This window comes from Tursiops truncatus, chromosome 8 (genome assembly GCF_011762595.2).
Source record: "Tursiops truncatus isolate mTurTru1 chromosome 8, mTurTru1.mat.Y, whole genome shotgun sequence".
Taxonomy (NCBI): Eukaryota; Metazoa; Chordata; class Mammalia; order Artiodactyla; family Delphinidae; genus Tursiops; species Tursiops truncatus.
Genome location: NC_047041.1, coordinates 18,630,487 through 18,702,575, shown reverse-complemented (window position 1 = coordinate 18,702,575; position 72,089 = coordinate 18,630,487). Strand labels below are relative to the sequence as shown.

The 72,089-nt window shown below is 41.8% G+C and overlaps 2 protein-coding genes and 1 pseudogene across 8 annotated transcripts in view; 1 reads left to right on the top strand and 2 right to left on the bottom strand.

Annotated features, from left to right (window-relative positions):
• TMPRSS5 (transmembrane serine protease 5) overlaps positions 1–15,933 on the bottom strand; it is a 23,221-nt gene extending 7,288 nt beyond the window's left edge. Inside the window, exons 1-11 of one of the 6 annotated variants that reach the window (XM_073808199.1) lie at positions 11,307–15,933; positions 8,896–9,019; positions 8,412–8,510; positions 7,799–7,921; positions 6,546–6,681; positions 6,094–6,207; positions 4,542–4,585; positions 3,697–3,859; positions 2,571–2,749; positions 856–954; positions 249–391 (exon numbers count right to left, since the gene is read on the bottom strand). In XM_073808199.1, coding sequence (XP_073664300.1) covers positions 249–391; positions 856–954; positions 2,571–2,749; positions 3,697–3,859; positions 4,542–4,585; positions 6,094–6,207; positions 6,546–6,681; positions 7,799–7,921; positions 8,412–8,510; positions 8,896–9,019; positions 11,307–11,309 — 1,227 coding nt within the window. In that variant the 5' untranslated portion in view covers positions 11,310–15,933. The other 5 variants (XM_073808198.1, XM_073808195.1, XM_073808194.1 and 2 more) reach the window with 5 other exon arrangements.
• Positions 15,934–38,112: 22,179 nt separating this feature from the next.
• On the bottom strand, positions 38,113–70,427 carry ZW10 (zw10 kinetochore protein). 2 transcript variants are annotated; one of them, XM_004319680.4, is made up of 16 exons: positions 70,257–70,426; positions 67,476–67,610; positions 62,759–62,860; positions 62,491–62,568; positions 61,860–62,019; positions 60,192–60,344; positions 59,584–59,775; positions 52,413–52,576; positions 51,322–51,504; positions 48,383–48,621; positions 46,278–46,349; positions 44,058–44,227; positions 43,090–43,220; positions 42,387–42,518; positions 41,410–41,612; positions 38,113–38,715 (listed from the first exon to the last, which is right to left on the bottom strand). In XM_004319680.4, the coding sequence occupies exons 1-16, from the start codon at positions 70,359–70,361 to the stop codon at positions 38,595–38,597; spliced, it is 2,340 nt and encodes a 779-aa protein (XP_004319728.1). In that variant the 5' UTR covers positions 70,362–70,426; the 3' UTR covers positions 38,113–38,594. The 2 variants fall into 2 exon arrangements, with proteins under 2 accessions (XP_004319728.1, XP_073664294.1); XM_073808193.1 differs by lacking the exon at positions 46,278–46,349 and having other exon boundaries at positions 70,257–70,427.
• On the top strand, positions 66,848–67,181 carry LOC117313271 (large ribosomal subunit protein eL42-like; annotated as a pseudogene).
• Positions 70,428–72,089: the final 1,662 nt, after the last annotated feature.

Genomic DNA, 72,089 nt, shown 5'->3' with positions numbered 1-72,089 from the left:
GGGACACAGAGTAACAGGCAGTTAGTCCTTCCTGGTGGAGTGGCGGCAGACCACTCCCCAACCGCCGACCCCGGGTCTGGGAACACAGGCGGTCCTGCTTCCAGGACGATCCCGTCTTGCCTTGCGCCCCCCTTCAACCCGCAGCGCGCTGCCCACTTGCCTGGGCGCCCCGCTCGCAGAGAGGGTGTCAGCTGGGCGCCCGGCCGCAGGCCCCGCCCACCCCACACCGGGCCCCCGCCCGCCCGCACCTGGCACGCGTCGGCCCTCTGGTCCAGGTAGCCGGCACACAGCATGCGGGGCGTGAGGGCCCCGCTGTACACGCAAGAGCTGTTGCAGAGCTGGGTGCTGAGCAGGGGCACCACTGTGTCCCGGAGCGTGTCCGACCTGTGGGCTGCGGGAGGCAGATGCGGAGATGGAGGGGCGCAGAGAAAGGCCCGGGAAAGCAGGGCAGCAAGAGGGCCTTAGAGGCCCCGGAGGTGCGGAGGCCCAAAGAGGGGAGCCCAGGATGGGAGCTGTGGACTCTGGGCGAGGAGGCAGGGGTCCGTCAGACTTGGGGGCTGGGAGCAAAGAGGAGTAGACCCCACACATACACCCTGATGCTGAGGCCATGGCCCTCCTGGGAGAAGGGGAGGGGGAGGAAGGGGCCTGGGTTTAGGGGAAAACACCAGGTTGTTCTCCCAGAAAGACCCAGGCAGGGGAGACTGGGGCCCCTGGGTCTGGCCAAGGGTGATGCCAGAGGAGAAGGGGGCTGCTGCTGCCCTGTGGCCAGGGAAGGAGGAGGTGCCTCACCTTGGGAAAGGATGCCTCCCCGACACCCACACCCCTGTGCACCCCGGGCCCTGGGAGCTGACTCACTGTGGCTGGGGTCAGTGTGGCCCCAGCCAGACACCCAGCACTGCGAGCCCCTTGGAAAATCCTGCTCTTCAGCCGGCAGGCACACGGCACCCACGGTGTCTGTGGAGAGGCAGGGGTCCTGGGTCCCACTCCGGCTCGGCCTCCCTGCCCGCGAGCCTGGGAAAAGGACCAGGGCGGGCGCGTCCTCCACACCCCCTTCTCAAACAGTCCTGGCTCCGGCCTCCCGTACAGCCGTGCGGGTCAGGTACTGCCCCCCCTGGGAGCCACCATTCACACAGAGGACAGTGTGGAAACTGCAGTGTGCCTGGTGCCCTAGGCCGGGCGGTATACACACGGTGCATCCCCACCTAGGGCTGAGGGGGGATGGAAACTCCTTCTGGGTGTTTGTACCTAATTTCTCCTAATGAGGACCCATTTTGGATTTTCCCCAGGGTGTGTGGACCCTCTTGGGACATGGTTTCCAAAAGTGTGCGACCTGTCCTGTGGGCAGAGCCTGAACCTGATTTTACGTAATGCATAGACCTGCCGTTAGATAAACGCCACTTCGCTGGGAGAAAGTATTTCCTCTTCGGTTCTCCTTCAGCCCCTCTTCTGCGCCAAGGAGAAAGCGTCTGTCTGGTGCTACTCTGTGCCTCTCTTCACGCCTGCCCACTCCTTCCAAGCACAGAGAGAGCGGCCTGACGCGGCAGTTCCGCAGAGCACAGCGCCTAGCTGGGACCTGAGCACTGTTTTGTTTTCACTCTGTGCATTTTTGTGGTTATTATCTATTTAATATAAGTCATATGGATTCTCCAATTAGGTAGTAACCTAACATTTCCCTTTAAATATATTCATGTCAATTTAGAAGCATTAACTGTTGAACAACGGTGCAGAGAGCACCCATATACGGTAGAATTTGTGAACGGCATAGAGCAACCACTGTTGCTGGGGAAACCCAAGGCTCCAGGTAGCAATGGGAGGGAGGAGTGCTGAGTGTGTGTGTGTGTGTGTGTGTGTGTGTGTGTGTGTGTGTGTGTGGTGTGAGAGTAGGTGTGCACAGGAGTAGGTGTGCATACTTATGTGAGCCTTGCATGAGTGTGTCAGCGTGTGAGGGCATGCACACGTGTGTGTGTGTATGTGCGAGCATGTGTGTCTGTAGGTGAGTGCACTTGGCACGTGCGTGTGGAAGAGCTGCCCTTCAAGCAGATGCTGTGGAGGAGACGCTCTGCCCCGGGAATTGTTTGCCTCGTGAACTTGAAGAGAGTCAATTCGCTCTCTAAAGGTCAACATCCTTATCTACATACACCAGCCTCAGCTCCCCGTCAGGTTTGTTCTGAGGATGGGGTGAAAGAATATTTGGTAAGGTAAATCTTATTAACCGTAACATGGTGCTAGTTATTAACTGTTATCCTATTAACTGTCAATACATAGTTAACTATTATTCACTATAGCCCAGCTGGGACCTGGCACCAGCAGCCTGTTGGGAGATGGAGCCACTGAGAAGCTCTTCTTGGGACCTCGAGGCAAATCCCGCCTGCAGCCCAGATGGGAAAAGGGCCAGAACCTTTGTCCCCAAAAGAGTGTGTAGAAGCGTTGGCACCACCCCAGGTCCACGTGATGCCAGAGTCCACGACGGTCACCAAATGAAGTGAACGTTGGGTTCACAGCACAAGGGGGTCTTAGGAACCCACGGGGCTCTCGCACTCCCTGTGCCACCCCTCTCACCACAGCCTCACCTGAGAAGTGGAGCGGGGTCCGGAGCTGCAGGAGGGCCACGTCGTAGTCGTGGCTCTGGGCACTGTACAGAGGGTGGGCGATGATCCGCTCCACCACAGCCCCCTGGTGTGGCCTGACCGTGCTGTGGCTGACCAGCCCCGCGTGGACCCGCCAGCTGGACCGGCGGGACAGCCTGAAACTGCACAAGGGAGCTGAGCTGAGCCTGGGGGAGGAAGGGGCCGGAGACGTTGACATAAATGAGTTGGTTGGGGGAGGAAGCCAACAAGCACGGCTGTTAGTGGGGGCCCCATCACCATGCTGCAAGCTCCCAGAACCCAGGCCTCTTAGAATCCCCCAGCAGCTGGCAAGGCACTGGGCATGCAGTAGGTGCTTAATAAATGCTCAGGCACTGATGGAGAGAGAAGTGAGACACTGTGATCATTGGCCACCACCCCTGCACTCTCCGGCATAACCCCCTTCAAGTTTTACAGCAAACATGGAAGGGCCTTGTGTGATTATCATAGCTCTAAGCGAGTCAGCAAAGCTTTCCTCAGTGCTGTCTCCCCACTTCCTAAGTGTGATGGCTGGGGAGGCACTTCGGCTCTCCCAGCCTCGGTTTCCTCACTATAAGATGAGGATTACATCACCTGCCTTGCCCGCCATCAAGAGAAGAGGGCCGAAGAGCTCATTCATTCCTTCCAACCAGCATTTATTAAGCACCTACTATATTCCAGGCCACGGGGACAAGGCAAGGGAAAAATCAACAAAGGGATTCAGTGGTAAACAAGACTCTTCCCTGCCCCCATGGAGCTTCCAGTGTAAAGGGGAAGAAAGACATTAAACAAATAATTACATGGAAATTGATTTAATTACAGTGGTGATAAACGTTAAGAAGCATGGAAGGCTGTGAGTGCGAAAGCATTTTAAAACGTGAAGACCAAACAAAACTAAAGAACCAATATTTGTATGACTGCTATTTAGGCAGGGCTGTTCTTGGCACTGAACAGGGAGAATTTCACAAACACCGCCCGGACCCACTCTCAGCAGACATGGGAGGCGGACAGTTGGACATTGTATACAGGACACACCAACGGCCAGAGAGAAAATGCTAGGGGGAACCCTCCCCCCGGCAGCCCCCAGCCTTGCCTGTGCACACAGTGCGCCGCGGTCACCACCCAGTGCGGGGCCAGCACGGAGCCCCCGCATGTGTGCCGGGCACCCAGGGCCACGCTGGCCTGCCAGGGCCAGCGCCCGGGAGCCACCGCCTGCCCGCCCACTATCTGGGAAGCCAGGGGCCTGGTCCCACACTCTGCAAACAGACAAGCACGGGTGAGATGGAAAGAACGCGGGGTGGGTGTCAGCACTGTGCTGACTGTCGAGGCCTGTGGTGCAGCGTGGACGGCTCCCATTTATCATTCCTGGCCCTAAGCATGGGGCGGGAAGCTGGAAGTGTTGCTTACACATCCACCTGCCCCATCAGATGGTGCGCTCGCTGAGAGCAGGGGTGCTGCCTGTACCATCTATGGAGCCCCAGGATCTAAGAAAACGCCTGTCCCACAGGAGGGGTCAAATGGTGGCATGTGGACAGACGCGTGGAAGGACAGATGAAGAGATGGCTAGACGACCGGGAAGGCGGGTGAAAGGCACTCTGCAAACTGTCTCTCACTTGGCCCCTCTTCCCCACCATCCTTAGTCTCCAGAAGCTGCTGTTTCCCCTTTCCCCAGGGGCCAGGGAACATCGGAGGCCAGGGCGGGGAGTGAGGCAAGGAGGTCATCCACCCAAACCAGTGGCTGGTGGTGAATGGGACAGAGGTGTAGACGGGGCTCTGTTTGGGCAGAACTCTGTCTGCAAGAAGGGGCCCTGCAGGCAGGTGAGCAAGGACTCCTACCCCAGACCCAGCTGAGCTTCCCAGTGGGGATGTCCCACCCTGAGGGCACGGGGGAGATGCCCTCCTCCCACCGCCTCCTTCCCGGACCAGGACAGGACTCACCAGAGCATCTGAGGGAAACAATTTGACCAGAAGTACAGCTGCCCCTGCAAAACAGAGGCAGTGCCAGCAGGAAGATGGGCGGGGCCCACCCCAGGCTGCACACCCACCCGAGGGCCTGGGGGAGGGGGTCGTTGTTGGGGGAAGCAGTGGGGGCCTCTCTGTAGCCACAGCCACCTGCTTCCTGACCCCACCCAAGCCCCCAGGCCCCTGCTTGTAGCAGGTCTCTGGGACAGCAGCTGTGCTCTGCCCAGTCGTCCCGGGCACACAGGACTTCGTGGTCCTCCAGTTGGATCTGGGCAGAACCCAAAGTTACAAATGGGGCGTTCGTGAATGTGAAAATCCGGCTCTTCCCACTAAGGCCCGTGAGTAATGTGTACTCAGCGGATGAGTGGGTAAGAGAGTGAGTGAATGGACTCAGTTCTTCGCCCCGTGCTGCGGCCTCAGATGACTCCACTCTCTCCCAAGCCCTTCGCCCGGCCCTGTGTACTCATATGCCTGCTCTCCTCTTTCCCCTCCTCTTACTTAGCTAAACCTCAACTCCTGGGAGTTCCCTGGCGGTCCAGGGGTTAGCACTAGACGCTTTCACTGCTGAGGGCCCAGGTTCGGCCCCTGGCTGGGGAGCTAAGATCCCACAAGCCACATAGTGCGGCCTAATATAAATAAATACAATTTTAAAACACACTGTTAAAAAGGAAAAAACATCAACTCCTTTTGGAGCAAAGCCCTCTTTCTTGACTTCTCTCTTGCCCCCAGCATCCTAATGCCTGGATTCTACTAGTTTCCCAAATCCATGGCCCCCCGGCTCTCCTGGCAGAGTCAGTCCCACTCCTACTTCCCTTTGCCCATCAAGGTATCTAAGACAGGGACCCCACGTTCCCCTGATCGGCCCACAGGGGACAGGAGCTGGACAGGAGGGTTCTGAGATTCAGGCGGGAACAGTGGTGAAGGGGTGAGAAGGCTTTAGAGCAGGGACAGGAGGAGGCTGCTGGAAAGCTGGAGGCCACCCAGGCAGGGTGAAAACCCGCTCAGCTTGCACCCACCCCCAGGATTTGGGGAAGGGGCCATCCCAGAGCCCTCTCTTCTCTGGAGGGTCTCCAGGGTCCAGACAGTTAACCATCTCTCTCCTGAGATAGCAGAATTATCCACATAAAGTGCGGCAGGGGGGAGAGGGACTAGTTTGGAGACAGGAACCTCGTTTCAAGACTTGCTTTGGCTGCTATCGGTTCTGTGACCTTGCACAAGGCCCTTTACTTCATTGAGTCTCAGTTTCCCCACCTGTAAAATGGGAATAGGAGTACCATTTCAAATCCTCCAACAATAACACCCAATCCTGCCGTTCTCGTGAGGGGCCAATAAGATGAAGTATGTGAAACTTTGGTGGGCGGGGCTCCTGTGAGCTGAGTCAGCAATTTCTAATTGGGAAATATTCCTCTTTGTTGTCCTGTCTTACACCTCCAGCGTCCTCGCCACCAGGCTCTCATGATAGGAATATTTTTGCTGCATTGTTCACCAGGAAGCGAGGGGCATCACTCAGCCCCCTGAGAAGCCCTACCTGGGCTGCCACACCTCCTCCGGGAGGCCTCCCAGTCTTGGAGAGAGCTGAGCAAACTGCCTGGAGCTGTTGAGCCTGATGTCAGACAGGTTCACTGCCTTGTGGTCTGTGAGTCTTGGCAGGAGAAGGGAATAAAACGGGAGGAAATCAGCTTTAAACTGACGATCAGCACGAGAGATGGGGGTTAAGTATAACCGGAATGTGATACTATACCAGTGTAGTGACTGAACAAGACTTTGACAATGACCTCTTCTGGGATTTATATTTGTTAAAAATCAAGGATGTTCAAAGGAGAGAAACAGACCGGGGCACCATCATGCCCAGAGGCCAGGAGATGACCAAAATGACCTCCTGAGTACTTTGATGGTGACAGACAGATAGAGGTCTTCAATGCTCCTCCCCCACCCACCAGCTCTCCACCCTCCCCAGGCCCCACTTCTGGCCCCAGCTACCTGAGATGCCCAAGGCTCCGGCAGATCCGTACCCCCAGGGCAGAGCTCCAGCCCTCATGGCAGACCAGGAGCCAGTCTGGCCAGGCCCTCACCTGCACTTCCAGCAAGAAGTCCTCGGTGTTTATTCTGAAAGACACTGAAACCACAGCATGAAAGCCACATCCCACCTTCTGCGAGAGGGAGGGGCGGCATGGGCAGGGCGAGCCAGACCTGGCCACCATGGGACCCAAAGAGGCCTTCACGATAGCATCTGGGTCACCCCATATCGAACTCCCTGTTCCCCAGGGAGCCAGCCGGTTCCGAGAGCAAAATAACCCCTCTTTGCGCAGCCTTTTAGGTTTGTGTTTTAACCAAGTGCTTGTAAACGTGCTCCATCACTAAGTGTCACAGCAACCCTGTGGGGTGAGAATTCCCATCCTCCACATTCTGCAGAGGGAAGTAAGGCACGGAGGTTAAGCGACCCATCCTAGGTCACAGGATCTGCAAGTGATGGATCCAGGTCTTCTGATTTCAAATCTCATGACAATACTAGCGATGGTTCCTGTTCGTTGAGCATCTGCTTTTTCCACGCTCTGTGCTAAGCCCTTTTATTTTATGCTCTTATTATGCTTCCAACTTCAGGCGGTAACTATTTTCATCTCCACTTCATGGAGAAGGAAACGGAAGCTCAAAGCAGTGATGGAACCAAAGGCGCACACAGCTAGCAAAAGCAGGCTCCAACCTGACCCTAACTAACCTCTGTAACTGATTCTACCCGCAGCCTTAGCAGCACCGTATCTGCTGACCCTCAACTCTTACCTGGAGGGGAGGGGACAAGTTTTGGGTGCGGGATGCGGAGACAACGTGGCGAGACGTTCCCAGCCCTCTGTGTGTTCTTTGCCCTGGACCCAGACCCTTGCCGGCCCCGCGCTGGCCCCCGCCCCCCCCCACATCTGGCTTCTCTTCCCCACACCGCAGCCTCACGCTGCCCAAAGGGCGAGTCGCCATCTCTCCTGGCAGCCTGGGCTCTTGGCCATGCCCCCGCTAGAGATCAAGACCGTCCCCCAGGAGTGCTGAAAGCCCTAAATCAGAGGTCAGCTCTACAAGGCTGGGCCGTGGCTCCACCCTCACAGTACGGGAAACACAGGTGGGTGGCAGCGAACTCGTGGCCCTTCAGTTTGGTCCTCTTGCCCCGAGCCAGAAGGGAGGATCCCACAGCTGTGCAGGGGCCCGGGGCCCAGGTGGGAGTCCTGCGACCTTGGGGCGCGGCCCACCTGCTCTGGGAAGCGAGGGGAGCAGGGCTTCCTCATCGCTGGCCTCCGAGCAGTTTAAGCTCATATCCTCATCCTGCAGGGTCCCGGGAACAGGCTGAGGGGCAGCCGGCCACAGATACAGCGCTTCAGAGGACAAAGACAAGGAGAGGCTGGGGGAAGGAAGGGACTCCCCTAGGAGGGGGCCAAGGAGCAGAGCAAGGGACCTGCAGCAGAGGGAGGCAAAGGCAGCCTCGGGGGGGCTCCTCACCGCCCTGCCCGAGGCAGGCCCCCCGCAACGTGCAGAAGAGAGCCATTGCGCTCTCAATGTCTCTGTCTCTGTCTCTGTCTCTCCCTCTGACTGGGAAAGATCTCTTGGAGAAGTTTGACAAGGGCCTCCCTGGATCATCCACTCGAGCACATTTCTCACTGTAGGACTGAAATGTTCTTTACGGAGAGCCCGAGTCCCTCCTGCTGGCCCTTCACCCCGTTTCTACGTGCTGTCTACTCAGACTAGATGGAAAAGACGCTCATCCCACCTGCCTTGAACACCTGCTCAGCATCTGCTCCACTCTTCCAGCATCCCCCAGATCCTGTTCGTTGCCCCTCCCCTGCCACTGAAGGTCCCAGCACTGACCTAGAAGCCAGGAGCCAATGCTTGCACCAGCCAGCAACGCCAGGGCTCCGAACGCCACCCAGCCGCGCCGCCCTGTGCACCAGCGCCCTGCCCAAGAGACTGTGGGGGAGGAGGGCAGAGGAGCATCTGGGGACCCTGCCTCCGCCTGCCAGCCGCTCTTCACCCCGAGGCACCACCCCGGGACCAGGCAGCCGCCGACTCGCAGCGGTAGTTTGCCCCACTGCACCTGCCCGCCTCCCCCGGCCCCATCATCCTGGGGTGGGTAGGGGGCAGAGGTCTGATCACTGGCGCCTCGGAGCCCACTCAAGCCCCCAGATGGGAAACAGCAAAAGCAGGTCTGGGATAAATAGTGAGACAGCCTCTCACCATCGGTCATTTAAGGCGGACCTGGGAAGATCTGGGGAAAAAGAATCTGGAGGATGTAGGAAGATTGTCCCTTCACTGCCCCCACCCCGTCATTCCCCGATGGCCCAATCTGGCCTACTGGGTTGCTGCTGGGCCTCGGGCCTCCGCAGTGGGTCTCCTGGCTCTGCTCTGAAGATCCAGGATCCTGGACTCTCCTCTGCATACTGAGCCTCCATGGGGGCTTGGCCATCCAGCATCAGGCTCTGGGGAAATAGCTGTCAGTCACTCACCAAGGAGAGAAATCACCACCGACCACAAGAAGTCCCCACTCTCTAACTCCAGCCGGGCCCTCGTTGCCACTTGTGAGCCTTTTTTCATCTTGGGGACTCCATGTGTGTTCCCATAGATGCCCCTAGGGCCTCCCTGCTCTCCTGGAGCCCCTAGCCCCGCTCACCTTTCTCTCACACAGCCAGTAAGTGTCAGAGCAGAGACCTGAGCCCAGATCAGGCCAACTCCAACGCCCGCACTCTTCACCACCCCCTTGGAAGTGGTGACATGGTGGCATGGAAGACATCCACTGAATCCCTGAACATCCCTCCTCAGATCCTAAGATCCCATCCTTCCTCATTCCCTCCTATTTTGGAGGAAAAACTGCCCCTCCCCTACGAACCATGCATTCATTCACCCAGTAAATAGTGTTAAGCCCAAGTGGACAGTCCACGGTGGGGATACTGTAAGTCCAAGGTAAATTAACATGGACCTCCACAACCACCGCCTCAAAGAACCTACCTGTGAGTCCTGAAGATAAGTCATGTAAACAAAGCAGCACAGGTTCAGTGACAGAAGAGGAGTTCAGTTTAACTAACATTGGAATTCCAAAGGAGAGCTTACTTCTTGTTGGGGAGATCAAGAAAGGCTTCCTGGAAGAGGCAGCCTCTGAGACAGGCCCTCATAGATGAATAGGGTTTGAACTGACATATATGGTCATTGGGTGTTCCAGGAAAAAGGTGTTGAGGAGGCAAAGGAATGGGAGTAAGAAAGCATAGAGTGGGGTAGGTCAGACATTTGCCTAAAATTCATGTGCCATGAAGAAGAGTAATGGAAAGTAAGATCTCGGCAAAAACACTGGACCAGCAGTTCAAAGCTAAGTCTACATACAGCCTACTATATGAACTTGGTAACTCATCAGCCCCCCAAATGTCAACTTTCTCCTTTATGAAATAAGACTGATAAGCCCTGCTGCCCATTGAGGAGTCTCCCCCACCTAGCTTTGTCTCCATTCCTTCTCCATGCCAGAGCAATCTTTCTAAAATGCAAACATTAGCAAGTTAACACCGTCTTTAGAGTATCTAATGATCTTTGTAGCCTTCAGGGTAAATCCAAATCTCCCTTGCATAGCTCACAGCATCCTCTGTGATCTCGCCCCTCCTCGCCTCTCCATCCTCACCTGGCAGCACTAACTCCTCCACGGCGTAACTCAGGGTGATACTAACACACATGCCTGTCCTCAGCATCCTCTCACTCTCACCACGGAGGCATGGCACCTGCTGTCCCCTTCCCTGCAGACTGTCTCCTATGACCTTGCAAGATTCAGCTTAAGTGTCATTTTTCCAGGAAGCTTTCTTCAACCCAGGTAGCACCTATTGTGACCCTCTATTATGCTCATTTACTTCTCTCTCTCTCTCCTTCCTCTCTGGTCTAGGCATCCCAGAGTCTAGCTCAAGGCCTAGAACAAAGTGGGAATTCAGTTAATGCACACTGAATAAAAGGAAGGAAGGAAGGAAGGAAGGAAGGAAGGAAGGAAGGAAGGAAGGAAGGAAGGAAGGAAAGAAGGAAGGAAGAAAGGAAGGAAAGAAGGAGGGGAGGGAGGGAGGGAGGGAGGAAGAGAACAGATTTTGTGGCTGCAAGGGTTTTATAAAGTACAACACAAATATTAAGTATAATAAATAATATATTAATAAGAAATACATATAAACTATGGGTCCTTTCTTTAATGAACTTATAATCCAGTAAAGTAGAAAGAGTCCCTTAAAGTTGAAGTAAGTCCCGTCTCCCCTGCAGACCACCTTCCCCTGTCAACACAGCCTGGTCTAGAGAGAATTCCAGAGCGTGCTCAGCCTTTCTTCCTGTCTCAGTATCAACGGAGCCTGGCTTGAAGTTCAGCCTCTGAACAAACTGGCCTCACCTTGGGAGCTGCCCCACTTCAACACTCACCTGTCCAAGGCCATGTGGTAGCCTGCAAAAATGGTATTTAATGGTACAGGACTTCTTCGTCCTTTTTGTGAGGAGGAGTTCATGTAATAATGATTCGCTAAGTGCTGCCTACAGGCAAAGTACCTGGCTAGGCATATGGGGGACAAGAGTGGGAAATAAAAGCCACACCTGGGGAAAATCAAACCAGGAGGTTGACCACATGGGTCCCCTCTAGAGCCCCCTCTCCTCTGCACCAGAGCTGCCAGAGGAGATTCCTTCCAAGAGCCTAGAATTCCAAGGGTGGGGTCAGGGGTGGGAGTAGAAAGAAAGAGAGGGCAGAGCAGGGTATGGCCTTACCATATGGGTCCGTGGCACCAATGCAAAACCTCAAGGTCTGCTAGGTAACGTTCTGCTCCTGTTCTTGGATCAGCATTGATTAAATAGCCCGGCCAGCTTGGTTAGAAGATGAGGGCTCCCTAGCTCACACATGGCTTCTCCCTTCACCGTCCTCCACACACACACACACACACCAGAGAGACAATGAACTCTGCTCAGAAACCATGAATAGATCCCTTGTCGCAGGAAAGGGAGTCAAGGGCTAGCCTGGGCTGGGCAGCCCCAGCCCCTCCCATCAGCTAACTGGAAGCTTAGAAGCCGAGAAAAAGGTTAGGAGGAGGAGGGGGAGCCAGCTACTGTTGCTTAGCAACAAGATCCCTTGTGCCAAAAAGTGTGCCCCATGCATGCTGGCACAATCCCCCCACTTCCTGCTGACAGGGCTGTATTCAAGAGACTGATATTAGCATTTGTTCAAATGTTTGAGTCCTCTGGACGATAACTCAGTTCTGTGTGGGTTGGCTTTTCCAGCAGTCTGGGGCTATCACCATGTTGAAATTGGGACGTTGATAAGGGATCTTTGTGACCTGTCTCCTCAGGGCTGCACCGCTCACTCCAATGCCAGGGAAATGGGGCCTCTCCACCCCACTGCCCTGGGGACCAGTTCCTATAGGAGACCTCAGTGCTATGTTGCTTCAAAGCACAAGGTGGCCCAGCTGAGCCCGGGATGGGCTGAACACACCTGGGAGCCATATCTCTTTAGTCAAGGAGGAAGAAGAGGTCCCAAGGAAGGGAAAGACTGGTGTGGCTCCCCTTCCTCCAAATGCCTCTCATAGATCCCTCAGATGAGACAGTTAAGAACAGGGGCTTTAGAGTCAGGCCTTCATCCAACCCCAGTTCTGCCACTTCCCTTACTCAGCCTTACCTGTAAAGTTATGAAAATATTACCTACCTCATAGGGTTTATGCTAGAATTAAATGAGCTATTGAATATAAAATTCTTAGCTTTATAGCTAGTATCTAGCACAGACTCTATTCAGTAAATATTAGCTGCTATTATTATTAATGATTACTGTTGAACCTCACTCACAATGAAGGGACAGAGGTCAGCTATGAGTCATAGAAGCAGGAGGAGAACATGGTGGCTGGAGCTGAGAAGCTCTTGGCTAAGTGCTGAGGTCTCCTAGGACAATACTCTTCAGCCTACAAATCTGTATACTTACAGTGTGTCATGAACTAGCCTGGGCATGGGGAATGAATAAGTCACAGGCTAGGAGCTTGCAGGCTGGGAGGAGAGACAGTAACAGATATAAAGAACTGTTGTTTTCTGGTTTTTGTTCTGTAAAAAGTGAAATAACAGAAGCTTGAACACAGAGGTATAGGAGAATAAAGGAATAGCTGACTCCTTTGCTCAGAGGACCCAGAGAAGCCTTCACAATGGAGGAGACATTTGAGCTCAGTTTTGAGAAATGAGAAGGCAATCACATAGAAGGGCATTTCAAATATAGTGCAGAGATGTCAGTGAAAATGGGCAAAGTCCCCCCCAAATTGTCTCCTCCATAGCAATGAGAAAACTGCAAAAAATTTGTCAGAATTAACTTTTTTAGAACTCTGGAAATTAACCAAAGGCTTATAACAATATGGGAAGAGTTTATTAGAGAAAAATGACAGACCACAGCTAACATCATACTCAATGGTGTAAAGCTATAAACTTTTCCTTGAAGATAAGGAACAAGGCAAGGATGCCCACTATTGCCACTTTTATTCAACATAATATTGGAAGTCAAGTCAAGTCAAACTGGGCAAGCAAAAAAAAAATTAAAGGCATCCAACTTGGAAAGGAAGAAGTAAAAACTGTCATTATTTGAAGATGACATGATATTATATCTAGAAAGCTCTAAAGATTCCATCAAAAAGCTGTTAAAATAAATGAATTCAGTAAAGTTTCAGGATACAAAATCAATAAACAAAAATCTGTTGTGTTTCCATAGACTAATAGCTATCAGAAAGAGAAATTAGGAAAATGATCCCATTTACAATTGCATCAAAAAGAATAAAATGCCTAGGAATAAATTTAACCAAGGAGGTGAAAGACCTGTACACTGAAAACCATAAGACATTGATACAAGAAATTGTAGAAGACACAAATAAATGGAAAGATATTTTGTGTTCATGGATAGGAAGAATTAACATTGTTAAAATGTCCATACTACCCAAAGCAATCTACAGAGTCAACACAATCCCTATCAAAATTCCAATGGTATTTTTCACAGAAATAGAGCAAACAATCCTAAAATTTGTACAGAACTACAAAAAACTCTCAAATAATCAAAGCAATCTTCAGAAAGAAGAACGAAACTGGATTTCAAACTATATTACAAAGCTATAGTAATCAAAACAGTATAGCACTGGCATAAAAACAGACACATTGATCAGTGGAACAGAATAGAGAGCCCAGCAATAAACCCATGGTTGATTCATTTGTGACAAAGGAGGCAAGAATATACAATGAGGAAGGGTAGTCTCTTCAATAAATAGTGTTGGGAAAACTGAACAGCTACATGTAAAAGAATGAAACCAGACCTTTATCTTACACCATACAGGAAAATCAACTCAAAATTTATTATAGACTTATATTTAAGACATGATACTGTAAAACTCCTAGAAGAAAACACAGGGAGTGAGCTCCTTGCCACTGGTCTTGGCAATGATTTTTTGGATTTGACACCAAAAGTAAAGGCAACAAAAGCAAAAATAAACAAGTGGGACTACAGAAAATTAAAAGGCTCTGCACAGCAAAAGAAACCATCAATAAAATGAAAAGGCAACATGTAGAATGGGAGAAAAATTTGAAAATCATATATTTAATAGGAGGTTAATATGCAAAATATACAAGAACTCATACAACTCAATGGCCAAGAAAAAAAATCCAATTTTAAAGTGGGAAGAGGATCTGAATAGGCATTTTTCCAAAGAAGACATATAGATGGCCAACAGGTACATGAAAATGTGTTCCACATCACTAATCATCAGGGAAATACAAATCAAAACCACACTAAGATATTACCTCACACCTGTTAGAATGGCAGGCATCAAAAAGACAAGAGATAACAAGTGTTGGCGAGGATGTGGAGAAAATGGAACACTTGTGCACTGTTGGCAGAAATGCAAATTGGTGCAGCCACTACGGAAAATGGTATGGAGGTTTCTCAAAAAATTGAAAAGAGAACTACCGTATGATCCAGCAGTCCTGCTTTTGGTTATATACCCAAAGGAAATGAAAACAGGATATGGAAGACATGTCTGCACTCCCATGTTCACTGCAGCATTAGTCACTGTAGCCAAGATGTGGAGAAACCTGTGTCCATCAATGGATGAATGGATACTGAAGATGTGGTCTATATATACAATGGAATATTACTCAGACATGAGAAAGAAGGAAATCCTGACATTTGCAACAACAGGAATGGACCTTGAGGGCATTACGCTAAGCGACATAAGCCAGACAGAGAAAGACAAACACTGCATGGTATCGCTTACATGTGGGATCTAAATAAAAAGTCAAACTCACAGAAACAGAGTAGAAAAGTGATTCCAGAGAAATAGGGAGAGTTTAGTAAAAGTGTACAAAATTTCTGTTATACGATGAATAAGGTCTGAGCATCTTATTCCTCTTATAATTAATGTAAGTTATAACATGGATGACTATAGCTTATAACGATGTAATATATAACTGAAATTGGCTGAGACAATAGAACTTAAATGTTCTCACCAAAAATGAAAAGGTAAATATATGAGGTGATAGATGTATTAATGAAGTAGATGGAAGATACAGATAGCAAATCATGAGGTACACTTTAAATATCTTACAATTTTATTGGACAATTGTACCTTAATAAGACATTTTTTAAAAGAGTGATTCTAGATTAAACTGAGGTTAGCCTCTTCCTTGCTGTTGTCTCTGCCTGGCTGTCCAAGAAGTCTCTTTTATTTATCTCTCTGATACTCCTTCCATCCAAGATGAGCCATTCTGGGTTGCCCTGGCCATTTCCCTGGTTTGGACAGAATATCCATCTCTAGAGTGAGGTAGCAGGAGCCTAGGGTTCGAAATTTAAGGAGGCACTCACTAGCAAATGGACTGTCAGCCCTTGATTACCTTAAGAGTGATGCCTTCTTAAATCATGTGCCCTAGTGTGCCTTATCGGAAACCAGCTGAAGCAGAACCCCTCTGTGTTCTTCCCCTGGTAATTCAGATTCAGTCTCACCTTAGTCCTGTCCCTGCTCCCTGGCCTCCTCCCCACTGATACTCCCTGACTCCCCAGTACTGCCTCTACGGATGAGCCTCGACTCCTGAGCCTTGAGACCCTTGCTTTCTCTCCTTCTTCAGCCACTACTCTCAAAAACAACAAGGGCCATTTGCAACTGCCCTTCAGCTGTGCTCTGACACCTCCAGACAGATAACACTGTGATCTTTCTCCTCCACCCAAATGGAAAGACCCACGTGCAAGTTATACAGAATTCTCAGACCTATAAAATTCTCTTTTTCTTTAACATCTTTAATGGAGTATAATTGCTTTACAATGGTGTGTTAGTTTCTGCTTTATAACAAAGTGAATCAGTTATACATATACATATGTTCCCATATCTCTTCCCTCTTGGGTCTCCCTCCCTCCCACCCTCCCTATCCCACCCCTCTAGGTGGTCACAAAGCACCGAGCTGATCTCCCTGTGCTATGCGGCTGCTTCCCACTAGCTATCTACCTTACGTTTGGTAGTGTATATATGTCCATGCCACTCTCTTACTTTGTCACAGCTTATCCTTTCCCCTCCCCATATCCTCAAGTCCCTTCTCTAGTAGTTCTGTGTCTTTATTCCCGTCTTACCCCTAGGTTCTTCATGACCTTTTTTTTTCTTAGATTCCATATATATGTGTTAGTATACGGTATTTGTTTTTCTCTTTCTGACTTACTTCACTCTGTATGACAGACTCTAGGTCCATCCACCTCACTACAAATATCTCAATTTCGTTTCTTTTTATGGCTGAGTAATATTCCATTGTATATATGTTCCACATCTTCTTTATCCATTCATCTGTCGATGGACACTTATGTTGCTTCCATGTCCTGGCTATTGTAAATAGAGCTGCAATGAACATTGTGGTACATGACTCTTTTTGAATTATGGTTTTCTCAGGGTATATGCCCAGTAGTGGGATTGCTGGGTCGTATGGTAGTTCTATTTTTAGGTTTTTAAGGAACCTCCATACTGTTCTCCATAGTGGCTGTATCAATTTACATTCCCACTAACAGTGCAACAGGATTCCCTTTTCTCCACACGCTCTACAGCATTTATTGTTTGTAGATTTTTTGATGATGGCCATTCTGACTGGTGTGAGGTGATACCTCATTGTAGTTTAGATCTGCATTTCTCTAATGATTAATGATGCTGAGCATTCTTTCATGTGTTTCTTGTCAATCTGTATATCTTCTTTGGAGAAATGTCTATTTAGGTCTTCTGCCCATTTTTGGATTGGGTTGTCTGTTTCTTTGTTATTGAGCTGCATGTGCTGCTTGTAAATCTTGGAGATTAATCCTTTGTCAGTTGCTTCATTTGAAAATATTTTCTCCCATTCTGAGGGTTGTCTTTTGGTCTTGTTTATGGTTTCCTTTGCTGTGCAAAAGCTTTTAAGTTTCATTATGTCCCATTTGTTTATTTTTGTTTTTATTTCCATTTCTCCAGGAGGTGGGTCAAAAAGGATCTTGCTGTGATTAATATCATAGAGTGTTCTGCCTATGTTTTCCTCTAAGAGTTTTATAGTGTCTGGCCTTAATTTAGGTCTTTAAGCCATTTTGAGTTTATTTTTGTGTATGGTGTTAGGGAGTGTTCTAATTTCACACTTTTACATGTAGTTGTCCAGTTTTCCCATTGAAGAGGCTGTCTTTTCTCCACTGTATATTCTTGCTTCCTTTATCAAAGATAAGGTGACCCTATGTGTATGGGTTTATCTCTGGGCTTTCTATCCTGTTCCATTGATCTATCTTTCTGTTTTTGTGCCAGTACCATACTGTCTTGATTACTGTAGCTTTGTAGTATACTCTGAAGTCAGGGAGCCTGATTCCTCCAGCTCCATTTTTTGTTCTCAAGATTGCTTTGGCTATTTGGGGTCTTTTGTGTTTCCATACAAATTGTGAAATTTTTTGTTCTAGTTCTGTGAAAAATGCCAGTGGTAGTTTGATAGGGGTTGCATTGCCCACTCTCACCACTATTATTCAACATAGTTTTGGAAGTTTTAGCCACAGCAATCAGAGAAGAAAAAGAAATAAAAGAATCCAAATCGGAAAAGAAGAAGTAAAGCTGTAACTGTTTGCAGATGACATGATACTCTACATAGAGAATCCTAAAGATGCTATCAGAAAACTACTAGAGCTAATCAATGAATCTGGTAAAGTAGCAGGATACAAAATTAATGCACAGAAATCTCTGGCATTCCTATGCACTAATGATGAAAAATCTGAAAGTGAAATTAAGAAAACACTCCCATTTACCATTGCAACAAAAAGAATAAAATATCTTGGAATAAACCTACCTAAGGAGACAAAAGACCTGTATGCAGAAAATTATGACACTGATGAAAGAAATTAAAGATGATACAAACAGATGGAGAGATATACCATGTTCTTGGATTGGAAGAATCAACATTGTGAAAATGACTCTATAAAGTTCTTTTAAAGAGACCACTGAATCTACCATCTCTCCTATCAGAGGAGAAAACTGATGCTCTGAAAGGTGAACAAGCCACAGCATATTGGAGGCCATCCAAGCCCAAGTCTCCTGACACCTGGTCCAGGGTCTTCCCCACTCCCATACATGCCCCACAAGCCACTTTTTCACTAAGCAGGCAGGCTTAGAGAGAAGAAATTCCGCCTGTGGACCACAGCTCCGGCCAGTGCCTATGGAGTTCTATCGTGATCATGATCTCCCCTTCGTGTCTGCCAGTGAATGACAGCTTCAATCCTTGTTTGTGGATTTAAGCCTGCCCGTGATCTTCTCTGACTGCCTCCCATGCGGTTTTCAGACTTGCTTAAACAGCCTCCATAATCACTCTCTCTTTATCCTCTGGAGAGGGAAATGTTAGTGCTCCAGGTGGAAAGCATGCATGATGTAAGATGCAGTCTAGAGATTCTGGAACACTCTGTACATCCCCCTCAGTGCCATCCTACTCCCTTCTTTGGCTTTGTCTACCAACAATACATCCCCCATCTTCATCCAGTCTATCTGTAGCATGTATGCACAGTACCCCTGGATCCCCTCAAACAGCCCCCACCTCCTTCAAGTTCAGTTTGGGTCATCCCACTGAGGTTAGTTCAAGCCACAGGCCCTCTAATGCCATCCCACAGCCTAATGAGGCCCAGGCACAGCACATACCCTTTCCATCCAGCCCTCTGGAGAGTGGTTTTCTCAATGAAGAAATGAATGACTCCTAAGTCTAATAAGAGGGAAGCTTTAATGAGTGCAAATTCGGAAAATGCTAGATCCAGTTACCTTATTCCAGACCATTACTGCATATCGATAAGCAGTGAAGAAACCCCAAGTGTCTGTTGCCATATTGCTTCCTTTGGATACAAAGAAATGGATGAAAGTGTATTTAGAAGGAAAAGAAATCTCTGTGGTCTCATATGGTAATCAGCTGCTTAGTCATTAGCATACTGTCTCTGAGCACTCTCTTCTGTCTTGTTATTCTGACTGAAGTCTAGAATGGGGATGCCCAAGGAAGTGTGGAGGGCAGCCCCTCAGAAGGGTCCTAAAGGGCTTGGAGGTGACACCTACTCAGTCTTCTCCCCTCACTGCCCCCTTCCCTCTCCAGCAAGACCCCACTGGCAAGAAGTTTGAATTTTTCTTGGCAAGTAGAAATCTGGAATATCTTGGGCTCATCTTTGCCTGCTCCCAACTCCTCACCTTCCATCAGTCATTCAAACTGGTCATCTCTCAAATCTACCCCTCTCCCAGACCCACAGCCCCCTGCATGACCAGCCACCAGGATCTTCCCCAGAATGACTGTAACAGCCACCCAGTTGATCTCCTGCCTCCAGTCTATTCCATTCTAATCAGTCTGTACCTTTACTTCTTTTCAGCCAATCCAGATGCTCAAGTATCAATATGGAAGGATAAACTAAATGAAAATGGACCCTTCTTTTTTCTACCGTGCTGCCAAAGTAACATTTCCTAGAGCAAGTCTAAATAGATGAAAAACCTTCCATGGCTCCCCAAGCTCCCATGATAAAAGCATTCATTCATTTACTCATTCATTAATTCAGCAAGTGTTTGTTGGTCCTACCAAGTGCCAGGCACTGTTCTAGATTCTGGAGTTACATTAATGAATGAGTCAGGCAGAGCCCCTGCCCTCAAGGAATTTATAGTCTAGCTCTGTCAAGCCAACAATTAGAGTGCAGTCTCTGATGGGGAAGAACAGGGTGTGGTGGGAGCACCTAACTTGCACCCAGGGTGTCCTTAGCATGGCACTGAGGGTTCTTTCCAAGTTTACCCAACATGCTTTTCTAGCCTCATCTTTTTCCTCCCCTTAAGCCAGTCACTAGTCCTTCTTAGACTAAACCACAGCACCTGTGTTCATGCGGTCCCCTATTCCTGAAATACCCTTCCCCCTTTTACTAATTAATTATTTTAGTCCATCAGTCAGCCAATGTATACTTATTGAAAATGTACTATGTGCCAGGCACTGTGCAAACACCAAAGATGCAATGCTGAGCAAAACCAGACACGATCCCTGCCTGGTTGGAGTTTGCCGGTTAGTGGGAGGAGACCCACATGAATCAAAGGACCACAGAAAGTGCACAGTTACAGCTCTGAAGAAGTGCTATGAGAGGTACAAGGTGCTAATGAGAGCATGTAACAGACGTATGACTGAGTCTGAAGACTCAGCAAAGACTTCTCCAAGGAAGGGGCGATTGGGCTGGGATCTGGGGGTGGCGAGAGGGCTCCAAGCAAAGGCAACAGGCAAATTCCCTGTGGCAGGAGAGAGTGAGGTGCCCTCAAGGGACTGAAAGAAGCCAGAGTGGGTGAGTGAAGAGAAGAGATGAGCAGAGGCTGGAGCGGTGGGTAGGCCAGATTAGGCAGAGCCTTTAGAGCCAAGGTAAAGATCGGTCCTTATCCCCAGAGCAATGGCAATCATTTTTAAAAAGCAGCCCAGGGACATGATCAGCTTGCCACCATCCTTTAAGACCCAAGTCAGATGTCCCTCTACCTTCCCAACACCCCAGACAGTCCCCACCCTGGATCGCCCCTCTAGCAGCCCATGCACCACGCGCACATGTGACATGTGAGGGTTGCTCAGTGGCAAGTCCTCAACATCAGGGACCCTGTCCTCCTCATCTTTGTCCTCACAGCTGCACACGTGTCTAGCACATGGTAAGTACTCAGTAAAGACTTGTTGCGGCAATCAACCAATCAACATGTGTAGTTGCCAATTTTCTTTCCTCCCCTCCACCGTCCTGCCCAGCCAGGAAGGTTCTACCCGACTGCCTTAGTTCAGACTCCTATGATCCCTCGCCTCCTAAGCAATCTCCCCGCCTCCCTTCTTTCCCCCTCACAATCCATCCTCCAAGTGGCTACCAGGTTTCCTTCCTAAACAAAGGTCAGACCAGCCCACTCTGCTCCTTGCATAAGCCTTCACTGATTCCCCATTGCCTGCAGGATCAAATTCAAATTCTTTAGGCTAACTATTCAATGCACTTCATGATCTAATCTCAAACTAATCTTTCGGGCCTCATGTTTCATTGCATCCTTCCTTCCCTGGACCCTATATTCCAACTACAATCAAAATCCTAGAATACTGCTTAAGCAGACCTCCACTCCCACCCCCATGTCTCTGCTTAGGCTGTGCTTCCCTCATGTTTTCATAATTGGAAAACTGCTGGTGCTTTAAGATATAGCTCAACTGCTAACCTATCACAAAGCTTCTCCTCTCATCCCCCAAATCTAAAATGAATGGCTTCTTTTTTTGTATAAATAGAGCTATTCCTAGCACCAGGCCCAGTAAACAACACATCACAGTCCCATTCTGTCCCTGCTCTGCACTCTCCCTCATCAGCCACTAAGGCAGCCCTGAAGAGTGGGAAGGACAGGAAAGCAGCTCTCTCTCCCCATGTGGGATCCTGCATTCCTAGGAGGAAACAGAAACAAAGCCACCCTTGTTCAAATCTTCAGACCAAAAAAAAATGACCCAACCCATATTCTAGGAAATGATTTCGAAGTCTACAAAGAACCATCCATTGTTTCTGAACGATTTCTCAAGCTCAGAAATAAAATACCAAGTTTGTAATTTACACACTATAAATAAAAGTGACACCCCCAAATTGCTCATTTTGTTTAGCAAAGACTTCTTTTTCACTTTGTTTAAAAGCCATTTACTTTGGGAGCTGTTCAAATTTATATCTGAAGACCGAAACTAAACCTAAATGCTCAGCTGAATATGGACTGTGAGGAGAATTCCCCACATGGTGAGTCAGTGCTGTCACTATTGGACACAAAGGGCATTTTTCATCTGCTTTAATTAAGACACAAAGGAGTAGCAAAAAATATCAATTATGTGGTTGATTAAAAGTACTTTCCTAAACATCTGCTCCAGGTCAGCAATAACTAACACTTTAAATCAATGTTTAATGACTGACATGACTGTAAAATCTCGTGCAGAGAAAATAAGTCACTCTCTCCATGTGCAACTTTCTTTGATACCCACTTTGGCACCCACTGGTCTTTTCTTCTCCAAGACTGGCTTTCATCAATTATCCAAAGCCCATCAATGGCTGACTGCATGCAATGGGGGTGGGGCGCTGAGCAAAGTTCTCTGCTCTCTTGGAATTCACAGTCCAACGCAGACACGCACATGCAGAACAGAGTCAACAAAATGGCCCCAGTAATATGTCATATTGTACATCTGCAAAATCAGATTTTTCTTTGTTTTTACATCATCGTGTGTGGAGACAGCTCCTTTGAAGTTTATTTTGTTTACATGACCACCCTGGGAGGTAAGTTAAGAAGGGACTTCTATCTCCATTTTTTTTGTTGTTATATTTTTAAGTAATTTTTATTGGAGTATAGTTGATTTACAACGTTGTGTTAGTTTCCACTATACAGCAAAGTGAATCAGCTATCTGTATACACATATCCCCCCCTTCTTTGGTTTTCCTTCCCGTTTAGGTCACCGCAGAGCATCGAGTAGAGTTCCCTGCACTATACAGTATGTTCTCATTAATTATCTATTTTATACATAGTGTCAATAATGTATATATGTCAATCCCAATCTCCCAATTCATCTCCCCCTACTTTCCCCCTTGGTATCCATATCTTTGTTCTCTATGTCTGTGTCTCTATTTCTGCTTTGCTAATAAGATCATCTATACCATTTTTATAGATTCCTCATATATGCGTTAATATACGATATTTGTTTTTCTTTTTCTGACTTACTTCACTCTGTATGACAGTCTCTAGGTTCATCCACGTCTCTACAAATGACCCAATTTCGTTCCTTTTTATGGCTGAGTAATATTCCATTGTATATATGTGACACATCTTCTTTAGACATTCATCTGTCGATGGACACTTAGGTTGCTTCCATGTCCTGGCTATTGTAAATAGTGCTGCAGTGAACATTGTGGTACATGACTCTTTTTGAATTATGATTTTCTCAGGGTATATGCCCAGTAGTGGGATTGCTGGGTCATAGGGTAATTCTATTTTTAGTTTTTTAAGGAACCTCCATACTGTTCTCCATAGTATCTGCATCAATTTACATTCCCACCAACAGTGCAAGAGGGTTCCCTTTTCTCCACACCCTCTCCAGCATTTATTGTTTGTAGATTTTTTTGATTATGGCCATTCTGACCATTTCAAGGTCACGCTGGTGGGCCAAGTGACGGGGGCAACAGGTAAGCCAGAATCTTATGACTTTAGATCCAGAGCTCTCTCCCCCATCTCCAGGGCTGCCTCCCACAGACCTGGAAAGACCACAGAGAGACTGACAACATCAGTGCCCTTGGAGTAAGAGGCAGGTCTAGGGCTGGTGTTTAGGTGGGGGAGACAGGAAGAGGCTTGAAGAACTTGGCCAGCTTGGACAGGCAGGGTGGAAGCAGCTGACAAATCCAGTTGAAGGGGATTTTCAGAAACTTTTTAAATTATGGAAGAGAACGGACTTGCTTTGTGGCAAGATGAGGAAAGAGGCAGATGAAAATGCAGGGCCTTGACTTTGACTGTGGTTCCCGCATACTTTTAAAAGATACATCCAGGGTAGGAAATTCTAAACGCCAGTTCATCTTCCCTCTCTTTTCCTGCGAAGCTCTTAGGGCTTAGGAGCGAAGTTCTTAGGGCTTGGAGCTGCATCAGGGATGCCTGGGATCAACAACGAGCTCTGCCAGTCTCATCTCTGATCTCTGCCAGTTCATGAGCCAGAGTTATGAAGCAGCTGTCCCACTAACTTGGCTAATTAAATTAGAGCCCACTGAATGCTTTATTGACCTCAAGCTCACTCCAGTGAGCAGGCCCACTTGGAAGGTGACGATGTTTATGGCTGTTGGTTAACAGATTAAATAGAATGCTCACAGACAATAAAGAGTGATGGGAAAAGTCACCTCACTGTAAACAAAGCACCTAAAATGCAGCAGCTATAGTGTGACCTGTAGGTGATTTACCTGATGTTATGGGTTGAATTGTACAACCCCCCCCCCCCCGCCGCAAATAAAAATACTTCAAATGTTGAAATCCTAACCCCAGTGCCTCAGACCATGACCTTATTTGGAGACAGTGTCTTTATACAGGTAACCAAGTTAAAATAAGGTCATTAGGATGGGCCCTGATCCAATATGACTGGTGTCTGTAAAAGTGGGGGAATCTTGGACAGAGGGAAGACCATATGAGAGACATGGAGAGAAGATAGCCAAGGAGAGAGACCTGGAACAGATCTTTCTCTCAAAGCCCTCAGAAGGCAGCAATGCTGCCAACACCTTGATTTTAGATTTCTTGCCTCCAGAACTATGAGATGATACATTTCTGTTATTTAAGCCACCAAATTTCTGGTGCTTTGTTATAGCAGCCCTCACCAACTAATATATCTGGGGACATATGAGAGGCAGAAAGACCTCTGGGTGAGAAGGAAGTTGCATGAGAACAATGAAAAGAGCATCAGCTCTGGAATCAAACAAACTCGTGTTGGAACCCTGACTTTGTATTACCCACTGTGTGTCCTTGGGCATGACACTTAACCTCTCTGTGCCTTGATTCCTCATCTGTAAAATCAGGACAGTAGTATCTTTCTCAAAGGAGTGTTCTTAAGATTAAATGTGAAAACGTAGTCTTTGGCCTCTACAGATCTAGGTCGCACATGGCCCCTCAGCAACTAGGTGCAGCCACCAGCATAAATTCTGACCAGCTAACAACAAAGATGATAATGGACGTGAGTCACTTGTATAAAATAACTACAAAGTGGACAAGAGCCTGATATCACCACACCCTCTATGGGATTCTGTGAACATTATGATGAATGCTTCCCTTCTCTGTTTTTTCTGCCCCACTATATTTATCACACACTTGCTCTTTCTCCCTCTCTCTCTGACTGGAGACTTCAGATTTATGCTCAGAAGTCCCTCTCCTTCTCTTCTCCTGCCAGACTTGGGCCAGAGGAGAGAGTTCATTCAGCAGCCCCCAGGGCCTGCCTCTCACCACTTCACTCTTGAGCTCACTCCTGCAGACAGCCAATAGATTTTGAGAAGAAGAATGCATTTTGATTTGCCTTTTCGGTTGCCTGGTTTTAGAAAAAATAAAAAGCTTTTACTTAAACCCTTCCACCTCCACCCCAAAATAATAATCATCATAACAAAATCAAATGGAAAACAACTTCCAGTAACAATAAGGTCATATATTAGTAAAGCCCTATTTGTCCAGATTTCTTGGGAGATTGGCTGTTTTGGTTAACCACCCATTCTATTTAAAAGTTATCCTGGAGAGGGCAGACAGCAGAAACAAGAAGAACTACAATCCTGCAGCCTGTGGAATAAAAACCACATTCACAGAAAGATAGACAAGATGAAAAGGCAGAGGGCTATGTACCAGATGAAGGGACAAGATAAACCCTCAAAAAACAACTAAATGAAGTGGAGATAGGCAACCTTCCAGAAAAAGAATTCAGAATAATGATAGTGAAGATGATCCAGGACCTCGGAAAAAGAATGGAGGCAAAGATCGAGAAGATGCAAGAAATGTTTAACAAAGACCTAGAAGAATTAAAGAACAAACAAACAGAGATAAACAATACAATAACTGAAATGAAAATTACACTAGAAGGAATCAATAGCAGAATAACTGAGGCAAAAGAACGGATAAGTGACCTGGAAGACAGAATGGTGGAATTCACTGCTGCTGAACAGAATAAAGAAAAAAGAATGAAAAGAAATGTAGACAGCCTAAGAGACCTCTGGGACAACATTAAACACAACAACATTCGCATTATAGGGGTCCCAGAAGGAGAAGAGAGAGAGAAAGGACCAGAGAAAATATTTGAAGAGATTATAGTCAAAAACTTCCCTAACATGGGAAAGGAAATAGCCACCCAAGTACAGGAAGCACAGAGAGTCCCATACAGGATAAACCCAAGGAGAAACATGCCAAGACGCATAGTAATCAAATTGGCAAAAATTAAAGACAAAGAAAAATTATTAAAAGCAACAAGGGAAAAACGGCAAATAACATACAAGGGAACTCCCATAAGGTTAACAGCTGATTGCTCAGCAGAAACTCTACAAGCCAGAAGGAGTGGCATGATATACTTAAAGTGATGAAAGGGAAGAACCTACAACCAAGATTACTCTACCCGCCAAGGATCTCATTCAGATTTGATGGAGAAATCAAAAGCTTTACAGACAAGCAAAAGCTAAGAGAATTCAGCACCACCAAACCAGCTCTACAACAAATGCTAAAGAAACTTCTCTAAGTGGGAAACACAAGAGAAGAAAAGGACCAACAAAAACAAACCCAAAACAATTAAGAAAATAGTCATAGGAACATACATATTGATAATTACCTTAAATGTAAATGGATTAAATGCTCCACCCAAAAGACACAGGCTTGCTGAATGTATACAAAAACAAGACCCATATATATGCTGTCTACAAGAGACCCACTTCAGACCTAGGGACACATTCAGACTGAAAGTGAGGGGATGGAAAGATATTCCATGCAAAGGGAAATCAAAAGAAAGCTGGAGTAGCAATACTCATATCAGATAAAATAGACTTTAAAATAAAGAATGTTACAGGAGACAAGGAAGGACAGTACATAATGATCAGGGGATCAATCCAAGAAGAAAATATAACAATTATAAATATATATGCACTCAACATAGGAGCACCTCAATACATAAGGCAACTGCTAACAGCTATAAAAGAGGAAATTGACAGTAACACAATAATAGTGGGGAATTTAACACCTCACTTACACCAATGAACAGATCATCCAAAATGAAAATAAATAAGGAAACAGAAGCTTTAAGTGACACAATAGACCAGATAGATTTAATTGATATTTATAGGACATTCCATGCAAAAATAGCAGATTACACTTTCTTCTCAAGTGCGCATGGAACATTCTCCAGGATAGATCACATCTTGGGTCACAAATCAAGCCTCAGTAAAGTCAAGAAAATTGAAATCATATCAAGCATCTTTTCTGACCACAATGCTATGAAATTAGAAATCAATTGCAGGGAAAAAAACGTAAAAACACAAACACATCGAGGCTAAACAATACGTTACTAAATAACCAAGAGATCACTGAAGAAATCAAAGAGGAAATCAAAAAATACCTAGAGAAAAATGACAATGAAAACATGATGATCCAAAACCTATGGGATGCAGCAAAAGCAGTTCTAAGAGGGACGTTTATAGCTATACAAGCCTACCTCAAGAAACAAGAAAAATCTCAAATAACCAATCCAACCTTACACCTGAAGGAACTAGAGAAAGAAAAACAAACAAAACCCAAAGTTAGCAGAAGAAAAGAAATCATAAAGATCAGAGCAGAAATAAATGAAAGAGAAACAAAGAAAACAATAGCAAAGATTAATAAAACTAAAAGCTGGTTCTTTGAGAAAATAAACAAAATTGACAAACCATTAGCCAGACTCATCAAGAAAAAGAGGGAGAGGACACAAATCAATAAAATTAGAAGTGAAAAAGGAGAAGTTACAACAGACACCGCAGAAATACAAAGCATCCTAAGAGACTACTACAAAAAACTCTATGCCAATAAAATGGACAAGCTGGAAGAAATGGACAAATTCTTAGAAAGGTATAACCTTCCAATACTGAACCAGGAAGAAATAGAAAATATGAACAGACCAATCACAAGGAATGAAATTGAAACTGTGATTAAAAATCTTCCAACAAACAAAAGTCCAGGACCAGATGGCTTCACAGGTGAATTCTATCAAACATTTAGAGAAGAGCTAACACCCATCCTTCTCAAACTCTTCCAAAAAATTGTGGAGGAAGGAACACTCCCAAACTTATTTATGAGGCCACCATCACCCTGATACCAAAATAAGACAAAGATACTACAAAAAAAGAAAATTACAGACCAGTATCACTGATGAATATAAATGCAAAAATCCTCAACAAAATACTAGCAAACAGAATCCAACAACACATTAAAAGGATCATACACCATGATCAAGTGGGATTTATCCCAGGGATGCAAGGATTCTTCAATATACACAAATCAATCAATGTGATACACCATATTAACAAATTGAAGAATAAAAACCATATGATCATCTCAATAGATACAGAGAAAGCTTTTGACAAAATTCAACACCCATTTATGAAAAAACTCTCCAGAAAGTGGGCATAGAGGGAACCTACCTCAAAATAATAAAGGCCATATACAACAAACCCACAGAAAACATCATTCTCAATGGTGAAAAAGGTGAAAGCATTTCCTCTAAGATCAGGAAGAAGACAGGATGTCCACTCTCACCACTATTATTCAACATAGTTCTGGAAGTTTTAGCCACAGCAATCAGAGAAGAAAAAGAAATACAAGGAATACAAATTGGAAAAGAAAAAGTAAAACTGTCACTGTTTGCAGATGACATGATACTCTACATAGAGAATCCTAAAGATGCTACCAGAAAACTACTAGAGCTAATCAATGAATTCGGTAAAGTTGCAGGATACAAAATTAATGCACAGAAATCTCTTGCATTCCTATACACTAATGATGAAAAATCTGAAAGATAAATTACGGAAACACTCCCATTTACCATTGCAACAAAATGAATAAAATACCTAGGAATAAACCTACCTAGGGAGACAAAAGACCTGTATGCAGAAAACTATGACACTGATGAAAGAAATTAAAGATGATACCAACAGATGGAGAGATATACCATGTACTTGGATTGGAAGAATCAATATTGTGAAAATGACTATACTACCCAAAGCAATCTACAGATTCAATGCAATCCCTATCAAATTACCAATGGCATTTTTTGTGGAGCTAGAACAAAAAATCTTAAAATTTGTATGGAGACCCAAAAGACCCCGAATAGCCAAAGCAGTCTTGAGGAAAGAAAACGGAGCTGGAGGAATCAGACTCCCTGACTTCAGACTATACTACAAAGCTACAGTAGTCAAGACAATATGGTACTGGCACAAAAACAGAAACATAGATCAATGGAACAAGATAGAAAGCCCAGAGATAAACCCACGCACCTATGGTCAACTAATCAATGACAAAGGAGGCAAGCATATACAATGGAGAAAAGACAGTCTCTTCAATAAGTGGTGCTGGGAAAACTGGACAGCTACATGTAAAAGAATGAAATTAGAACACTCCCTAACACAATACACAAAAATAAACTCAAAATGGATTCGAGACCTAAATGTAAGACCAGACACTAAAAAACCGTTAGAGGAAAACATAGGAAGATCACTCTTTGACATAAATCACAGAAAGATCTTTTTTGATCCACCTCCGAGAGTAATGAAAATAAAAACAAAAATAAACAAATGGGACTTAATGAAACTTCAAAGCTTTTGCACAGCAAAGGAAACCATAAACAAGACAAAAAGACAGCCCTCAGAATGGGAGAAAATATTTGCAAACGAATTAACAGACAAAGGATTAATATCCAAAATATATAAGCAACTCATGCAGCTCAATATTAAAAAACAAACAACCTAATCAAAACATGGGCAGAACACCTCAATAGATGTTTCTCCAAAGAAGACATACAGATGACCAAGAAGCACATGAAAAGCTTCTCAACATCACTAATTATTAGAGAAATGCAAATCAAAACTACAATGAGGTATCACCTCACACCAGTTAGAATGGGCATCATCAGAAAATCTACAAACAACAAATGCTGGAGAGGGTGTGGAGAAAAGGGAACCCTCTTGCACTGTTGGTGGGAATGTAAATTGATACAGCCACTATGGAGAACAGTATGGAGGTTCCTTAAAAAACTAAAAATAGAACTACCATACGACCCAGCAATTCCACTACTGGGCATATACCCAGAGAAAATCATAATTCAAAAAGACACATGCACCCCAATGTTCATTGCAGCACTATTTGCAATAGTCAGGTCATGGAAGCAACCTAAATGCCCGTCGAGAGACAAATGGATAAAGGAGATGTGGTACACATATACAGTGGAATATTACCCAGCCATAAAAAGGAAAGAAAATGGGTCATTTGTTGAGACGTGGTTGGATCTAGAGTCTGTCATACAGAGTGAAGTAAGTCAGAAAGAGAAAAACAAATATCGTATATTAATGCATACATGTGGAACGTAGAAAAGTGGTACACATTAACCAGTTTGCAGGAGAGAAATAGAGACACAGATGTAGAGAACAAACGTGTGGACACCAAGCGGGGAAAGCGGCGGGGGGTGGGTGTGTGTGTGATGAATTGGGTGATTGGGATTGACATGTATACACTGATGTGTATAAAACTGATGACTAATAAGAACCTGCTGTATAAAAAAATAAATAAAATTAAATTTAAAAAATAATAAAAAAATAAAAGTTATCCTGTCACAGCTGAAGACCAACTTCCAGAGAATTAGAATGTAAATCAAATATGCTAAATTCCAAGTGCACTGGGATGGTTGGCTCTTTCCTGTTTCAGAAGCCTTGCAGAATTTGGCAGTGTTTTAGGGACACTCTCAGGCCTTCGGTTAGTGCTGAAGAGTCCTGATAACAAGAACTGTATCTCCAGGTGGTATAAATTCTAAGCAAACAGGCTTTTATACATGTACAAAAATACAAATATCCACGCACAGCCAAGGGAAGAAGCTCTCCTTGGGACCAAAATCAAACATTTCCAATGTTAGAGATCTCATGGGCTCCTTACAAGGACACTCCAGCTCACGCCACAAAGATGCCCCACTTCTCTCTTCATTTGGGCTACATTGTCACACATTGTGTGGGGCTGAATTCAAACCAATCCATAATTATTGATTAAGTTTACTCTGTCCAAGAAAAGCATTCGACACCATTCCTACCCTCAAAAAGCTGCAATTTAGTTAGAGAACCACGTACATAATTAAACTCTAAATTGAGTGCACTGAGCTTGAAGCGCTAGACACTAGAGTTAACATGTTAACACAGATCATTCCTCTGTGCCAGGCCCTATGCTATGTGTTTTACATAAATTATGTCACAGAACTAAGTAAATGTGGACTTGGATATGAATCCCAGGTCTGTGTGACTCCACAGCCCACGCTGGCTCTTCACCCCCCAACCCTGCCTCCTCTGCCCTTCCTCTTATCCAAGTCTCGGTCGACCAGCTGGCTGCCACAAAGATCCTCCAAACAATCAGAGCTCTTCCTTCCCTTCCCTTTTCATCCCCACATACTCACCCATAGCTCCTACTACTCTTTTCCCAGAAAAGCAAAACAAAAAAGCAGAGAACCAAGATTAGGGGCTTCTCAGGAGCCCCTTTCTTATACTCTGAAGCAAACTCCAAGGGGAAATACACTTCAGTGCAAATCAAAAAAGGTTTTTACTGTTTTTGCTTCATGGAAGAATAACATTACTTTCTTAATGAGACCGTGACTTTATAAAAAATTAGTTGTCATATAGGTCTGCTTCTCCTCTAAATGAGCTACCCTTTGCTTCTTACTGATTTGCGGGCAGAAATTAACAAAAAACAAAACCAGAACGATTTCATTGAGTTCTCAGGGAATCCCAAGTTCAATTCTCATAGGTTAATAAAGTGAATGCTAAACAACCAGGCACTTGGAGTAAAGAGAAACAGAAAATTAGAAATAATACTCCACGTGCATGCACCATGGCACCACCCAGCCAGATGGAAGAGGTGGCTGATATTTTTTTTTAATAAATAAGGGGTTGACACAGGGATATAGGGGATTTCAGCTTTCCATAAGTCTGTTAGAGGTCCCACTCTGCTAAAAACCAGAATGTCCCATGAGTTTTTTAATTGCCTTGCTAATAATCGCTTTTCAGAAAGCCAAAGAAGCAAAGAGGGGAACTTTTTATCCAAAACATCAGTTAGAGAATGACTGCAAATTTCACAACAGGCGAGGAAGAAATGATTTGGCCTAGGCACAGGCCCTGGCTTTAGGAAAGCATATTTCAAAGAGCACCAAAAAATGCCAGAAATAATCTCACGGCCACAGACTCTAAAAGAAAGACATCATCTAGCACTTATATGTGGAATCTAAAAATATAATAAAATCAACTTATTTACAAAACAGAAACAAACTCACAGACATAGAAAACAAACATACGGTTACCAAAGAGGAAAAGGGAAGGGGAGGGATTAAATTAGGAGTATGGGATTAACAGATACACACCACTATATGTAAAACAGATAAACAACAGGGATTTACTGTATAGCACAGGGAACTAAATTAAATATCTTATAATAACCCATAATGGAAAAGAATCTGAAGCTGTACACCTGAAACAAACACAATATTGTATATCAACTAGAGCTTAATAAATAAAATAAAAATAAAAAGACATCATACTATACGGGCTTCCCTGGTGGCGTAGTGGTTGACAGTCCGCCTGCTGATGCAGGGGACACGGGTTTGTGCCCCGGTCCGGGAAGATCCCACATGCCGCAGAGCGGCTGGACCCGTGAGCCATGGCTGCTGAGCCTGCGCGTCCGGAGCCTGTGCTCCGCAACGGGAGAGGCCACAACAGTGAGAGGCCCGCGTACCGCAAAAAAAAAAAAGACATCATACTATAAATGAAAGAGGAGGGGTGTATTTAAAAACTGAAAATCTGACTATATAATAAATATGACAACACAATTAAAAAAACAGGAGTGTGGCTGCAAATGAAAACAAGTGATGGGTTCAACAAAAACAGGCCCTTCATAAGCAAAAATATAAGAATGGCCTGGACATGAAAAAATAGTGTCAGAAAGATCAAAGCCCAGAATATGATGAAGTTTATGAAAAACATGATCTCAAGGAATTTAGGGGCACAGGGAAAGAGGATGGTCAGTGAAAGAAAAGGAACAAAAAGGATTTGGCTATACTCGAAGTTGACAATGTGATGTTAAAAAAAATGACACAAAGAGAACTGAACAACTCAAACACTATTTTGCTTCCCTGTTCCTATCAAGGAGAATTATCTTCCACCCGGAAAGGCTGGAACAAACATTTGAGAGGAAAATGAAAGCTAAGATAGGTGAAAAGATAGAAAAAGAAAACCTGGATTTTAAATGAGTTCACAGTTCTACACTCAGGGGAATTATATCTCATGGGACTTAGAAACTTCAGATGTAATCACAAATCCAAGTTACATAGTCCTTGAGATGAGCAAGTGTCCCAGTTTTCAAAAAGGGGGCAAAAGACCTACTGCTACTTCAGACCAATGCGATTAAAGTTAATATTACAAAAGAAAAGATTACTAAATTGATAGAGGGTGAACAAGAAGTCCTAATTTTTTAGTTTTGAATAATAATAATGTAGATATGGATATGGCAAACAAACTAGAGTATGCATTTAGGAACAGAACTTAGTACGGAAAGTAAGTGAAATTTATAACAAAGTTAACCTGACATACTTAATGCTATGCATAATTTTTATCATGCTGCATGGTAATCAAGCATAAATGGAGCCCTTCATGCACATGAAAATAATTAATATTCTTTTGAGGCAGCATTTCTAAAGTCAGAGAGTGGGGTTGGGAAACAGAAGCCAGCCAGCAGCTGCTCCACTCCCGACACCACTCCACCCAGACACCCCTTAGGGAAGGCGGTTGCTCTGCCTTAAACCAAGGCAGTCCCGGACTCCAGCCAACATCCAATAGCTGGCGCTGGGTCGCCATGTCTACTGGGATTCTCTGTGAGAGGAACCCAGGAGAATCTGATTCTAAGGGGGCAGGAGATATCCTTTCTGATGAAACAATCAGTAAGAGGAATCCTTTCCTGGGCAACTTTTTTTTTTTTAAAGAAGATGTTGGGGGTAGTAGTTTAGTAATTTATTTATTTTTGCTGTGTTGGGTCTTCGTTTCTGTGTGAGGGCTTTCTCTAGTTGCAGCGAGCGGGGGCCACTCTTCATCGCGGTGCGCGGGCCTCTGACTATCGCAGCCTCTCTTGTTGCGGAGCACAGGCTCCAGACGCACAGGCTCAGTAGTTGTGGCTCACGGACCTAGTTGCTCTGCGGCATGTGGGATCCCCCCAGACCAGGGCTCGAACCCGTGTCCCCTGCATTGGCAGGCAGATTCTCAACCACTGCGCCACCAGGGAAGCCCCCTGGGCAACTGATGAACACCCAGAAACCATGGGATTGGGTTAGCTGGAGCAAGTGGCTGAGCAGAGGGAAGGAGGATGCAAAGGGGAAGTGGTAGTGAGTCAGCTGTCAACTGCATTTAAGATGTTTGTTATTTGATACCCAGTGTTCAGGGGATGGGAGTGGAGTGGATACAGGCTGAGCCTGAGTGGGGAACTGAGGTTGGGGAAAAAGGGAGGGAGGCGGGCAGCTAGAGGACAACTCCTGCCGGCAGAGGAGAGGGGGGATGACAGGAGCTGAAAGAGAGATGGAAAAAGAGAAAGCTTCGCAAGAAACAACATTCACACTTTTCACAGGAATGAGCCCTGGGTTTAAAATGATATGCTGTCTGGCATTTGCTTCAACAATTCAGTGTGTGTTTGCAGGAGCAATGGGGTGGGGGTGACCAGGGGGCACAGATGAAACAAGATTGGCTGTATGACCACAATTGCTGAAGATGGGTGGTGGGTACCTAGGGGTTCACCACGCTATTTTCTCTTCTTTTATACATTTCCTTTTTTTTTTTTTCTAAGCTACTAGTTTCCCATCTGACTCAGAGTAAAAAAAAACCAAAATCCTTCTAATGGCCTACACAATCTTGCCCCCTCCTCTCCTGTTATATCTCTCACCACCTTTCCTCCTCCTCTCTCCCTCATTCTCTGCTATTCCTTCACCAGACACACTCCTCCCACCTTAGCGCTTTGCAAGGGCTGGTCTCTCTGCTCAGAGTTGTCTGCACCCAGACATCCACATGGCTTACCCACTGTCTCGAGGAGGTGTCCTCTGACCATCCCATTCAGAATGTCAGCTCACTCCCCTTTCCTCCAGCCCTGGAATTCCAGAGGAGTTCAGATTTATCACCCTATGTTTATTTTTTCCATACACTTAAAATCTTCAGACATACTATCTAATTTACTTACTTCATGTTTATTATCTGTCTTTAGCACCAGAATTTAAATCACCAGAGAAAAATAATTTTTGTGGGGTTTTTTTTTGGGGGGGGGTTGTTGAGTGACTGGAACCATGCCTGGCACCCAGTAAATGTAAGTAGAATAAACGTAGGAAGTTTTAGAACCACTTACAAAGCTGAGACAAGGGAGGGAGAAGGTGTCTTCGGCCCTGGTACTAGTGCCTACTTCAACAGCAGGAGTAGCTAAGACCCATCCACTCCCGCCTCGCTCTCTCGCACTACGCAAGAAATCTGGGGCACCCGATTGCTGAGGAGTGCAGAACTTATACATAGCTCCTCAGAATCATTGCCCTCCTCCCCAGACTTGAGGCAGAGATTTCATAACATGGTTTTGAGACATCTAAGCCTAGCTCCAGTTATGTCACGTGACATCACAAACTTCTCAACCAAACTCCTCATGACAAGGAGAGGAATTTCTGTCTAAACCGTATAATTGAAAAACTTCTCAAAATTGGGGCTTTGTAACTTTCAGGAAACTTTAGGCTTTAGCTAAATGCCTATTTTTAGGAGGAAGTTATCACAAAACCAATGTTCAAAATCAGTTCCATGATTAGGAAGAACGTGGGCATCAAAACCCAATTTAAAAAGGCTACTTTGTGCCAAGACTTTTTATATGGGAGGCAATTTCCAAAAGCCTTATTCCTTCCTGAATTTACAGCTACCTCCTTCACTAAGAAGTCACTCCTATACATGCCTTCATTTCTCCGTGGCACAAACTAGCTGTGGAGCTTGGGCAAACTACTCCTTTGGGCCAGTTTTCTGATAACAAAAACACCCCCAGAGGATGTGTGTGTACCTCTCAGAACTTTCAGAAGATAGACATAATCTTCGGAAATCAAATAAACAACAGAATGAAACCCCACAAAAGGCTGGGAGTCGTTGCCTTAAGTGATAGCATGAGTATTTGCAGGCATGGGAAGAGGATTATCCGTATCCTTTTTCACAATGTTATTAATCAAAGAAAATACTGTTTGATCTATTCACAAGTGATTGTTCAGTGATATGTCACCGTTTATAATATAGATGCATGCAGAGCCTGGATGACCCTCCTGGGCTGATCAAGGCCAGAATGTAAGCCCAGGGTAAAATGGACAGGCTCCCTGCTTCCATTTCCACAGACTAGGCCTAGATGCCTTGTGCTGCTCCCAGGCCTGAGGAAAGATGCCCTCTGGAGGATCCCCATTTCAGAGAGAAATCCAGTGCAAAACTGACCATGAATGGGTCTCCAACAATTCAGGATCCACAATGTAACAGCAGCCACTATCAAGTCACCTAAGGGATTTAGGTTCTTTTTAACAAAAACTTTCCTTTTTACTAATATCTTGGGGACCCTTTCTGGAATTTCATTTCCCAGTCATCTGTATAGTTCTGGGTGTAATTTGGGAAGAGGTTTCTTTCCGTTGGCCTACAGATCCACTGAATGAGTCAAGCCTCGTAAGTTTCCCTTACTCACATAATCCGCACGCTCTTTCTAGAGGAAGCAGGCTCCCCTCCCGGTCCATCTCAGGTTCCCTATCTGAATAGGTACCTTCAAGGTCCCTGTAAGAGCTGCCAGACCCAACTCCCATGTTGCTAAGCCAGATGGCTCGTCCCTAACCAGAACGAATATCCACTTAACCACCAGCTGTCAATTGCCTTGGCCAGGGAAGAGGATGGAGTCTGTCCACTCTGTGTGCCATGACATACAAACTATTCATCAGAGGAAGGAGTCCCGAGGGATGGAGTCTACAGGGCCTCAGAAGAACTATGATGCAGTTTTCTGTGCTAATGGGGGAAGGAAGGGAAGGAGAGAGGAGTGTGCTTTCCAGTTACAAGAGATCCCACCCCCCAATTGCTCTACCTGTCAAGCAACAGGAATAGCTTCTATGAACAAAAGAAATACGCTATGTGTGCAACAGTCCTGCAAGGCATTTAGTTCAGTTCTGTTCTTAGTTCCCCATCCCCTCAATTGCTGAAAAAAGAATGCTAGCTGAAATGGTGTGGATTTTCCAAAACAGGTATTTTCTTCACCTGTGCAAATAGTCCCTTCCCCCTCTCAAGAAAGACAACTACTTTGTTCTCAAAAAACTAAAGTTGGTTCAGGCAAGTCTTTTTTCTGTGCGTTCTCATAGTAGGATATGCTGAGTATAGACAGATAGGTTGTCACTAACCACAGCTGAGTTCTCTTATAAAAAGAAACCAATCTTCTTTCTAATTCTTTCTTCTATGACCCCTAAATTGGTAAAAGAAAAACTAAGCAACCAGAATGTAGGGGCTGAGCTCAAACTAAGAACAAGAAGGTGAAGGCAGAATGTGTGCCAGGGATCAGGGGTTGACGCCTAAGGAAGCAGGCCCACTGTACTGAAAACATCCTCCAGACAGCATCTCCTCCAAGGCACACAAAGATCGATCGCACTCTTTACCTCTTTTCACAAGCGGAATTCCACATTTCAGGGTGAAGAGAGACAATCCAGAGTCCTACTGAGAATAATTTTAATAGAATATAAACCTCCAATGGCTGCAAAGAGTTAAAAACACAGAAAGTTGAGCTGAAGGATTACCCACATCCACCAAATAAAAGATTAGGCTACCAAACCCACAGTTAGCATCTCATGGCACATACATACCAAAGGAACACTGAAATTTTAAAGCTTTGCCATTTGATAAGGTACAGAAACAGTGGAATTTGAGAAGACAAAAAAAAAAAATCCAACCAATAAAATAGAATTTAGTCCGGGAATTCCCTGGCAGTCCAGTGGTTAGGACTCCTTGCTTTCACTGCTGAGGGCCCGGGTTCAATCCCTGGTAGGAGAACTAAGATCCTGCAAGCCACGTGGCTCAGCCAGAAAAAATATATAATTTAGTAGAAATAGCAAAAAGTGCCAAAACTTTATACTGAAAGAAATGTTAAATTATCAGATAGTGTCATGAAGAAAGACGGTAAGTCATTGAGTCCTCTGTGAGGATCATAAATGTTGATAAAAAGAATGGCATGAAAGATAGGAAAACTTGATGGTCTCTTTTGTCGAAGTTCCCATGTTATTAAAGACACTCACCCTTAACTCTGAAAAGCATTATTTATTGGAAAGAAATATTGAAGGAAGTCTTCTTAATTCCTGCAAGACCAATTTATGGTTCCCTTGCCCTCCAAAATATATCTCCCATCTCTCACAAATTCTTTATCCTGACTCTTGGAATGACCTGGATTCCTTGATCCAAGGCCAGGGCTTATATTTTCAATGGACACAGTTCCCAGAGGGCCCTGGAAGCAACATGAAACAATGTCACCCTACAGTTTCTTATTAAGGGAGGGTGGCTAAAAAGTCAACAAATTGAGGTGCTTCATTTGACATCTGATCCTAACAACCAGTTCTTCAACAAAGCCTCATACAGGCCAGGAGGTAAGGCGTTCTTAGGTGAAATCAAACTTCCATGATATATCAGTTCACCAAAACCAACGGGTGATTCCAAGAAGTCTTTAAAGACTAATTACGCCAAGAAAGGAATCCACCTGCTCAAGAAATGGCTTTCTCAGGAAGATGGAGCTATTTAATCTTGGCAAGGGCAGCTGCTCTTCTTTCTGTGTTCTGGAACAAGGCACGAATTAAAGCTTTTACTTCACTGGAAGAGAACGCAGCTGCCAAGGGCCCTTTTCCATCTGCCCACCTGCAAAATGAAAAACACAATTTCTATTTCCTATTAAGTATAAGCCAGATTTTTAAATTGCGTATTTGATCCCAAGAGTGTATTTGTTTAAAATGGAAATAAAACAAATTCTGGCATTCTTCCCCTTCTTTACGAATCTACCAGTCAGTATCTTTGACATCTTCTACTTCTTGGCTGCATTTTGGTAACAGCATAGACAGACAAAGAGACCAAGTTAGGAAGATAAAACTGTTCTCCCTCATTCTATACTCACTAAGCCCGTTTGAACTTGACAATTATGACCACATCCTCACATGGTTATACAGAGTAATGGGATCTGTAACTACTTTAAAAAGTGAACCACAGGCAACCCATTTTAACTGACAAAGGATAAGTACAAAAAATACATATGAAATCACAAACAACCCCGTAGAATAAAGGGTAAAAAATATGAATAGCTCAGAGCTACAGAGAACAAACCAGTGGTTACCAGTGGGGAGACGGAAGCGGGGAGGGGGAATTTAGAGGTAGGGGACTAAGAGGTACAAACTATTATGTATAAAATAAGCCTCAAGGCTATATTGTACAACAGGAAATATAGCCAATAACAACTATAAAGAGAGTATAACCTTGAAAAATTGTGAATCACTATATTGTATACCTGTAACTTAATAATATTGTGCATCAACTATACTTCAAAAAGAAAAACACACAGAGTCCCAATATAAAAAAAATGTAAACAGGCATTTTACAATAGAAGAAAAATGATCACTAAAAAGATGCTCAATGTCATTAGAATTTAGGGAAATACAAATTAAAATGACAACGAGCTACCATTTCATAGCAACTAGACTAGCAAAAATTTTAAAGTCTGATAATACCAAATACTGGTGAAAATGTGAAGCAACAGGATAAACCATGAAATGTGCATCTATAAAATAAATAAGTCACAGGCAGGGATGTAACATACACATGAGGAATATAGTCAATAATATTGTAACAAGTTTGGTGATGGATGGTAACTGATCTTACTGCTGTGATCTTTTCATAATGTATAAAAATATCAAATCACTATGTTGTACACCTGAAACTAATATAATATTGTATGTTAATTATAACTCAGTTTTTTAAAAAACTATGAAATATTTATATAATGGAATATGATACAGCAGTGAAAATGAACTGCAGCTACAGATACCTTCACGAAAGAATTTTCTGAACAAAAGAAGCAAGTTATAGAAGACTCCATTTAGGGATATGTGCAAATGTGGTAAAACTATAAAGAAAAGCAAGGAGATAAATAACACAAAATTCAAGATAGTGGTTACCCCTCTGGCAAGGACGATTTGGAAAAGGGTACATAAGGGTCTTCAAAGGTAGTGGTAATATTTTTAAGCTGAGCAATAGGTACATGAACATTTATTTCACTCTTTCTTTAAACTGTGAATATATGTTATATATACTGTGCTCTTTCACATGTATATTTTATAATTTTTAAATGTTTAAACTACACAACTGGAGATAGTTTCCTTGGTAAAAAAATTTTCTCAATTAGTTATTATCCTTATATTTACTGAAATCTCTAGGACGAAAAAAAATCTTCCTAGGCAGAAGAAAAGAAGCTGAGACATATCAGTATTGTAATTTTTCTCATAACGAAGAATTAACGATCATTCTTGGGTTGCAAGAAGGCCCTTTAACAGCCGAAAGAAAAATTCTTATCTGCTGCCCTCTGGAGTCTTACCTGAAGACATAACTCACTAAGGACTTGTAAATAACAAATGAATAAATCAAATTTTATACTAAATGTAGTTAGAGGTATTTTGATGTGATTTTTTTTTTCAAGCAAAAAAATCTCATTTACCTTGTTTTAGAATGGATAGTATTTGCTGGGAACAACTCAGACACATCTAGGACAACTAGTCTAATGTAATTGGGCATCTATAATAAACCAAGCCAAAGTAGATAGACAAGTAGCTATAAGAATGGATATGGACCTTAATGCCTACTCAGTGAGTTCCCTATACAAGGTATGCATGCTTGTTAAAAATATACCAAGACAATAATAAAAGCGTCCAAGGATGTATAACTAGCCCACATCTATCCAGTTTTTGCATAGTATTAATGACCTTCACACACTCAGTATGATACGACATAGCATACAATTACAGAGCACAGCAACATTAACTGATGGTATTGAGAGAAAACATCATCTACTATATTTAAGAAAATATGAATCCTTTCTACGTGTGTGGTGCTGAATCTCTAAAACTACTTTACTCCCTGTAGAAAAACTGCTGGTCAATCAAACAATGGTTTGATGCTGAATATTCTTACAGATAAAAGTCACTTCTCTGTTAACATATCAAAGCCAATCTTAAAATGCATCCACTGTTGATTAAAATGGGCAAGAATTTCCATCCAGGTGTCAGATGGTTGTACTCCTTGTAAGTGCAAGAAGTACAAGATCACACGTACAGCATGACAAAACAACATGCTCAAGACCAAAATAATAGAAACAAGAAGTCTTTACGCTATCAAATATGAGAAAATGGTCATGAGATCCACACTATGATAGACCATGCAAAGGCCCCACCTACTGCTACTCAATATGAAACTTTCCTGAGTAATATTAAGAAACAGAGAGAAGCACTGCTCTCAATGGCACTAATACTCTTTTATAGCTGTGAAGAGATATATAAATCCTATACCCACCGATCCCCAATTTCTTGCAGGCTGGCTTGTAACATTATCATCAATTCTTTGAATGGCATCCATTTTGGCACGTAGACCGGAACCTCTTCTTGATACTTCTTGTTCTTGTTTTCTTCAGACAGAGGTGCAAATACTTGAGGTCCTTCATCCATCACTGTTTTGCATAAGGAATACAATCTATCACCATCTTCAGTAGAGATGTCCTGATTTTGCACAAAGGGAACACAACAGAACAGAATTGGGCCAGCTTAGCAGTAAGTAAAAAGCAGACCTTTGGTGTATACTATTCAGGGGGTCAGCCACAGCAAGATGTTTTCCAACCAATTTAGCACACCTTACTAGACACTAGATTTCATCAGTTCTGACAATACTCCTAAAGCTAGAATGACACAAAATATGTTTCAACAGATTGTCGGTAATTTAGTTTGCCTGCATGAAAAAATCCATTTCTCCAATAGAATGTGGTGCAGTTTGCTGCAAAGCAGGGAGTGTTATCACAAGGGTTTAGCCTATCTATACTTTAGAGGTATCAGCTGGCAGAGTCCAGGCAACTTTCCTGTAGGATCACACATGTGTGTTGGTAAAGTGGTACCTGCACAAGGCTGCATTTCACTTTACTAAATTATTTAGTTCACGTACATGTTAAGTATATATGACTTCACACTTTACATTTTGGGAGCACTGCCCCATTTCCAACTTCCTCATTCATAATTTACACAGATGCTAGATGGAGAAGCAGCATAACCCTGCTTTCTTATACAGGTATGAAAGATAGAGATTAGCAAGTCTCCAGCAAAACAGAATTAAGACAAAAGTGAAAAAAATAACAGTATAATGAGTTAGACATGACACATGAACAATTTCTTCTACCATCTGTGTTGACTAAAGATGAGACTTCAACATCACTTCCTTAGGAAAGTGACAATCTGGAACAAGAACTGCATCTCAAGTCTGGTGAGGCATCTAATGGCCCTTACCTCTAGGGCAGTGATTCTGCCAATGATCTCAGAAATTGTTGTACTGAGTAAAGTCCCCATAGCCTTGCAATATATGTTCACTGGCAGGACATCCTGCCACACAATTCCAAGTCTCTTTAGTTGGTGCAGTACCTGTCAGAAGAATACAGATATTTACATGGAAGAGAGATTGTTACAACTCACATTTTTCTAGATTTACATTTATTGTGTGTGTGTGTGTGTGTGTGTGTGTGTGTGTGTGTGTGAGAAGAAGTGTTATATGACGGTGAGGTAAAGTAATCAAGAACATGTGCTTCTTGAATATTTCACCCCAGTGATATCTCTGCTAGATGAAAAACTGACTTATTCTGAGGATGGGAAAACTAGTAAAAAGATAAGTCACTTAGGAGAGAGAGGCATTTTTCTGAGATGAAAGCTAGTATTTCAAATTTCCCAAACCTAAGTTCATGGGTTAAATACTTGCTATGACAGACTTATTATTCCCATCACTAGTGGCTTGATGGGAAGATAGCTTCCTGTTGACTTGGTGGGGTAGGGGAAGGGAAAGATCGTATACAAGACTGTAAAAGGTAGCCACATTTTCCAATGGGAGTTCTGGGGAATGAACTGAGCTACCTGTTACATATTCTTTGCTCCTTAAAAAACAAGGTGGGGGAGCATCTAAAGGAAGAGTACAAATTCCAGAGGGAACAACAGCCCCCACCTGTCGGACTGCTTTACTTGCTGCAGAGTAATTGTCCTCATCGTCCATGTTTGAAAAGTTTCTAGCACTTGATAATCTTTCCAGAAGTTCTCCTTTCTGTGCCCGCATTTGGGCCAAAAAACACTCTGTCCCTATAATAAGAAAAGAGAATAAAGAATTCTAAAAGTTGTTCAATTACACAATGCAAAACCAGGGTGGAAGAGGAGAGACAAGCATGAACTGAATATCTGATTCTGCCTATTTGAAAACAACTGCTTGTTAGATAACATCATAAGGTTGCCCTAAGGTTACTAGAAACATCACTGCTAATACATTAGCCGGTCCCTCCAAGCCCACCCTCAGGATAGTAAGTCTTTTCCAACAGTTTGTCCAGAGTCAGATAAGAAAAACTGCTTGTACAGTAGAAGTAACTGCTTATTTTTCTGATATATCTACACCACCTAAGGGAAAAGTCAGGAATTGAAAAGCTAAGCAAATCATATAGATTCTCTGCTTTTCTTAGGCTATCATTATTGACTTACCCCACATTTCTTTTGATTTTTAATAATCAGAAGTAAAGCTAAAGGAGGTAGAAGAGAAGGGAGCTAGTTTGAGGTTTTGCAAAAGAATAAGCACTGTCATTAGTGAGCTCTTACCAACAATGTTAACAGAATTGTCACACTACATCTTAGTATGTGTCACTCTACTGACATAACTCTGATTTGGTGAATTCACTGCACACCAGAAATGCAGTCTGGAACACTAATGTACCATGAAATCACGTCATGAAAAAGTAATGCTTTCAAAAGACTGCATTCACTTTTTAAAACTAAGTAACTGGGAACACCTGCAAATTAAATGCCCTCCCACTTTCCAATACAGCTCAGGACCACCACCTAATTTCTAACTGCTGCATTCGTAAATTACAAAGATACTAGTCTGATAAGCTGCATTATCAATATGCTTCCTAAATTTAAAGCATCAGTTACCAAGTCTCCTGAAGCCAGGTACAAGATCCACAAAAGTAGTAGTGCCATCACACAGAATGGGGGCAAGACGCAATCTGAACTGATGCCCGAGGGTCAGCAAGTGGTGAGCGATATACATACAGTTGTTGAGGTGAATGGCAGCCAACTGGGGCAGTTTTTGAAGGTTCTCCCTAGGTCAGGAGGAAGCGTAGGAAAAGAAAGAAATCTCCTGTTATTGAAGTTGGGGTTGATGAAGTTACTCTTTTAATGTATTTCTAGGTGTTAATCATTGTCTACTGTATAAATGCTGTACCTAACAAGGCATAACCTCAGCACGCCCACTCAGTCACTGAGGTTGTTCTGCCTGCATGGGACCTTATCCTTTAAAACTATCCTAGTGATTAACAAAAAACAACAAGGGAATCAAGATGTTACCTGTGTCAACTCTTTATACTAGAAACCTGGCATAGCTGTACGTAATAATTCCCTTGAAATCTAACACTGATAAGTCTGTGGAAATGTTTGCTTCCCCTTTCTCCAAATCCCCATTTCATTTGTACAATGAAGCACTCAACTATTTTCTAATTCACTAGTTTTCAAAGCTGGCTACAGATTAGGGTCACCTGAGAAATTTTAATATAGAGACGCTTAGACTTCACCCCAAACAAATTAAATCACAACCTCTGAGTGAAGCCAGGGCATTTATATGTTTTAAAATCTTCCCATGTGATTTTAAATTTTCATAAAAGATTGAAAATCACTGCTCTAATTCTTCTGCACATATTGGTCTACCTACCCAGCTTGGGAAGAGATCTTATCTTATACCTCTGCTACATATCCACTAGCAGCCATTCAAGTAATACTTCCTAGTTTGCTGATTCAATGTCAGGCTAGAATATATAAAATTGGAAACTAACAATCTTCAGACAGTTGTCCTCACTTTGGGCTACACATCAGAATCATTGTAGGGCTTTAAAAAACAGAGATATGTTTAATCTTAAACCATACCTATAAATCAAAAATCTCTAGGGGTAGGGCCTAAGCATATATATTCTTCAAGGTCCATAAAAGAGTCTAAACTACTGCCAAAGCTGTGAACGCTAATCTAGAACGGTGGTTCTCAAAGTGTGGTCCCCTGACAAGCAACATCAGCATCACCTGGAAATCTGTTAAAAATTCTAGGCTTTACCCCAGCCCTACTGATCAGACACCTCAGGCATGGGACCCAGCATCTGTAGTTTAACAAGGTTTCCTGGTGATTCTGATACATACTGAAGTTTATAAACCACTGGTCTAGCATAAAGTTCCCAGATCATACAATGCGGAAAAAGAGGCAAATCTAACTCCACACCAGTGTGAAAATTCTAAGCAGGAAAACCCCTAAGCCAACTGTCTCTGAATCCCCAAGGACGTGGCTATTAACTGACCCGAAGATGTTTTTTTCCTTTACCTAAGTAGAAAGTGAAATAAAAGTTTTAAGCCACAGCAAAGAGAATACAAATAAAAATAATGTTTACAATAAATAAGCTGTCTTTTAGAATAAAAACAATAACTGGCCCTACTTAAAAACATCTCAATCTGAACTAAAAAGTACTACAAACAATAAACTGATTTTTTTCTTTGAAACCAGAGTCCTTGACTAAGGAATAGCTTTGTTGACATATTTATTTAAAACACTTGTAAAAGGTATCCAAAACACTTAATTTGGATAACAGAGAGAACTCCTGGAGACTTAAAGTTATGAGTAACTTCTGAGATTAATATTAAGAGAAACCTTAAAAAACCAAGACATTAGGTAAATACAGCTTAAGATTGCTAAGAGCGGCTGATCGACAGTTAAATAGCAATCTCTTGTGGTATTCAGTCTGCAAAGCTATGAATGCCAAGGGAAAATGTGGGATGTTTACTGGATAGCAATATGGAGTCATGGATGACCTTTTGTTTTGTAACCAAATAAAGTGAGGCAGTTCTGCAAGCATCTACCATCAGTAACAGGGTAAAGTCCTTTTGAGTCTTTAAATCTGTGTCACCTACTATACTGCAAGATTATAGTACCCTTATTAATTTATTAATAAATGACCCATGTCCTTTAAACATGTAATGTAAATGTTTACTGCATTTCATTGTGAATTTTAGTAACCAATTATCTTTGGTGGGAATATAAAATTACTGGTTTTAACCTGACTCACAAACATTTTAGACCTACAATATTACACAGAAGTCAGACACAGTGGCACATACTTGTGATATGTTGGTACAACATCATGGAACAAATGGAAGATATTCCTCACTGAGTAGAAAAGTTGAACAGCACTAAAAGGAAAACACAGTTTCAACAGAAATGCAGAAGGATATATTGGCAATGAGAAAAAAAATTCAAACTCAGTGCACCTGAAGGGAGAGTCAGCAGCAAAAACTACAGCTGGAGAGAACAGATGCCTTGGTCACTGCTGAGAACACCATTCCTCTAGATGGCATAGATTCTCAGCGGTTATTCACTAGACTACAGGTCTAAAAACCTGGACCCATTAATAATATTAAGAATAGCAGCATTCAACCCAAAGCCTCTTTTCCATTTGTCAGTTTGTGTTCTGCCAGTACCGAGAGTACCCCTTCAGTGACAAATGGAGCTAAGCCTCGAGCAAATGTCACCTCCTCACTGACACACTGTGCAAAGGGCAAGGTATCAATAAAGGCACTCACTGGTGCTGTCGGAACCAGCCTGCCTTTCAGCCTCCACCTTCCCTCCTTCTCACCCCAATGCAAGGAGATGAATCAACATTTCTAGGACAGAATCCAACCTCAAGTTTTCTTGCCCTTTAAATCTGGTCTTAGAACACCAAAGATCATTATTAAAAAGCACTTAGGAAGAGCAAATATAAGGTTTGTGTAGCTTACTTCTACATAAGAATATTTTAAATTATGTACCTTGAATACATCACAGGAATTCCACAAATAACTTTTAAAAATTAGTCATGATCACTATACCCCGAAACACTGTTACAACTTGATTACTATGATACCGGACTAGATTATTTCATGTGTTGCTGTTTGAAGTTTGATAATAGGAAAAGTGAGTTGTTGTAATGTAGTTGTGTTTTTGTTTATCCTGTTGAAACTATTTTTTTGGTGGGAAGAATGTCCATAGACATTCAGTATACAAAAATATTGTTTGGTATTCTCTTAGGAAAAATTGCCTTGCATCCCTAACTTCTGGTCTGGTACGTTTCAGGTGAATGCCATGTAATGAAACAGTCACTCCTATATTATTCTGCCAAAGGAGTGCATAATTCCTTTTACATGTATTTTTCTTCCTACTTAGATTTAAAACTGGATGGACTTGTGAATATAATGACTCATTCAAGTCAAGGAAGTATCTTAGTGAACATGTTCTTTCTAGAGCAGAATGAAATAAAGGGGTTAGTTTGTACATGGAGATAAAAACTGAAACTCCAAAAGCCCATCGGAAGACACAATTTAAGTCAAGCCCTAACTGAAACTGTTTTCTATATGAGGATGAAAAGTAAAAATACTACTACACACAGATTCAAATTAAAGAGGCTTTTTAAAATCTGCTCTATAATCAATTTGAGCTACTGGCTACCATTTTCTCCTCAATTTATAAAGTTTAGGAGTATGGGAAGAGCCTACTAAACAAAAAGAGATTCAGTACAAATGTGCAAGTATATGGATTGAGTTTGGGTACCTTGAATACAATATTGATTAGGAGAAAGCTTCTTGAAAGGGAGAAATCAGAACTTTGGTGCATTCCATTCTTTTCCTTCTACCTTTGGCTACCCAATAAACTATTATTGCTATAAAATTAACATTTAAAATGTAAATTAATTAGGGCCTAGATTTCAAAAGGTAAAATGGACGTTAGGCTAAAGGGCCAGAGCATGCTGAAACAGATGGTACAACTATCACTAAGACCACCACCACCAATACTGATAAACATCTGAGTATTGATTATTTCCCAGGTAGCATTCTAAGTTCTTCACAAGCACTTTCCCATGTAATATCACTGAAGTCAAATAAAGTTAAAAGTAAACAAAAATTAAAGGGCTTTTTGTTAAAAAGTGATTAACAATTTTTAATGTCAAACCCATTTGGCCATCCATACAATGCTTTTATTGCTCATACCTTGTTGTAAGATTGTATGTTATTGAAAATAAAAGTTAATTGTCAATACATACGTGTGTACTATACTTTTCTCTAGGGAAAAAAATATTAACTAATAAGATAAGAAAACCCAAAGAATTCCAGTTAATTTTCTTAATAAATGTCTAGTTTAGATATACATTTAACCAAGTCATTGCCATTTCCAGAGGACTCAGAACTCGTACCATTGATCACTGCTAGTTGTTGCCTCCAGTAAAGTCTGATAGGCGAGTTCCATTAATTTCTTCACAGATTCACTGATGCGGCATGTGGGCAAAGAAAAGGAATGTTGGTCCAACGTATTTTCAGGCTCTAAATTCATCGCTTCGTTGTACTGAGTTGTGGACACTTTCTGTACTTGTAGTTTGTCACCCTCAGCAGGACTAGGTAAATCTGGCACACTTATCTTAGAAGCAGGAGTAATCTAAGGGTCAAATACAGAAACAAAGAAAATGCACTGTCCTCAGAATAATCCAAATGCAAGCATACAGTGAGGAATAAGATACCAGTTGCTTCCATGATGATTAAGCTGTGGATCTACAGAATAATTAAAAGATTTGAGTAAACATGACAGTACTTGAATGACTACTCAATCTTGGGTGAAAGCACGTCATAAGAAATAAGCAATCCCTTTACTGTGCCATTCTTCTAGTTCTTCTGTGCACTCTCACTCTTGGTGGAAACAGCAAAGCTGTGAAACTGGCCTAAGATTTTAGGTAAATGAAAGGACCTTCAAAAATCCTCTTTCTCAGATGAGACTATTAGATTAACACACACCAGTATGACTTGTGTTCCACTGTCATTAAACAAATTATTTCCCACCAGAAACACCTGTTGGCTTACTCAAAGAAACAACACATTCAGGCTAGCTTATACTGCTCTTAAAAACAAAATTCCAAACAAAAACCAAAAAAGCTTCCCTAACATTTACACAGAATGAAAATTCCCAGACTTGGTCAAGACTAAAGGAAAGAACACTAGGCTTCTAGTTTGGAAACATCAGTGATATTTTCTACCCTAACTTTTAACAAAGTCACTTAACCTCTCTTGAACTCAATTTTCTCATTGTAATATGAAGAAACTGCACTACAATAATGGTTTTCAAACCTTGCTTCTCGAAGATGCCTCAGGGACCAATAAAAGGAGAGATTAAGCAGGTGGAAGCAGCAGGTTCCTACTGCAAGAAGAGCAGCTCTGCTCTGCACATACTGGACCTCTATGGAAAATTTCTGACAGAAGAAGCTCCAATTCTAATAAAAATGTTTAAGTCATGAGACTTGCCATCTGTAAAATGGTATAATAATGTCTACTTCATAGGGCTGTTAATGACATTTAAATGAGAATACAAACATCACAACTGGGAGAGGTGCTACTGGCATCTAGTGGGTAGAGATTAGGGATGCTACTAAACATCCTACAGGACAGGCCCCCAGAGCAAAGAATTATCTGGCCGCAAATGTCAACAGTGGCACTGCTGAGAAACTCTGATCTAGAGGAAGCTACATCATTAGGATTTGGGTACTTGGGGGGAAAATACAGTCTTATAAAATGTCAGAACTAGTTGAATAGGGAGTTCAGAGATTATCTAGTTCAATTCTGTCATATTACAGAAGAGGAAAATGAGGTCCAACAAGGTTAAAAGATTTAGCCCAGAGTCACAAAGTGATCCAGTAACAATCCTATTTATAACAAGGAGTTATAACAGAGTTAATGGGATATATATTAATTCATTTACCAAATATTTACTAAGTACATAGTAGTATGCACCAGGTATTTTCTTGATGCTACAGATACAACAGTAAACCAAACAGTAAAGAACAAAACAAACAGGAAAAAGAAAAACCAACCCTGCCCTCATAGAGCTTATTTTCTAGAGGGGAAAAACAATAAATAATTCATATAGACTATTTAATGATAATAAGTGGTATGAAGAAAAATAAAGCAAGGAAAGAGTACAGGAGATAGCGGGAAGTCACAATCTTAAAAGAGTGGTCAGGAAAGGGAGCACATCGGTGGTAATATCCCAAGCAGAGGGAAAAAGAGGTTCAAAAGTCCTGCAGCCGAGTCGGCCTGGCAAATGAGCAGGGTGACTGAAGAGGAATGCAACAGGAGATGGAGTCAGAGAGGCAACAAGGGGACAGTTCACAGGAGGCCGTGCAGGCCACTGCAAGGCTACTGGGTCTTTCTCTGAATGAGACGGGAAGCCATTGGATTCTGTGCACAAGAGTGACATAAGTGATATTCATGTGAAAAACACCTGCAGCCCAGTTCCCGGTACTGAGTGCATTTCGGCTCCCTTAACCACCCAAGATTACATCAAAATGTGCTAAGATCTGTGCACCTCAAATGGCTAATTTAATATTTTACTGAAGTGGACACTATAACAGGGTACCTAGCCCCAGGAAAACAGGGGATGACAGAAAGGACAGAGGGAGGAAGAGCGCAGTCCTCTCAGCGATAACAGATAAATGGCTGAGGAATTTTCTATTAAGGGATTACTTTAGTGTATGTCTTCTTTTAATCTAAGTAACACCTTACATTTGTCAAATATTATTTTATATATGTAAGATGTTAAAAAAATGCACAGAATTATTTAAGGTCAAAGGAGTAAATTACCCTCAATGCAAATTAATTTGTCCACGGATTTTACAGGTAATTGTTTATACCATACAAAGATCACATCTTTTTGTTTGTCTTTATTAACTTCAAAACTAGCACCTCTATTGGCGTAAGCAATAAAGTCAACATTTCACAACAGGATATAATCTCTGGATATAACAATACCTGTCACGAAACTGTGTACTAAAAATTCAAGTGATAAAGTTGAGAAAACTCTATAGGTTGATATACTCTCTGATTTCAACAACAGTAATCTATTACATTCACGTAGACTTTTTAAATTTATACAATGCTTTTATGTGCATTATCTCATCTGGACCCCACAATACCCTATAAAAGACGTAGGAATTAGGACCCCTTTAAAGATGAGAAAACTAATGTTTAAGAAGATTTAATAACTCGCCTCAATGAGCTCAGCAACTGTCAGTGCTCTTCCACTCTATCATAATCATCTCAAAAATGAGCTGCTTCCTAATACAAGGTAACACCCTGTAACCCCCAATACCTTCACAGTGTTGTGAATTTCAGAGGTCATTAGGTTTCTAGCTGCCACAATCACATCCTGACACTTCTTGTTAGCAAAATGAGAATTGATGTTACGGGCATATTTCAGCAAATCGGTAGTATTTCCTTTTAGAAACCTCATCTCCTTTAAGGCATTTTCAAATTCTTCAGTGGACTGTATGATCTGAGAAAGAAACGCAAGAGAAAAAAAGTAAAAGAATCAAATACATATGTTCCTTTCCAATATTAAAATTTCAAATCCAATGTATAGGAAAGAACAAGGACCAGCTGGTCATTTAAGTTTTAAAAAAGACCATCAGTTACTAGGTATAAAAATATTATTCATTTTTTCTAGCCTTAAATTCATTAGGAAGAGCATCTTCATTAGAAGTTTTTGACTCTGCTTAGTAAAGGTGCAAACATTTTTAAATAAATAGACAGTAAGTCCCCCCTTATCCTCGGCTTCAGTTACCCACAGTCAACCATGGTCTGAAAATATTACATGGAAAATTCTAGAAACAAACAATTCCTAAGTTTTAAACTGTGTGCTGTTCTGAGTAGCATGATGAAATATTGCGCCGTCCTGCTCTGTCTTGCCCAGGATAGGAATCATCCTTTTGTCCAGCATATCCATGCTATATACACTACCTGCCCATTAGTATAGGAAAAAACATAGGACATATGTGGTTCAGTACTATCCACAGGTTCAGGCCTTCGCTGGGGGAACTGGAACGTAGCCCCAGAGATAAAGGGGGACTACTGTGCTTACTGTAGTGTTTGAGGAAACACTAAAAAGAAGCCGAAAAGTAAAGCGTCACATAGTAGCTACTATAGCTGACACCAATAGAAAAACAATTGTTTTTCAAAAGTATCTTACTAAAGAAAACATACTTAATAACGAAACATACTTCCCCACCCAATCAAAAGGTAGGAAGCCTGAAGAGACATGAAGTCAGAGGGAATTTGCCTCCACACTTCATGAATAATTTTCTTAAAGATGTCACTAAAGAACAAAAGATCTCCAAGGTAAACAAGTGACGCCAACAGGAACCTACGGTCTCTTCAAACCCTCTGTGACACCTCTGCTCTTACCTCCTCATACTGCTGTAACTTGCTGCTATTTGTTGGGATAGAATAAACCAAACAATTTTTAATGAGGCAATCGGACAAGTCCTCCCAGATCATGTCACCAAGCATCTCAGCCAATACGATCTTGCATGTTTTCTCATTTTCTACATCAGCAACAAGAGGCAAATCTGAATTCAAAAGAAAAAGTTTTAAACAAGAAACTCTTCACAGTCTGGACATATTCTCAAATTCCCTAGTTTTCTAGAATTCTTTAATTTTAAGATGACAGGGAAGAAAACAGCACGGATAATTCTATAGCTCTCTCAACAGACTACATGGGAAAAGCATGACACAATTATTATTTTATTTTCACTGCTCAAATGAATCATCTGCACTGTATGACTGCCTGTTCTCTATAACAATAAGGTATTAAGCCACCTACATTATAATCATCTACTGCTAATCTACAGATGTGATTATATGAAGCACTCAGAAGTTCTGCATACCACGTTGAAACTAGTTTAGAATAACAAGTTCTCCAATAATAAATATATTTCTTTCATCTCTGCAAAGGATCTGAGTGTTTATCCTAAGTAAAATATCAATAAACACCTTACATTATAGCATAGTATCTAGCCTACCAAACACAATACTTCAGTGTCTCTTCCATGGTATATTTTAGGGTGGCTTTTTCTAACACATTTTGAGGGAGTTATATTTAGAACATACCATTAATTAACTAAACAATATATAAGAACCTTAAAAGAAAGTGACCATATTACCTCGGAGCCTTGAGATATCTTACAATATCTGAAGTCTAGGCCTGCACTGTCCGATATGATAGCAACCAGCCACATTTTGCTACTGAGCACTTGAAATGGGGCTGGTGTGACTGACGAACTCAATTTTTTTTCAATTTTAAGCAATTTCAAATTAAGTTTAAAAATGGAAGCAAGGGTGTGTGGTTATAATGGGTAGCACAAGGGAGCCTTGTGGTGATAGAACAGTTCTATATCTTGATTGTGGTGGTAGTTACATGAATCTACACATGTAACAAAATTGCACAGAACTATTCACACATACAAATGAGTGCAAGTAAAACTGGAGAAATCTGAATAAGCTCTGTGAATCATAACAAAGTCCATTTCCTGGTTCTGATACTATACTATGGTTACACAAGATGCTAACATTGGGGAAAACTGGGTGAAGAGTACATGGGACCTCTGTACGTTTTTTGAATTAAAATTTTAAACTAAAAAAAAAAAAGAGGAAGTAGCGTAAAATACTTTTCTGTTAAACACAGTTTTGTTGCTTTGAAAAGACTATGCCTCACTTTAACCATCACATCATATAAGCTATTATGTGTACTGCAGTGCTCACATCAGGCATGTGTATCACTTCTAGTATTTCTTATAAACACACCTTCGATGTAGTCAGTGTAAACAGATTCATTCCACTGGAATGACTTTGTTTTCCTATGCACCAGTGTAACATTGTAATGCATTTATTTGAATATTTTTCACATACAGCACAGGTTACAGTGATACCTATAATAAACTGAAAACGGTAGTAAAATTGAAATGCTTATTATTTTCACTATGATATATTTTTCTAGCTTAAGAAAATGATTATAAACAAACTTTTAAATTAAAACTAAGGTACACTATTGATGCAGAATCAAGTGAAGGTGCAGAAGCTAGAAGAACTGGCAGAACAGTAAAGGAAACTACAGACTGGAAGAAAATACGCTACAATTTTACAATAAATGGCAGCTGCAGCTTGCTAAAACAGAGCAAAACAAAACTTTTCCTGCTGTGCCAAAAAATTTTTAAGATGATAAAGCAGACGATATTAAGAGAAATTTCAACAAATACATTAGGAATTTGTCAAGTTTCCTCTCAAAGAAGAATTGACAAAATTAGTCACCTGACATCACAATTAAATGTCCAACCCAAACTGTGATTTTAAGGGGATCTGAGCTTGTAAATTTAGCTAGCGATAAAATGACTTGGTAAAATCATTCCATACATTTTGGTAGCAAATTTATGCTGGTTTTTAAAAAATTAATTAGGGCACTTATCCATCTTTTTCTATTGACCAAAAGAGCTTGATTATCAAAGGGATTATCTGTAATTTGAAGAGTACCTAGAATGTAGCCACAAACCATACGTGCCTGATGGTGGCCTTTTTAGCGGAAAATCTTTAACAACCTTTCAAATTTCTTCTACAACTACTTGTATGTTCAGAGTCTCTATTTCTTGGTAAATTTTAGTAGTGTATACTTTCTAGAAAATCATTCATGGCAAAAGCAAAATATGCTTCTTGTGACAAAGCCAACACCACGGTAGTTTACAAAGAGAAAGCCTAATTTTCCCTCTCCATACCCACAAGCTTCTCTCTCTCTCTCTCTGTGTCCAAGTAACCAGAGTTAAGAGTTTGGTTTGTATTCTTCCTCCCTTACATTAATAATACACACACGCACACATGCATGCACGCACGCAGACACATGATATAGACTAAACTGTGACCCCCACAATTCATATGTTGAAGCCCTCGTCCCCAGTGTGACTGTATTCGGAGACAGGGCTCGCCTTTAAATAGGTCATAACGGTGGAGCCCTAATCCACTATGACTAGTGTCCTTTTAAGAAAAGGAGAGACACCAGGGATAAGCATGCAGAGAAGAAAGGCCATGTGAGGACAGTAAGAAGGCTGTCTGCAAGGCAAGGAGACAGGGCTCAGGAGAAACCAAATCTACTAACACCTTGATCTTGGACTTCCAGCCTCCAAAACTGTGAGAGAATAAATTTCTATTGTTTAAGCCACAGAGCCTGTGGAATTTTGTTATGGAAGCCCTAGCAAACTAATATAACATTCACATAAGGGGCTACTTCCTTTTCTATAAAATGGGTTTATGCTACAGATTTTACATGTAACTCTTTTATCCCTTAAAAATAGATTGTGGCCATCTCTGAGGTCACTATATCTAGCTCCACTTCATTTCTTTTCAATAGCTGCACCATTCTTCAAATGATGCACATTCCAGTATGCAAGTATATACAGTACTCATACATGCAAACATATACACTGTTGATATCACATAGTAAGGAATTAAAAAGTGGGACACCTGGGTCAAAGCGATGTATATTTTAGCATAACTATAGAGCTGCAGATTACTTTCTAAAAAACTCACTAAAGTGATGAAGGACACTACCTTTGCATTTTCTTACCGAAAGTGTCTTACACAAATCTTTGAATTCTGTCAACCCTAGGGGTGAAAAGTTCTACTTTGATGGTGTGATTTTCATTCCACTATTAGGGAGATTAAGCAATACATATTTTTATGTTTATTAACAACTTGTACCTTTTCTTCCATAAACTGCCTATTCATATTTTTTACCCTTTTTCTGTTATTATGTTCTCTTTTTCTTTGTAAAAAAAATCTTTGTATTAGCTCCTTGTCTGCCAATGTACTGCAAATATTTTCTCCCAGTATAATGTTATCTTTTGACTTTGTTTATGGCATTGTTTACCATACAGAATTTAACATTTATATGTAGTCAAATTTATCAATCATTTCCTTTATGCATTCTGAGCTTCCTGAGAATATTTAAGTCTTCTTGTAAATTTTCTTCTAACATTTTTATTGTTTTACCTTTTGCATATAGGGATTTAATTTATCTGGAATGTATCTCTGTATGAAGTACGAAGCAGGAATCTAACTTTGTCTTATTCCATATAGCCAATTTTGCTAGCACTGTCTCACTAAACTGAAATGTGACTTTGACCAAATGGTAAATTCTCATTTATTCTTGACTCTACTTCTGGACGCTTTTTCATTCCACTGATCTTCTTATGTGAAGAACATAGTTTTAATTATAAAATTCTCCAACTAGTGTTTTGCAAATCTTTATTAGCAAGTCTCATAAATATATTTTTTGATGTAAGCTCTAGAGTACTTAATTTGTCAAGTTGGAAAAATATATGACAAGAATCTGATTGGGAATGTTTTAAATTTATACATTATTTTGGAATGAGCTGACAATTTTTTGAGACTGTCTTCTAATCCACGATAGCCTCCCCTTACTTTATGCCCTCAATAAGTTTTATGCTTTCCCTTACATGTATTCTTCCCATTCTTATTAAATTTATCTTTTAAGAATTTCATAGATTTTATTGCCATTATAAATAAGATATCTTTATATTTTAATTTATAACTGACTGTTACTAGCTTGGAGAGAAACTGATTTCTATAGATTTATACTGTACCTAGACAACTTAGTAAATGTCTTACTAATTATTAAAGTTTTAGTAGCCTTTTGTTTTTTTAGGTATACAGTTACATCATTTACAAGTAAAAATAAATTCTTCTCCTTATTTTAATATTCATACTTATTTTCTCTTCTTTGCATCAGCCATAACCCCTGAAACAATGTTAACGAATATTAATAATAATGTGCATTCCTGACTTAAAACTGATTTTAATGGAAATAAAGTTTTTAATCCTTTAATAGATGCTTGTTGCTGGCTTTTTAGAAGCAATTAGCTTCAAAATTAATTACTTTAAAAAAAATCAATAAAGTATAACATAATTACGCAAAGTGGTCTATTATACAGCTGTATACTTTACTTCATCATTTCCCTATTCTTCAAGATTTCATGACTTTCCAGTATTTCAATATTATAAGTAACATTATGATGAACATCCTTATACATAAATGGTTTTATATATTTAAGATTATTTCTTCAAGGAAGACTCCTAGAAGTTGAAACCTTGGTTTAAAGGATATAAACATTTTAAGGCTTTTTATATATTTTGCCAAAGTATTTCCAAAAGAATTTTTTTTCTCCTCTTTTAAAAGCCCCTTTGCTGTTGGTACAATGATGCTTAGTAATACAGAAAACTTGGGAGAAAAAAATACATATTTAAAAGATGAAAAGAGCATAAAACCAAAGACAAACATAAGACGAAAGACATAAGACAAACATAAGACATAAAAATCTTTATGAAGTTTCAGAATAACTAAAATCCAAAGAAAGTAGAGGATTCCAAAAAGAACTAAGGCCACAAAATATGATCCTCAGGTTTTATTTAGGGCAAGAAGATGAAGGAAGGGAATACCGACTGAAAGATAGTAAAGAGATTAGAAGAGCACCTAGCAACAGTGAGTTGTCTTCTGCTCTGAATATCCTAGGTACTAAGAAAACTTACAAATAAAACACTAGGTTGAATACTTAAATGGACCAACGTCAAACTGGAAAGAGGTTTCTACAGGAATTCCCCAGAGCACCCTCTGATCTAGCCCTATCCTAGGTAATAGTACCATCACTGACTCAGATTAAACTGTAAGAAAACATGATTATCAATTATGCATTCGATATGAAGTAGAAAGGATATTGTAAAATTTTATCAAGTAAAATTTAACAAAGATTAATGTTAATGCCAAAAAATCAAGTACAAGATGGGAAAGCAGCAGTTTGCACTGAGTATGACATAGGATTTTCACTGACATCAAGCTCAATAAGTTAACTGTGTAATAATAGCTATACTATATAGCTATACTAACAGAAGCATGAAACTGAGAATGAGGGTGTGAACAATCCCATACTATTCTGAATTGGTTCGGACTATACTTAGAATACTTTGTTCTGTCTTGAACACCCTACTTTAATAAAAGGACTATGGAAGAAATGGAATATATTCACAGAAGATCAGCGAAGATAAGAGGAACTTAAAAAACTATTTCATTAAAAAAATAAAACTAAAGATGTTTTATATTGGTGATAAGATGTAGGCAACATAATAACAGCTACTATAAAGAATCTGAAAGTCCATCATGCGTAATAAGAATTAGACTTCTATATAGCTCCACATACTAGAAACAGCATCAGTAAAGCAGATATTACAGGGCATATATTTTGAACATAGTTTTTAAACAACTACCCTAAAGATTTAAGTTCCAAAATGGTCATTTGGGCAATAGCATTTAAGAAAGAAGATACAATTTTTTTTAAAAACCAACAAACAAAAACTTCATAGTACTCAGAGTTGTCCAGAGGTAGGATGGAATGCCTCAAGAGGAAGTGAGTTCCCTCTCACTAAAGGTGCTCAAGTTTGTTATATGACTAATTGATGGGAGTGTTACAGAGGAGAGTTGAGCATCAGAGATATCTGTATTGCGTCACCTTTCTAGTTCCTTCCAATCCTTGGATACTTTGCTTACAACTCTTTTTTTAGATCTAATAAAAATAAGGGTGTATTATCTCCCTAAGTAAAGGAATAAGAAGAAAACTACCTTGGATTTTTGTAATTTATGCAAGTCTTAGAATTTTTTATTCTCTGCTGTCAAAACTAGAAAGAATTCCTTGCTCTACATATAAATTATTTAGATATAAATAAAGAATGCCTGTATGTGTATAACTGAGTCACTTTGCTGTACAGCAGAGATTGGCAAAACATCGTAAATCAACTGTACTTCGATTTAAAAAAAAAATAAATTTATATATAAATAAATTATGTTGACTGCCAAGAAGGCATACAAACAATAGCAGCATCTCTTTTTCATTTTCTCCACAGCAAGAATGCTTAATTTGACTATTCAATAAGACAACTGAGAAAAGCAAAAAGAAGGTAAGTCAAATAGACTAAAACCAACAGTATTATAACAAAACACCAGAAGAAATTTTACTTTTAGTAGTGTGACAGCCAAAAAATGATTCAAGCAACATAGAAACTATTTCAAGGGTGAATATATAAAGATCTAACCAGTAGGCTGAGATGGAATGAAATTCATTGCCTATGTTAAACCTATTTTGTTTATATCAACTAGGTTGACGGGGATTTTCCCATCAAAAGATATAAAACAGCACTTAGTTCATTTCTGCTTCTCCTATAACTAAAGCAAGAGTCCCAAAATGTGATGTTCCTAGAAGTCCCATGAGGGAATTGCATCCCAAAATTCAACTAAATATTACAAACACAGACTCTAGGGCACCACTAAAGACCCTATTTGTCAACACAGGGCAGAGAAGGAATGCAAAATAGAGCAAGAAATAAAAAGGTAACTACTTTGTTCCCATGACATAATTTACTCACGTCTGATCCGCCATTCACTCAGATTGCTGACATTTTTATCCACGTTAAAATAAATATCAACTTCTCTAAAATATAAAAGCGCTGCCTTGGGGATACATACCTAGAAGTTGTTTCTGGACCACTTCCAGTACCAGTCTGATCTTGGCAAAAACTTCAGATGGTGATGGATGTTCCAAGTCAGTCATCACAGATTCAAAACGAATGATAATGATGTTAGGTTGGCTTTCTATCACAGCAAAAAGGGATGGGCAAGATGCCAGAGGCCTAAGGATATACTTCAGCAGCATCTGACCTGAAAGTTTTATGAACACTCATAAAAAATAAATCACGTCAAAAAAAAAAGATCTTCGAGCCTGACAACAAAAATACATATACCATGACATTACACAACACCCATTACGCACTGCAGGTTTTCCCACTGAAGTTTCCCAGATTGTCTACAGATTTTTATTTAAATTATTCAAAAAATCAAATAAAATAAATACCAGCAGCTACTTTAAAAAAAAGAAAAAGAAAAGAAAAAAGGAAAGGATCTAAGCCCTTAATGAAAAGTGTAATATTTATACAATTCCACTTGATAAATCATGAGGCCAAACCCTATGATCCATCATCAATATTATTCAGAGAATACTGATCATTTTTCTGTCATTCCTTTAACAATGGACCTTCTGAAATTTCATGTAAATGAAACAAAGTATTATGCCTTACCAAATGACTTAAGCTTGGTATGTAGCTCCCCAAGAAGAGAAAATGCCAAGAGGACACAACTGATGGGTGGCACGGGGGTCTTCTCTTCTTTCTGAGATGGTTCAGTGCATAAATGAAGTTCTGTTTGTAGGCAAGATTCCAAGTTGCTGGTATCTAAGAAAAAGGGAAAAAATATCAGCTGTCTCAGCAATACAAGATGTTCCCATTTCTATCCCTGAGAGCCCACCGTCTACTAAGAGGCCTAAATATGTGGTTTTACTACAATACACTTCTAATGCAATCAAATGTGAATTACTACATACATGTCCTTGGCATCACTCTAAAACAGGAAATTACTTCCTTTGGTATGTTCAAAGAATCAAACTGAGTGCCAAAGTAAGATGATGTGCATACAATAACTGCTTACTAAATATGTGTTGAGAATGGATAAACCACAAGGTCCTACTGTATAGCACAGGGAACTATATTCAATATCCTGTGATAAACCATATGGAACAGAATATAAAAACGTACGTATTTATATTTATAACTGAATCACTTTGCTGTACAGCAGAAATTAACACAACACTGTAAATCAACCATACTTCAATTTAAAAAAAGAATGTGCTGAATGGCAGAATGAAGGCAAAGAATAAAAAGTGAGATCCTAGTTTCAATTAAGGCCTCCTATTCTATGTTCCCTCTTATGAAGTAAAGAGAACAGCCTGCCAAACAAGTTTAACAGGGTGTGTTACAACAAAGAATTAACACACCTGCCACCTCCTCTTAATTTTACAGTCTGCTTGGAAATAGAATCTAAAATTTTCTAGATGACTTCCTTGAAAATACCTAATACATACAGGGTGGGGTATGTGTGTGTGAGTGTGTGTATGTGTGTGTGCGCACGCATGCGTGTGTGTACACACATACATATACAATGTATTTGAAGGCCATAGTGGATATGGGAAAGGGAGCAAGGGGAGACTGTGAGGTTTCCCCTGAAACAGACTAAATTTCAAGATTAAATGCTGGAAAATATACCAGGTTTAATGGCATGTCCTTCCCATATACCCTCAGAGGTTTTACTTTGTGTAAACAAGATATCAAAGAGGGCTCACACCCAGAGGTGGGCAGAGGGGCTGAGAGCCAAGTAGTATAAATAAAAGCCAGGGCCAGAGTTATCCTATTTCTTCATCTTGCAAAGCATCCCCCATCTCATGATTTTGTCACCATTTTTCTCCAACGACTGAAAAAAACTGGGCCAAACTCCTATCCCTTTCCTTAGCAAGAGAGAAAGAATGGTTGAACAGCTTCTTTAAGCTTTCTAGAAAAGATAAACTGTTGGGATTAGAGCTTTGGGAACGGGCACATCTTACGATGCAGTGGAAACTGTGTGGTCTTAATGTGCTACCACCTCCTCTACCACAGCCGCGCCACCTGGACCCCTCCCAATCATCTTCTCTCTTCTCTGCTCCTTCCCAGTGAAAGGGACAGAAAGAGAAATGCACGGGAAGTAACAAGCATTTTGGTCCTAACAAGCATTCTGCTTAGCATGAGAACTCAATATAGAATTGGGAGATTAATAAATGAAACCTTCCTCTCTCCCAACATAAAATATTTGGAATATATTCAGAGGCCAAACTGGTTCAGGCAGATTAAGCAAAGCAGTCCACCTGAGGTCAGCAGCACCTTTTGATGGTGGGAACTTCCATACAATCAGCTTCTGCCACTCTTCTCCAAGGTGATAAAGTATGTTCTGTTTCTGTATTGTAAGCTCCATGCTGAGAGATTTCAGTATTTTTAAATCAAAGCATTTTCTGGATTTTAATAACTTCAAGCATATCTGTGCCTGGTAGTGAAATGGAATCATTGTTAACATTTCATCTGGACTCTAGGCAATTAGAATATATTTGTATAATGATAAGGAATACATGCAACACAAAATTTACTTAAAACAAGAATAGTACTGGACTTCTCTGGTGGTACAGTGGTTAAGAATCCGCCTGCCAATGCAGGGTACATGGGTTCGAGCCCTGGTCCGGGAAGATGCCACATGCAGTGGAGCAACTAAGCCCGTGCGCTACAACTACTGAGCCTGTGCTCTAGAGCCCGCGTGCCACAACTACTGAAACCCGCGCACCTAGAGCCCGTGCTCCACAGCGAGGGAAGCCACTGCAATGAAAAGTAGGCCCCGCTCGCCACAACTAGAGAAAGCCCGCGCGCAGCAACAAAGACCCAATACAGCCAATAAATAAATTAATTAATTTTTTAAAAAAAGAATAGTACTAATTGCTCATGCTTTAGAGAAAGTGTTTAATACCTCTTCTAGACGCTGAGCAGCAGTAACATACTTCTTCTCTGCCAATGCACAATTATATTCCTCAATAGCAGTAGAAAACTGAAAAGATAAGTATAGTTATCAGGTATTTTATTTTATACATCCTACTATTTCAAGTCTGTCTGCTTGTTTATTTTTAAACTATGAAAAAATACCACATAGGGGATACCCATTGAATGATAAGACAATTGGAAAAAAAAAATAACTTTCTCACCACCAAAACACTAAAGTTTAATTTGAGTATACTGACCTCGTGTAGCTGTCTAAGTAAACTTAGGACTACCGAGTCTCTTTCCAACTGTTGCTTCAAGTCTGTAAATTCAGCAGTTGATACGTGAAGATCCCGGCGGACCTAAGTCACACACCAAAGACAAGTACTTTTAAGCTATACTATACTTGAGAAATGAAACTTTTACTGTAATCAATAAGCTTTATTAGGTGAATATAATTCATGATGAAATTTAAATGCTGGTTAAGACTGGAATAAAAATCACAGAATGTAGTAGGAAGAGACTTTAAGTGATCCACTTAGCCCAAACCCTTATCCTATGCAGGAATACCCGTTCCCATCAACATAATATTCTCGTGTCACCATGTATTCTTAGTTTAAGCAGTTATCTTTCATCAAAGAACTCATCCACCTGGATTACTGGTATCCCCACTGCCAAGTGATAATTCATTCTTCAGCTGAATAGTTCTAACTAATAGAAAGATTTCTCTACATTGAGTGAGAATCCGCCTCCCATTCTGTCCCACCTTTTCAGGGACTTTGCATTATCAATTATTTCCTCTCTTCTCTATCTTTTACTTCTCCCTAAGTCATGCTCCATTCCAATTATGTGAATACCTATTAGAGCGTGGCTCCTCCCATCAGATTTAAATATGATTTAAAATCTCCCCCAACTCTATGAAAAAGTATCCTCCACCTTAGCAACCACCCTATTTCTCGGTAGCTACTTGATTTCTCTCCTCCCTCTCACAAACAAGCTTCTTGCAAGAGTGATCCATACTCGCTGTCTTTACTTTCTCACCTCTCATTCACTCTATAACTCACGTGATCTGGCTTCTACCCCCGCCATTCCACCAAAGCTGTTCCAAAGCAGTTGGTGCCAAAATACCAAGCAAATCCTTGCTGCTAAATCCAAAGCCTATGTCACCAGTATTACCTTGCATCAGTACACTGCTACTCACCTTCCCTTAGTTCTATGACACCCATATCTACTCATTTTCCTCCTGCTTCTTTGGCCATTCCTTTTCATCTTCTTTTGGGAGAGAAATTTCCCCTCTGATCACTTCACACACGCTGATATTCCTTTCTCCCTGGCCCTCTCATTACTCTGAACCAACAGTTCTCAAAAAATAAACGTTTTTTTTACCCCACCCTGATCCAGGGTCGTTTGGCAATGTCTAGAGACATCTGGCGTGCCACGATCGAGGGCGCTCTACTAGCACCTAGTGAGTAGAGGCCAGGGTTAGTACTGAACACCTTCCAGGGTACCGGATAGGCCCCCACAGCAAAGAACATCCGGCCCCAAATACCAGCTGTGCCTGTACTGAAAAGCCCTCCTCTCCACGCTCTCTCTGGGCAATCTCATTCATTCCCATAGCTTCAACTTCTAAGTGCAGCTACCTCATGACCACACCATTTTCCTAACATCCAAATATGTATATGGATGGCGTGACATGCAAACTATCCTCTAAAATCCATTCTCCCACTCTCCCACAGTAACAGCGCAAGGCTACGCAGCTAGACTATAGGTACTAGTGCCCTGCACAGTCAGGTGTGACCACGTGTCTAAGATCCCACCAATGCAATATAAGCAGAAGTGATGTGTACCATTTCCAAGTCTTAAGAAAACAGATGTGTCTCCTCTATTCCCTCTATTTGACCTTAACCTGCAGCTATAACTGGACGTGGGGAGAGACCAACATCAACCATGCAAACAACAAAATCCTAGAGCAGTGTTTCTCAAACTATAACATACATACATACATATTGCTTGGTGAATCTTATTAAAGTGCAGATTCTGATTCAGTAGGTCTGGGATGGGGCCTGAGATCCTCCACATCTAACAAGCCACCAGGTGTTGCCAATTCCGCTGCCTACAGACCGTTGGAAGACAATTCTTTAGGAGTCTCTCACATTTCTGCACTATCTTGCAAGTGAAGCAATTGACTGTCTTTTGTTCTGGACTATCTTTTCAAAAATGTTTGTGTAGTAAACAGCTTGAAAAATAGAGATGGCGTTTTCCTCCGTAGCAAAAAGCCAGCATGCTCACTACCCGTTAGAAAAGGTTCAGGTTCCCTAAGCACAGAAATTCTCTTCCATCCATACAGTCCACTGCACACCGCCCTGTAGAAACTGGGGCTTGCAGCACTGTGCAAAAACGTTCATCCTCTGGCTACCGCTGTGAGTAATAAACTGTCCTTCACAGTTCTTGACACAGACTACACTACAGTAGCCAGGCCCTGGGTTGTAGAATCAGCCTGCTAGCCTAGACACTACGATTGAAAAATATGTATCTTGTTTAAGCCACTGCATTTCAAGTTCCCGCCCGGCCCCCATCTTTCTTTACAACAGTCTAGCCTCCATCTTCATACAATCCAACTGTGCAGCTCCATTTGTATACCCCACAGGCACCCCATATTTAAACTCAACAAAAACCTACTCCTCCTCTAGATTGTTTCAGTGAATGACACATCAATGACCTAGTTCCCCAGTTATCTTTGACTCCGTAGTCTTTCACCCCCCATATCAACAACTCCCAGAGATCCTATAGCTTTTCAAAGTCCCTAGGATTCGTCCACTTTTCTCCACCCCCACTGCCATTGACGATGGAGCACGTTGCATCCTGTCTTGCCCGATTACTTTAACTGCCTCCTAATGCTTTAAGTGCCTTCTCATTTCCCAGTCTCTTTTCCCTCAAGTCCTTTCTTCAGACTGCAAGCAGAATGGGATTCCTAAAACTCAAATCTGACATCACTCTCCTGCTTAAACTCTTCCATGGCTTCCACAGGGCAATCAAGATAACGTCCTTACTACTTAAACTGATACACACAGTCCTTGCTTACCTTTTTAATCTCATCTCATGTCTCCTCCCGCCATACTCTCTAAATATCTGTCATATGGAATACTTGCAGCTCTCCAAAAGTGACACCTCTCCACTACCTCCATGCCTCTACCATGCTGTCCCCTACGCCTGCCTAAACATTCCTCCTTCATCTTTTGCTTAATTACCTGTCACTTCAGATTCTGGTTTGGACACTACTTCCTACAGAAAGCCATCCTTAGCTATATCTGCTCTCTTTAACTGGATTATTCCAATTTTAGTGTATATCACACTATTTTATTCATCTATAACAGGCATAAGATTCACATTTTGAAATAAAACACTGTCTAGTTCACCAACTACCACAGTATCTGGCACCTTGCAGATGCTCAATAAATATATCAAATATATATATAAACAAATATATATATAAACTCAATAAACACCTTTATAATGTCCACCTATTGAATCTAATTCCCCTTCTCTAGCCATAAATTTGAATCTTTCTCCCATATGAAAATACTGGGCTGCAAATATTGGAAGTGTTTTTCATTGAAGCTAAACACCCTGAGTTTCGTCATTGTTCTTCAGATGGTACAGTGTTCAGGCCTGGACCCTCTCATCGAGACCAGTCACTTTCAAAACGTAACAACCAGAACTGAATAAATTTCACCAGCCATAATCTGGCCAGCAAAACGTACAAAGAGCCCATTACTCTCTGGTTCCAGACACTTCATTTCTAACAGCACAGTCTAAGATTGCACTGTTGACTCATTTGTCTGACAATACACTTCGAAAATACTATTTGAACTGCGCCAGAGTTGTAGAGTAATGGAATTATTTTTATTCAAACCTCTAACCAGAATGACTGGTAAACTCACTGTTAAATAGATTTTCTAGGTAGCTAGTGGTTTCCCCACTTGTGATAAGTTTTTATAGAGAATTTTTAAAAATACATCTGTTCTCTTTCCTTCTTTGGTAACTATCACATAGAGAAGAGACTTGGTGTCTTTCCTTTAGGACCTTGAGAATACCTCAACATCCTGATTTTGGATATCAATGCACCCTGACTGATAATTTAGAAATTGAAGTACAAGACACCTACTTTATTTAAATCTCTAATATCAGCTTGATTTTTTTCAACTGCTTTTTTTTTCCTAAAAGGAAACAGCAGGGGAAAAATCCTGGTGACATAATATATGTGAAAAATATTTTTTAAATTATAAAATGGATATTCCTGTTTCCAGACAGGCTTACTTCTTTGCGATGACAGCGCTCTGGCAAACGTGATGAACATTCTTAAAACCTGCCAGACTTTCCATAAGAAGTATAGCAAGCACTAGCCCCACAAAGTGACACAGTACAAGACGGGCAGGGATTTTCTGCATGTCCAGGGAAAGTGGCTTTTTGACAGGAAGTAGAGTGGTTTTGATTGGCGATCTGAGCCAATTTTCCAGAAGAAGGCCGGAAGAAAAGATTGTGCTGAAGCTTTAATATGCTGAGGCCAGCTGCAGATATAAGAGAATGCTGGCCATTAAGAGAGATAAGCATTTTAAAGTAGGAGATAAGGGAAAAGGCCAAATTATACACTTCTATGCTTCATCTGTTTTTGTTTTATTATGAAGACAATAAAATCCTAGATTATTTTTTAATTTATAAAGTGCTATTAAAATGCAAGACATTATTATTATAGCTTAAAATGTTTTTTTACCATAAAAAAGAAATTGTTTAAAGTATAGTTTTGGAAAATATTTGTATTTTAAAACCGGACGTTACCCTAAAATCATCTAATTCAACTTCCATTTACCAATAAGGAAAGCGAGGTCTTTAAAAGTTGTATAAAACTGAATTGTCTTAGAAATCAGGAAGTTGAACTGCCTCCCTACAAACCTACCCTATATAACAAACTATTCTTACCTCACTCTCTATCCTGGATTTCAGCAGGTCAATGTCATCAGATAGCTTATCCACTTGGGTAACCAGGTCCTGTGCACTTTGCATGCTAGGCAGGAATTCACTGTACTTCTTGCTGATCATACTGCATACCTCGCCCTATTATATAGGATGGAAAAATTACAATGAGATGAGTAGGGAACTCTGTTAAAATACATAGCTCATCTTCTATTAGGTATCTTCCAAGTTAGGGCCTTCTTGCCAGTTACCCACACCCATTCACTTTCCCTCCAAGCCAACGGGTTTCCTCAAAAAACACATTTCTCCCACCATTAAGAGTCCCATAACACGACTAGGGTGCAAGAAGGCAATGATCACCAAATGCCAACAGTGCCCAAGAGTTGTACAAACACTGAAAAAGAGAAACGAAGAGACAAAAATTCTCATTTTGAACTATTATCAGCTCAGACTATAGCCACTAATTTTAATCACACCTAATAGAAAAAAAAGTAAATGGATAAATTAAACCCATAATCTGTATACCTCAAGGGATTTATGAATTTCTATTCTCTTGCTTATAAAATTGTAAGGCCTAATCTTAAAACCCTAAATTTTCTTTTAAGATTTTTTTTTGATATGGACCATTTTAAAGTCTTTATTGAATTTGTTACAATACTCCTTCTGTTTTATATTTTGGTTTTTTGGCTGCGAGGCATGTGGGATCTTGGCTCCCCAACCAGGGATTGAACCCGCACCCTCTGCATTGGAAGGCAAAGTCTCAACCACTGGACCGCCAGGGAAGTCCCTTAAAACCCTAAACTGATTTGAGTTCCATTATCTCCTTTAATGCAAACAAATTATTGAATACTTTGCATGGAATTAGTCAATGCTTTGAAAGACACAGGAATAAATTATGCTTGCCCACAAATAAATTCCTTTCAGGTAGGAAAGACAGTATGCACTTAAGTATTCAGAATACAGAATAGAGAAATGTAATATAGCAACAGAGTTAATGTCCTCCAGGAGCACAACTGGGAAACAGAGCACCTCTGCCTGAGGGAAAATGGGGATATTTTTCATGCAGAGAACTATATTTGAGATGGAACTTGAAAAATGAGTAGAAATACTAATAGGTTAAAGATGGAGAAACGGCAACATAAGTAAAATCTGGGAACTAGGAAAAAAGTGGGCCTGTTTGGAGTATAAAAAGTAATTCTCAACTGTCTGAAGATTCAAGTCAGGGAAAATAAACTAGTGAAAGGAAAGTTAGGTCCAGAACAGGGAGGAGCCTTGAGTGCCATGTTAAAGTAGCTTAATAGCCTGCCCTCTTTCTATCATATAAAAAGTGATGGGGCTTCCCTGGTGGCGCAGTGGTTGAGAGTCCGCCTGCCGATGCAGGGGACACGGGTTCGTGTCCCGGTCCGGGAAGATCCCACATGCCGCGGAGTGGCTGGGCCCGTGAGCCATGGCCGCTGGGCCTGCGCGTTCCGAGCCTGTGCTCCGCAACGGGAGAGGCCACAACAGTGAGAGGCCCGCGTACCGAAAAAATAAAAATAAAAAAGTGATGAAAAATTCTGAAGCCATATTACAGAAGAGATGCCAGTGACATGAATACTTAACATTTAGGAAATCATTTTGGTAAAATGAAAATATTTTTGTGCCTGTATGGTACAGTGCCAAAATGGCTTCCTTAAATCCAGACCTACACGGTACATGTCTTTTTATTTTTATTTTATTTTTTTAACATCTTTATTGTAGTATAATTGCTTTACAATAACAAAGTGACTCAGTTATATATATACATATGTCCCCATATCTCTTCCCTCTTGCATCTCCCTCCCTCCCACCCTCCCTATCCCACCCCTCTAGGTGGTCACAAAGCACCGAGCTGATCTCCCTGTGCTATGCGGCTGCTTCCCACTAGCTAGCTATTTTACGTTTGGTAGTGTATATATGTCCATGCCACTCTCACTTTGTCCCAGCTAACCCTTCCCCCTCCCCGCGTCCTCAAGTCCATTCTCTACATCTGTGTCTATTCCTGTCCTGCCCCTAAGTTTGTGAGACCCATTTTTTTTTTTAGACTCCATATATATGTGCACATCTTTTTAAATGAAAGTAACAAAGATGTGGGCAAATACAAATGTAGGGTAAAGATAGCAGTACAAAGTGGAACTGTGTGTGGTTTGTGCCTTTTGTTTTTGTATCAATCTCAAGACAGCAGGGTCCAAAGAAGTGCTATTCACGTGTTTTATAACATCGTAGTCTCAAGGGCCTGGAGGTGGAGAAGAGAGTTTAATAAAATATCGATAGGTTTTAATAACAAAAATTTCAGGGATGGAGGAGAACGGCACAATCCTCCCAAAGCCATTATATTCATCCACAAATCGGACAGAGGAGGAAATCACACACCGATGAGGGGTGGGCGGGACTGCCCTCATTTTTATCCCGCTCCTCTTCTCCCTCCCTAGAAACCTCGTGCTTCCAGTCCCACTTCCCCTGCTCTGCTTGTCTCCTCGGCCTTCGCCCTCGACCCCCCAATCCCTCCCCAGCCTAACCCCACTCCCAACGCTGCCCCAGTCACCGCCTCTTCCTCTCCACTGTCCCGCCTCCTTTCCTCCGCAGTCCCCAACCCCGGTCTGGGCTTCCCTCTAAGCCCCCTCCTCGGCCCACACACCTCCCAGCCCTCCCACTCCTCATTCCTCCCACTCGGCTTCCACGCCTGACCGCTGGCATCCACTCTGGCTGCCATGGCTCTACTCCTCCCTCCGTCCCTTTATAGCCAGCCGCCAGCTGCCCCGGCTTCACCTTAATCTCCTCCACCCGCTGGGTCAGGCGGCTGATCCGAGTGCACAGATCCTCCTTTTCCAGCCTCCCCGAGTGTGCCAGGACTTCCGTCACGAACGAGGCCATCGCTACCACAAGAAGCAACCCGGGCAGAGTCACTGTCTTGTAGCCAGCGCGGCAGCTCCAGTCCCGCCGGAGGCCTTGGCGCGCGGCCTGCCGGGAAACGGAGTCTCGCGGGGCCCAGACCTCCGCACGAAAAGCGAGGCCCGTACTACAACTCCCAGTAGGCACCGCGGCTATCCTAGCGTGGACTTTTCACGGTGTCCCGTAGTTGGCAAACTGTGCGGAGACGCGTTTTCTCCTTGCTCATTTTCAAATAGCTTGCCTTTCCCCGCCGGGTTTTCACTAGAAGAAAAATGTTTTTATTTAATAACCAGTCACAACTGAATTTTTCTCAGCTTCAAAACGTTTACCTGTGAAATTTATCTACCCTGAAGACCTAACGAGCCCATCTTGATCTTTTTTCGTTAAATATTCATTCTCATGGGCCTCAGTGGCCGTCAGAGTTTATGTGAATGGTGCCCTCTGCAGTTGTGCAAGGAAGTGGAATCACCTCATTATAAATAAAAGTATGCTCATAATTGCACTCCTTTTATATATAGTATATATACATATATAACGTCTATTAAATATAAGTTTATATTATTTATATTACCTAGGTATAAATAACATTAGTACTGTATGGACTGGAACATGATACTTAGCACTTGCTATCAGCGATTACAAATCAATTTTATCAAAACTTTAAAAAAATTGTTTCATTATTTAAATGTGTTACATACATACTATAAGATATATGTATGTATGTATACATATATGCATATAAATGCGTTACATACTAAAAGATTTTTACAATATACTATGTGCAGTATTAAAAAATAAATAGATATAGCTACATATATAGAGGTAAAGGTAAAGGAAGTACACCAATTTAACTCTCTTAGTGGTGAATTTATGGTATTTATTCTCTTCTTTTCCCTGTTTTTTTCTATTTTTCTACAATAAACATGTACTGCCTTGATTAAAATGCTTTTTAAAATTTTTTTAAAGGTACCTTGTGACGGTGGACCCCCAAGTAGATGCTGACACTAAGGTTCCTGTCAATTTTAAGTGCCTGTGGAACAATCTGCTTATCCTAGTGACGCAGGGGCAGCTTCCTGTGACATGAGCAAAGGGGGTTGAGACGGGAAGCCATAACATCTTGGGAATCGCCTCTCCCTAGAAAACCAACCAAACTTCTGTTTGGTAGACCTGTCAGCCTCTCTTTGAATTCTAAATGCTACTAATAATAAATGCCCAGTGAGAAAGAAGGACATGCAAATGAAATTCCTGAAAATTTGTGTCACATATTTATTGAGCAACTATTATATGATGGACACTGTGCTAGGCTGGGAATCCAAAATATGTGAATAAATAATCTCAGGAAAATATGATCATTACTATCTTTGAGGTAAATGAGGGATTGATCCAGATGTGGTAGGGCCTAAATTTTATACACTTGCCAGGAGGCGGAGGACTCTTTAAGGAAAAGAATATAAAATAACAAATACAAAATTAAGTGCAGGCCTTGGAAGGAGTCTGTGCAAGTAACAGGCCTGGAAGCTTAATCCACCTCTAAGGAGGTACAAAGGGCAGAGGAAATAGTGGGGGAGGAGCACCCAGTCACTGATTGAATCAGGGAGGTTCCACAGTAATAAGTAATCTGAACTAAGAATGGAAGGAGGTGTCAGGTTGAGGTTCTGGAATCTTCCTCCAGGAAATTAAGCCATGAATACCCACAAACACAACTGCAGA

Bases quoted from the DNA above. Each gene is read 5' to 3' on its own strand.
- ZW10 (XM_004319680.4), bottom strand. From the start codon at position 70,361: ATGGCCTCGTTCGTGACGGAAGTCCTGGCACACTCGGGGAGGCTGGAA. The intron at 59,776-60,191 runs GTAAGGCATAAT...TAAAACTTTCAG, and splicing joins TACCAAGCTTAAGTCATTTG to GTCAGATGCTGCTGAAGTAT. The intron at 52,577-59,583 runs GTATGTATCCCC...TTTTGAATTCAG, and splicing joins GGTCCAGAAACAACTTCTAG to ATTTGCCTCTTGTTGCTGAT.